Source organism: Hordeum vulgare, chromosome 7H, assembly GCF_904849725.1.
Source record: "Hordeum vulgare subsp. vulgare chromosome 7H, MorexV3_pseudomolecules_assembly, whole genome shotgun sequence".
Taxonomy (NCBI): Eukaryota; Viridiplantae; Streptophyta; class Magnoliopsida; order Poales; family Poaceae; genus Hordeum; species Hordeum vulgare.
In genome coordinates this window covers 360,450,069-360,522,157 of record NC_058524.1, presented here as the reverse complement: position 1 = coordinate 360,522,157, position 72,089 = coordinate 360,450,069, and the positions used below count along the sequence as shown (strand labels likewise).

At 45.8% G+C, this 72,089-nt stretch overlaps 1 protein-coding gene across 1 annotated transcript; it reads left to right on the top strand.

Moving 5' to 3' along the window:
* The first annotated feature begins 17,806 nt into the window (after positions 1-17,806).
* Positions 17,807-30,472, top strand: LOC123407383 (RNA polymerase sigma factor sigA). Its single transcript, XM_045100506.1, has 9 exons — positions 17,807-18,752; positions 18,943-19,141; positions 19,261-19,353; positions 19,437-19,565; positions 19,677-19,730; positions 19,827-19,904; positions 20,008-20,070; positions 20,151-20,263; positions 30,137-30,472. Exons 1-9 carry the CDS (start codon positions 18,070-18,072, stop codon positions 30,243-30,245), a joined length of 1,521 nt encoding a protein of 506 aa, XP_044956441.1. The 5' UTR covers positions 17,807-18,069; the 3' UTR covers positions 30,246-30,472.
* The last annotated feature ends 41,617 nt before the right edge of the window (positions 30,473-72,089 follow it).

Here is a 72,089-nt window from a genome sequence, read left to right as displayed (position 1 = left end):
ACCCGCCAGTCATCTTTATACAACAAGTTGCATGTTAGTCGATGAAACCGGTCTCTCGTAAGCGTACAAGTAACGTTGGTCCGGGCCGCTTCAATCCAACAATACCGCTGAATCAAGGAAAGACTAAGAAGGGCAGCAAATTGAACATCAACGACCACAAACTCTTTTGTGTTCTACTCAAGATGTCATCTACACATACACCTAGCTCATGATGCCACTAATGGGGAACGTCGCATGGGAAACAAAAAAATCGTACGCACACGCAAGACCTATCTATGGTGATGATCATCTATGAGAGGGGAGAGTGCATCTACATACCCTTGTAGATTGCTAAGCGGAAGCGTATATAACGCGGTTGATGTAGTGGAACATCTTCATGATCCAAATTGCAGCCCGTCCCGCGATCTCATCGCGACCCGTCCCGCAATCCCATCATGATCCATCCCAATCCAGTGGCGAATGGTCGGCACCTCCGCGTTCAGCACACGTACATCTCGATGACGATCTCCGCCTTCTTGATCCAGTAAGAGAAATAAAGAGTTAGCTGAATTCTCCGGCAGCACGACGGTGTGGCGGCGATGGTGGTGGAGCTACTCCGGCAGGGCTTCGCCGTACTGTATCGAACTAGCTTCAAGTTGTCACGAAGAGGTGGAGGAGAGAGGTTTGTGCCTTGTCTTGAGGTGCCAAAAGCCTCTCTCACCTCCACTGTATATAGGAGGGAGGGGAGGGGTGGCGCACTAGGGCAAGGCCCCAGGGTTTTGCCGAAACAAGGGAGGAGGAGGAGGAGTCCTCCTCCAATACAACTTGGAAGGAGTCCTCCTTCCCAATTCAGTTTTGGCCCACCCACCGTTATTTTTATCCCTTGGACAAAATAGGCTTCCTCGGGCTGGCCATCAGCACACTAAGGGTTGGTGCGCCACCCTCAGGCCTCTTTGGTTCTCTCTCGGGTGGGTGGCCCCTCCCGGTAGAACTCCGGAACCCATTCGTCACTCCCGATACTTTACTGGTAATGCCCGAAAACCTTCCGGAAGCCAGATGGATACTTCTTATATATCAATGTTCGTCTCCGGACCATTCCGGAAACCCTCATGACTTCCAGTATCTCATCCGGGACTCCGAACAACCTTTGGTTACCAACATCAATAATTCAACTATACCGAAACGTCACCGAACCCTAACTGTGCAAACCCTGTTGGAAATATGCCCTAGAGACAATAAAAAAATGGTTATTGTCATATTTCCTTGTTCATGATAATCGTCTATTGTTCATGCTATAATTGTATTAACATGAAACAATAATACATATGTAAATAAATAGATCACAATGTGTCCCTAACAAGACTCTAGTTGGCTAGCTCGTTGATCAATAGATGATCATGATTTCCTGATCATGGACACTGTATGTCATTGATAACGGGATCACATCATTAGGAGAATGATGTGATGGACAAGACCCAATCCTAAGCATAGCACTAGATCGTGTTGTTCGTATGCTAAAGATTTTCTAATGTCAAGTATCTTTTCCTTCGACCGTGAGATTGTGCAACTCCCGGATACCGTAGGAGTGCTTTGGGTGTATCAAACATCACAACGTAACTGGGTGACTATAAAGCTGCACTACGTGTATCTCCGAAAGTATTTGTTGGGTTGGTACAGATCGAGATCGGGATTTTTCACTCCGTGTGACGGAGAGGTATCTCTGGGCCCACTCGATAGAACTTCATCATAATGAGCTCAATGTGACTAAGGAGTTAGTCACGGGATGATGTGCTACGGAACGACTAAAGAGACTTGCCGGTAACGAGATTGAACAAGGTATAGGGATACCGACGATCGAATCTCGGGCAAGTTCTATACCGATAGACAAAGGGAATTGTATACGGGATTGATTGAATCCTTGACATCGTGGTTCATCCGATGAGATCATCATGGAACATGTGGGAACCACCATGGGTATCCAGACCCCGCTGATGGTTATTGGCCGGAGAGGTGTCTCGGTCATGTCTGCATGCCTCCAGAACCCGTAGGGTCTACACACTTAAGGTTCAATGACGCTAGGGTTATAGGGAATTGTTTTACGAGGTTACCAAAGGTTATTCGGAGTCCCGGATGAGATCCCAGACGTCACGAGGAGCTCCGGAATAATCCGGAGGTAAAGATTGATATATAGGATGGATGGGTGTGGACGCCGAAAATGTTTCGGGCACCACCGGCAACGTGCCGGGACCAATGGAAGGGTTCCGCGGGCCCACCGAGAGGGGTCACCAGCCCCGGGAGGCTTCATGGGCCAAGTGTGAGAGGGAACCAGCCCCTAGGTGGGCTGGTGTGCCCCCCACACCCAGCCCAAGGCACACAAGAGAGGAAGGAGGGGAAACCCTAGGCGCTAGTGGGCCTAAGGCCCACCTAGGGGTGCGCCACCCCCCTCCCTTGCCCTGGCCGCCGCCCTAGCCTCCCATCTGGGGGCTCCCTTAGGGGTGGGAACCCTAAGGGTTGCGCCTCCCTCCCCTTCCCACTATATATAGTGGAGGTTTTGGCCTTTGGAGACACGCAATTCTTTCTCCCTCAACGCAGCCCTACTTCTCCTCTCCCTCCTCTCCCACGGTGCTTGGCGAAGCCCTGCCGAGAGACCTCGTAGCTCCACCTCCACCACGCCGTCATGATGCCGGAGCTCTTCCCCAACCTCTCCCTCCTCCTTGCTGGTTCAAGGTGCAGGAGACGTCACCGGGCTGCACGTGTGTGGAACGCGGAGGTGTCATGGTTCGGCACTAGATCGGAATCACACCGCGATCTGAATCACAGTGAGTACGACTCCATCAACCGCCTTCTAGCAACGCTTTCGCTTAGCGGTCTTCGAAGGTACGAAGATGCTCTCACCCCTCTCTCGTTGCTGGTTTCTCCATAGGAAGATCCATGTATGGCATAGAAATTTTTTGAATTTTTGCTACGTTACCCAACAGTGGCATCCGAGCCAGGTTTTCTATGCGTATATTCTTTGCACGAGTAGAACACAAAGGTTGTGGGCGCTGATTTTTCTCAATTGCTTACCACTACTAGTCTTATTCCTTTCCGGTGGTATTGTAGGATGAAGTGGCCCGGACCGACAGTACACGTACGCTTACGTGAGACAGGTTCCACTGCGTGACATGCACATGGTGCATAAGGTGGCTAGCGGGTGTCCGTCTCTCCTACTCTAGTCGGATTGGATTTGATGAAAAGGGTCCTTATGAAGGGTAAATAGCTTTGGAATATCAACGTTGTGGGTGTCACGTAGGTAAGAAGGCGTTCTTGCTAGAAACCCAAATCAGCCACGTAAAACTTGCAACAACAATTAGAGGACGTCTAACTTGTTTTTGCAGGGTATGACATGTGATGTGATATGGCCAGAGGATGTGATGTTACATGTGTGATGTATGAGATGATCATGTTCTTGTAATAGGATTCACAACTTGCATGTCGATGAGTATGACAACCGGCAGGAGCCATAGGAGTTGTCTTAATATATTGTATGAGATGCAACACCATGTGTTTACTACTTTTACTTCATTGCTAACGGTTAGCTGTAGTAGTAGTAGTAATAGTTGGCGTGACAACTTCACGGAGACGCAATGATGGAGATCATGGTGTCACGCCGGTGACAATGATGATCATGCGATGCCCGAAGATGGAAATCGAAGGAGCAAAGATGATGATGGCCATATCATGTCACTATATGATTGCATGTGATGTTTATCATGTTTTTCATCTTATTGCTTAGAACGACGGTAGCACAATAAGATGATCCCTCATAAAATTTCGAGAATGTATTCCCCTAAGTGTGCACCATTGCGAAGGATCGTTGTCTCGAAGCACCACGTGATGATCGGGTGTGATAGATTCTAATGTTCACATACAACGGGTGTAAGCCAGATTTACACACGCGAAACACTTAGGTTGACTCGACGAGCCTAGCATGTACAGATATGGACTCGAATACGAGAGACCGAAAGGTCGAACATGAGTCGTATGGTTGATGCGATCAGCATGGAGATGCTCGCCATCGACGACTAGTCCGTCTCACGTGATGATCGGACACGGTTAGTCGACATGGATAATGTAACACTTAGATGACTAGAGGGATGTCGATTTAAGTGGGAGTTCATACATAATTTGATTAGATGAACTGAATTATCATGAACTTAGTCTAAAAGTTGTCTTTACAAATATTTTAGATCCAATGGCCAACACACCTGTCAACCTCAATTTCAACGCGTTCCTAGAGAAAAAATAAGCTGAAAGATGATGGTAGCAACTATGCGGGCTGGGTCCGTAACTTAAAGCTCATCCTGATTGCATCCAAGAAGGCTTATGTCCTTGATGCGCCGCTAGGTGACCCTCCTATTCCCGCGGCAGCCCAAGACGTTGAGAACGGCTGGCAAACGCGGAGTGATGACTACTCTCTGGTTAGGTGTGGCATGCTATATAGTTTAGAACCGGGGCTCCAAAGGCGTTCTCAGCAACACGGAGCATATGAGATGTTCCAGGAGCTGAAACTAGTTTTTCAAGCTCATGCCTGGGTCGAGAGATATGAAGTCTCCGATAAGTTCTTTAGCTGCAATATCGAGGAGAACAGTTATGTTAGTGAGCATATACTCAGAATGTCTGGGTTGCACGGTCGTCTGACTCAGCTTGGAGTCGAACTTCCGGATGATGTCGTAATTGATAGAATCCTCGAGTCTCTCCCACCAAGCTATAAGGGTTTTCTATAGAACTACAACATGCAAGGGATGGAGAAGACCATTCCCGAGTAGTACTCGATGCTGAAATATGTAGAAGTAGAAAACAAGAAAGAGCATCAAGTGTTGATGGTCAATAAGACCACCAGTTTCAAAAGGGGCAAGGGTAAAAAGAACTTCAAGAAAGACGGCAAAGTTGTTGCGATGCCCGGAAATACAGTTCCGGGAAGAAGAAAAAGAATGGACCCAAGCCTGAGACTGAGTGCTACTATTGCAAGGGAACCGGTCACTGGAAGCAAAACTGCCCCAAGTACTTAGCGGATAAGAAGGCCGGAACCGTGAAAGGTATATATGGTATACATGTTATTGATGTGTACCTTACTAGCGCTCGTAGTAGCTCCTGGGTATTTGATACCAGTGTTGTTGCTCACATTTGCAACTCGAAGCAGGAACTGCGGAATAAACGGAGGCTGGCTAAGGACGAGGTGATGATGCGTGTCGAGAATGGTTCCAAGGTCGATGTGATCGCCGTCGGCACGCTACCTCTACCTCTACTTTCGGGATTAGTTTAAAACCTTAATAATTGTTATTTAGTACCAGCATTGAGCATGAACATTGTATCAAGGTCTTGCTTAATGCGAGACGGCTACTCATTTAAGTCAGAGAATAATGGTTGTCCTATTTATATGAGTGATATGTTCTATGGTCATGCTCCACTGGTGAATGGTTTATTTTTGATGAATCTCGATCGTGATGTTACACATATTCGTAGTGTGAATACCAAAAGATGTAAGGTTGATAATGATAGTCCCACATACTTGTGGCAGTGCTGCCTTGGTCATATCGGTGCCAAGCGCATGAAGCAACTCCATATTGATGGACTGTTAGAGTCTCTTGATTTTGAATCATTTGACACATGCGAACCGTGCCTCATGGGCAAGATGACTAAGACTCCGTTCTCAGGAGTAATGGAACGAGCAACCGACTTATTGGAAATAATACATACTGATGTATGCGGTCCAATGAATGTTGAAGCTCGCGGTGGATATCGTTATGTTCTCACTCTCACTGATGATTTGAGTAGGTATGGATATATCTACTTGATGAAGCACAAGTCTGAAACATTTGAAAAGTTCAAAGAATTTTAGAGTGAGGTTGAAAATCAATGTGACAAGAAAATAAAGTGTCTACGATCTGATCGTGGAGGAGAATATTTGAGTCACGAGTTTGGCACACACCTAAGGAAATGTGGAATTGTTTCACAATTGACGCCGCCTGGCACACCGCAACGTAACGGAGTGTCTGAACGTCGTAATCGCACTTTATTAGATATGGTGCGTCTATGATGTCTCTTACCAACATACCGCTATCATTCTGGGGATACGCATTGGAAACTGCAGCATTCACTTTAAATAGGGCACCGTCTAAATCCGTTGAGACGACACCGTATGAATTATGGTTTGGCAAGAGGCCTAAGCTATTGCTTATAAAATTTTGGGGCTGCGATGCTTATGTGAAGAAACTTCAACCAGAAAAACCCGAACCCAAAGCGGAGAAATGCGTATTCATAGGATACCCTAAGGAAACTATTGGGTATACCTACTATCTTAGGTCCGAAGGTAAAATCTTTGTTGCCAAGAACGGATCCTTTCTAGAGAAAGAGTTTCTCTTGAAAGAAGTAAGTGGGAGGAAAGTAGAACTTGATGAGGTAATTGTACCTCCTCTCGAACCGGAGAGTAGCTCAGCGCGGGAAAATGTTCCTGTGGCGCCTACACCAACTGAAGAGGAAGTTAATGATGAGGATCATGAAGCTTTGGATCAAGTTGCTACTAAACCATGAAGGTCCACAAGGTACGTTCCGCACCAGAGTGGTACGGCAACCCTGTGATGGAGGTCATGTTGTTAGAACCTTCGAACTATGAAGAAGCAATGGCGGGCCCGGATTCCAACAAATGGCTTGAGGCCATGAAATCCGAGATAGGATCCATGCATGAGAACAGAGTATGGGCTTCGGTGGACTTGCCCGATGATCGGAGAGCCATAGAAAATAAATGGATCTTCAAGAAGAAGACTAACGCAAACGGTAATGTGACCATTTATAAAGCTCGACTTGTCGCAAAGGTTTTCGACAAATTCAAGGAGTTGACTATGGTGAGACTTTCTCTCCCGTAGCGAAGCTGAAGTCAGTCCGAATCATGTTAGCAATAGCCGCTTTTCATGATTATGAAATTTGGCAAATGGACGTCAAAACAGCGTTCCTTAACGGGTATCTTAAGGAAGAGTTGTATATGATGCAACTAGAAGGTTTTGTCGATCCTAAGAGTGCTAACAAGGTATGCAAGCTCCAGCGCTCCATCTATGGGCTGGTGCAAGCATCTCAGAGTTGGAACATTTGCTTTAATGAGGTGATTAAAGCGTTTGGGTTCATACAGCTTTATGGAGAAGCTTGTCTGTACAAGAAAGTGAGTGGGAGCTCTGTAGCTTTTCTCATACTATATGTGGATGACATATTATTGATGGGGAATGATATAAAGTTATTGGAAAGCATAAAGGCCTACTTGAATAAGAGTTTTTCAATTAAGGACCTTGGAGAAGCTGCATACATATTAGGCATCAAGATCTATAGAGATAGATCGAGACGCCTCAAAGGTCTTTCACAAAGTACATACCTTGACATGATATTGAAGAAGTTCAATATGGAAAACTCGAAGAAGGGGTTCTTGCCAGTTTTGCAAGGTATGAGATTGAGTAAGACTCAGTCACCGACCACGACAGCAGATAGAGAGAAGATGAGTATTGCCCCCTATGCTTCAGCTATGGGCTCTCTAATGTATGCCATGTTGTGTACCAGAACTGCTATAAACATTGCAATAAGTTTGGTAGGAAGGTACCAATGTGATCCCGGTATGGAACACTGGACAGCGGTCAGGAATATCCTTAAGTATCTGAAAAGGACTAAGGAGATGTTTCTCGTTTATGGAGGTGACGATGAGCTCGCCGTAAAGGGTTACGCTCATGCTAGCTTCGACATAGATCCAGATGACTCCAAGTCACAAACCCGATACGTGGATGTTCTGAATGGTGGGGCAGTGAGCTGGTGCAGCAGCAAGCACGACGTCGTGGCAGCATCTACATGTGAAGCGGAGTACATAGCTGCTTCGGAAGCAGCTCATGAAGGGATCAGGATGAAGGAGTTCATCACCGACCTTGGAGTGGTCCAAGCGCGTCAGGTCCGATGACACTCTTCTGTGATAACACTGGAGCCATTGCCATAGCCAAGGAGCCCAGATTTCATAGGAAGACCAAGCACATCCAACGCTGCTACAACTCCATCCAGGACCACATCCAGAGGAGTCATAGATATTTGTAAAGTACACACGGATCTGAATACTGCATACCCGTTGACTAAACCTCTTCCACGAGCAAAACATGATCAACACCACAATGCTATGGGTGTTCGATTCATCACAATGTAACTAGATTATTGACTCTAGTGCAAGTGGGAGACTGTTGGAAATATGACCTAGAGGCAATAATAAAATGGTTATTGTCATATTTCCTTGTTCATGATAATCGTCTATTGTTCATGCTATAATTGTATTAACAGGAAACAGTAATACATGTGTGAATAAATAGATCACAATGTCTCCCTAGCAAGCCTCTAGTTGGCTAGCTTGTTGATCAATAGATGATCATGGTTTCCTGATCATGGACATTGGATGTCATTGATAACTGGATCACATCATTAGGAGAATGATGTGATGGACAAGACCCAATCCTAAGCATAGCACTAGATCGTGTTGTTCGTATGCTAAAGCTTTTCTAATGTCAAGTATCTTTTCCTTCGATCGTGAGATTGTGCAACTCCTGGATACCGTAGGAGTGCTTTGGGTGTATCAAACGTCACAACATAACTAGGTGACAATAAAGGTGCACTACGGGTATCTCCGAAAGTATTTGTTGGGTTGGTACGAATCGAGATCGGGATTTGTCACTCCGTGTGACGGAGAGGTATATCTGGGCCCACTCGGTAGAACATCATCATAATGAGCTCAATGTGACTAAGGAGTTAGTCACGAGATGATGTGCTACGGAACGAGTAAAGAGACTTGCCGGCAACGAGATTGAACAAGGTATAGGGATACCGACGATCGAATCTCGGGCAAGTTCTATACCGATAGACAAAGGGAATTGTATACAGGATTGATTGAATCCTTGACATCGTGGTTCATCCGATGAGATCATCGTGGAACATGTGGGAACCACCATGGGTATCCAGACCCCACTGATGGTTATTGGCCGGAGAGGTGTCTCGGTCATGTCTGCATGCCTCCCGAACCCGTAGGGTCTACACACTTAAGGTTCGATGACGCTAGGGTTATAAGGAATTTTTGTACGAGGTTACCGAAGGTTGTTCGGAGTACCGTATGAGATCCCGGACGTCCCGAGGAGCTCCAGAATAGTCCAGAGGTAAAGATTGACATATGGGATGGATGCGTGTGGACGCCGAAAATGTTTCGGGCACCACCGGCAACGTGCCGGGACCACCGGAAGGGTTCCGAGGGCCCACCGGGAGGGGCCACCAGCCCCGAGAGGCTTCGTGGGCCAAGTGTGAGAGGGAACAAACCCCTAGGTGGGCTGGTGCGCCCCCCACACGCAGGCCAAGGCGCACAAGAGAGGAAGGAGGGGAAACCCTAGGCGCTGGTGGGCCTAAGGCCCACCTAGGGGTGCGCCACCCCCTCCCTTGCCCTCGCCGCCGCCCTAGCCCCCCATCTGGGAGCTTCCGCACTCCTTAGGGGTGGGAACACAAAGGGCTGCCACTCCCTCCCCTTCCCCCTATACATAGTGGAGGTTTTGGCCTTTGGAGACACGCAATTCTTTCTCTCTCGGCGCAGCCCTGCTTCTCCTCTCCCTCCTCTCCCATGGTGCTTGGCGAAGCCTTGCCGGGATACCTCGCAGCTCCACCGCCACCACGCCATCGTGCTGCCAGAGCTCTTCCCCAACCTCTCCCTCCTCCTTGCAGGTTCAAGGTGCGGGAGACGTCACCGGGCTGCACGTGTGTTGAACGCGGAGGTGCCGTGGTTCGGCACTAGATTGGAATCACACCGCGATCTGAATCGCAACGAGTACGACTCCATCAACCGCGTTCTACCAACACTTCCGCTTAGCGATCTTCAAAGGTACGAAGATTCTCTCACCCCTCTCTCGTTGCTGGTTTCTCCATAGGAAGATCCATGCATGGCTTAGGAAAATTTTGAATTTTTGCTACGTTACCGAACAGACCCTGCGGGTTCGATAACTATGTTGACATGACCTGAGACACTCTCCGGTCAATAACCAATAGCGGGACCTGGATGCCCATATTGACTCCAACATATTCTACGAATATCTTTATCGATTGAACCTCTATGTCAAGGATTCAGTTAATCCCGTATGATGTTCCCATTGTCCATCGGTATGTTACTTGCCCGAGATTCCATCGTCGGTATCTCCATACCTAGTTCAATCTCGTTACAGGAAAGTCTCTTAACTCGTTCGTAATACAAGATCATGTGACTAACTCTTTAGTCACATTGCTTGCAAGGCTTGTTTTGATGTTGTATTACCGAGTGGGCCCTAAGATACCTCTCCGTCACACGGACTAACAAATCCTAGTCTTGATTCACGCCAACCCAACAGACACCTTCGGAGATAGCTGTAGAGCACCTTTATAGTCACCCAGTTACGTTGCGATGTTTGATACACACAAGGTATTCCTCTGGTGTCCCGGAGTTGCATGATCTCATGGTCATAGGAACAAATACATTGACATGCAGAAAAAAGTAGCAATAAACTGACACGGTCATATGCTACGTTCATAGTTTGGGTCTTGTCCATCACATCATTCTCCTAATGATGTGATCCCGTTATCAAGTGACAACACTTGTCTATGGACAGGAAACCTTGACCATCTTTGATCAACGAGCTAGTCAACTAGAAGTTCACTAGGGATTGTGTGTTGTCTATGTATCCACACATGTATTTGAGTTTGCAATCAATACAATTCAAGCATGGATAAAAAACGATTATCATGAACAAGGAAGTATAATAATAACCAATTTATTGTTGCCTCTAGGGCATATTTCCAATAGCAGCCAACCAGCTAGTGGTTATGCGGGGCAGCTATTTATAGCCATGGAGCAATCTCGACATGATTTGACATAAATGCCCCAATGATATGACCATTATGTGTATAAGGTTAGGGACAACTGGCGTCCGGCGCGGTAACGGCCGGAACGTTTCAACTGTGAAATTCCTCATGCCACTCATGTTTCTCACTGGTAGGTAATTTTCACTTGCGAAAACATAACTCCTGAGTTAGAGAAAATTCCTCAGAATAATTTGACTAAACTATAAAATGATTCCAAAGGCTTCACTCGAAGGATTTGTATGTGTAGGCTTTGAGATGAGCATCACTTGGAAACTTTTCCTTCGTTTTACCTCGATCCCCTTTAACAATACATTGGTCCTATGATTCAAAATAAAGGAAATGAAAATTCGAAAATAGAAGTCTTCACGCTTCAAAGTCATTGCACCAATTTCTTCGCTGACACACCAATTTCCTCACTTTCAAAATCTTCAAGGAAATACCAAAGTCTTTAGCCGAAGACATGCATTTTTAGGGGTCGATATTTTTTGAAGAACTCAAACTCCCCAGCGACTTATAGAGACTGTGTATACTCATAAACACATTAGTCTCTTAACCTATAAGTCTTCAATACACCAAAATCACTAAGGGACACGAGATGCACTTACATATGTTTAACACAAACGACGCCTTTGGTTCGCGGCAGGGACAACCTTGAGTTGGGCAGAGGGGGTGGCCAGCCCGTGCCCCCAAGATGTAAGGGATCCCACCCACGGGTACGTACATAGGTACGCTCGAAAAGAAAAAGAAAAAAAGTACGTACATATATACATAGCCAGCGAGGTTAGCCCACACACGCGCAGCTTAGACCATGGGCTCAACTAGCCCAAGTGCATGCATCCGCTCATTTCTCATCCCCTATAGCTCGTAGACCTAACCCTAGAAAACGGAGACCTAGCCTTCAATGGCGCGTGTTCAGTTTTCTAAATTCCTTTTTGGGACGACCAGATCAGATCGCAAGTTCGCATCTTCAAGAGAATTGATATCCTGTCATGACCACAGGCTCTGATCGGGAGTTGTCTTCTCGCCCGCGAACCCGCTTTCCAATATTCACTTCTGATGCCATCCGATGTCGTACGGCGTACTCGTACTCACACACATACGTATATCATGATACCAATCCACATCGGATCATCGTTGAGCCCCCAGTCCGGCCATCTCCAACTGATCCGAAGTATAGATATTACTATTCTCTATTACTTCCCCGTTCTTAAATATATGTCTTTTTAAGGATTGCACTACGAACTACATACGGATGTATATAGACATATTCTAGAGTATAGGTTCATCTATTTTACCCCAGATGTAGAACATAGTGATTTTTTTAATAAGACTTATATTTAGGAACGAATGGGGTAGTAACTAATTAGTAATTTATTTGTCTTTGCATATACGCGACATAGCTTTTGTGTCAACTATTTCATATGATTATTAGTTTAGGATTATCTTTGCATTCATTTAAATATCAAAATACATATACATATACTAGCAAAGTTTCCGTGTGCATAAACTTGAAAAAAATCATCTTGTTTTTTGTATATAATTTCAACTAGAAACATGTTAGGTTTAGCGTAAACTATATTTCTCTTATTTGTTTAGATGATGAGGGGAAGGATTGTGGTTGGTTTGAAGAGATTAAGGATTTTCTACAAATGCTGAGGACATCGGCAAAGGTCTTTTTGCAATACCACAACCTACCTCGCATGCGTTATATGTAGATCACATCGTGAGAAATGGAAAACATAATGTAATAATAAACACGGACTTTTGTGAGAGTAGAGATATTGATTATTATTTTCACGATGGTTTATTAAGGATCCCCAAGTTTTGACCCCAAAATCTCAGGATCGGCCCTGATTCGTGGTCATCTACCGTATGTGGTTATGGTATATGGGGAAGCTCTTCATTCGATTCTTCCTACCAAATACGTAAGTTGTTTGGTTACAACATGTAACTTCCGATTTCATAATTAGTTTGGGTGGTTTTTTTATCAACTGTAACACCCCGGACACATCCGCCGGTGGTCGATACTCCTGGCGGGATCTAGACTGGCCCCACATATCAATACTAGTCTTTTCTGCGCACTTTGTCCTCACTCATGCGCACCCGAGATGAACTTCCCGGTCAGTCACCGTCCTCACTCATGCGCACCCGGGATGAACTTCCCGGTCAGTCACCCATCCTAGAACTACTCCAAGCCGAGCACGCTTAACCTGGGAGTTCTGTTTGAATGGGCTCCTGGAAAAGAAGGAATTCCTTATTGATATGAGTAGTCTATCATCCCTAATAAGCCAGGCTATCACATATACCACCACTTAGAGGAACCGACGTCCTCGTCGGGCCACATGAGCGTTCCCTCTTGGCACAAACGTCTGTGCATCCGGTCCAGTACATGTACCATGTCGTGTGCCACGACGGGTCACAAATGTCATGAACAACATGACCGCACACCTGTCCGCAAACATCCGTGTAACCGCGAGGGTTGACTCTGATACCAAACTTGTAACACCCCGGACACACCCGCCGGTGATCGTTACTCCTGGCAGAATCTAGACTGGCTCCACATATCAATACTAGTCTTTTCTGCGCACTTTGTCCTCACTCATGCGCATCCTGGATGAACTTTCCGGTCGGTCACCCATCCTAGATCTACTCCAAGCCGAGCGCGCTTAACGTGGGAGTTCTGTTTGAATGGGCTTCCGGAAAAGAAGGAATTTCTTATTAATATGAGTAATCTATCATCCCTAATAAGCTAGGCTATCACACCCCCGTAATTAGAAGACGCGGCTATGGAATACGTTGTCTTTCGATAGAAAAGGAAATCTAATGTAAGATTTTTAATATTACCTATTTTTTGGAATCAATCTACAGTTGGATGGTTAAAGGGACAGTGGTATCCCCAGCCCATCAGAGTCTAAGTCTTGTTGTTCGTATTACTTTTAGAATTTTTCTTAAAGGGATATTACTTTTGAATTTATTTTCAACTATGCGCATTCAATGGACAAATTTTTCGATAATAGAAATATATTAATGTCAAGTGGATATCAATTACACCCGACCTCTGCCACAATATAATGTCAAGACCTAGTCTAGACATCAAGGATGCACATAGTCAAACGAAGAAGAAGAAAAGAAAAAAGAAAAATCACGAAACTTATCAGCGAATCAGGACACTACTAGAAAAAGGTTTATCCCCAATATCTCTACTAATAGCGCACCATGATGGTGGTGCGCCACTGCTATATAGCAGTGGTGCACCAGAATCAGGTGCGCCATTGCTATGTTTTTACTAATGACGCACTACATGAGCAGTGCGCCATTGCTATTTTTTTGATCCATCCCCCACGAGACATAGCAATGGCGCACCACACCTAGGTGCGCCACTGCTATGCTACATAGAGTGGCGCACCTAGCCGTGGTGCGTCATTACTAACGTCGCACACACGCAAACACACACAGGTGGATCGCCTTTTAGGTTTTTAAAAAATTAAAAGGAAATGATAAAAGATTAAAAAATTCAAAAAATAGATGCCCATGTGTTATGTGTTCTAGTTGTTAGGAAAATTAATAAATATGAATTTTGATTTTTTTTGCAAAAGGCCGCCGTGTTTCATTAAAATGGCTGTAACTTTTGCATACAACCTCTGATGAAAAAATATATATGAAAAATCATCTACTCGAAAAGTTACATCCGAATTCAACATGGGAGAACCCCGTTGAAGATTTTTTTAGAATCCCAAAAACCTAACAGATAAAAGTTATGATGCTTTTAAGATCTGGAGGCAATTTTTTTTTAAAAAAATGTAATAAATAAATAAATTAGCAATGGCACACCTTATGAATAATGCGCCACTACTATTTTCCCGCCTTCACAATTCAAAAAAAATCGAAAAAATAAAAAATATAGCAATGACGCATCAGTGAATAGTGCGCCACTACTATTTTTCCGCCTTCACACACACACACAAATAGCAATGGCGCACCATTGGTGCGCCACTGCTAAGTTGGGACAAAAGTTTAAAAGGGCCGGCCAGCCACTTACACCTTCATTCTTCTCCTCCTCTCCTCCACTCCATCTCCTCCTCTCCGGCGACCTCCTCCTCCTCACGGTGCTCCTCCTCCGGTGACCTCCTCCTCACGGTGCTACTCCTCCTCCCTCCTCTCCTCCTCCGACGACCTCCTCCTCCCTCCTCTCCTCCTCACCGTGCTCCTCCTTCCTCTCCTGCTCACGGTCCTCCTCCTCCTCTCCGACGACCTCCTCCTCCCTCCTCTCCTGATCCTCACGGTCTCTTCTCCCTCCTCTCCTCCTCACGGTCTCTCCTCCCTCCTCCTCTACTTCCGGTCACATGTGGAGCTCCCCCGGCACAAAGAACGTACTAGATCCAGGTCGAGAATGAAATTTGAAAAAAAATTCAAGCAACAAAAAAGAGCAAAAAAACAAGCCAAAAAAATGAGCCAGATCTAGATCCAGATCCAAATTCAAAATTCAAAAATAGCAATGGCGCATGGTGAGGGTTAGACGGTGCGCCATTACTATTTTCCCGCCTTCAAAATAAAAAAAAATAAAAAAAAAAAGTTACCAGTGACGCACCTGTAGCAATAGTAACGGCGCACTACAAGATGCGCCACTGCTACCTGCAATACTAATGACGCACCAGAGGTGTCCCATTAGTATTTGTTACTAGTGGCGTGATAATAGTGGCGCACATATAGTGCGCCATTAATAACAAAAACTGAGGCGCCACTAATAGCCTTTTTTCTATTAGTGAGATGAACTACCACCATGAGAGGCCACACCTCGGCTGCAAAAAAGGTTCTCCTAGAATGAAGCCTTTAAGAAGAAAACCCTGCACCAACACGGTCATTACCTAATCATAGATCATGGGTTTTCATCCCGAAAAAAGTGTCATTGGACTCCATACAATGCCACGTACAACTAGTGAAGGTCACACCTAGCGTTTTCAACCCAGAGGTCGACTCTTTGTGCCCAGGAGCGCCACCAAGAAGTCCACATGTGCTGTCGCCCCTGCTAGCCGAGGCTGCTGCAAAACACCAATCCTCCAGTCCACAGTCTTCACCACATCCAAACTTGCCTGGGTCATCACTTGAAATCTTGAACTCAACACGATCCATCAAGATCAAGTAGTAATTCTCCATCATTGTCAGCACCACGGTATTCGCCGGTAAATATGTCGTGGTGTACCTCATGGTACCGAATACCAGAGTGTGACAGGTCCACAAAAAGTACCTACGACATCATTAGAGAATTAGGACGATTGTCGGTGCGGACATCAGTCTAGGTGCTTAGCAGCACTAGCTCCGCAAAGCAACTCTTCGTTGCGCGGGCCAGACGCACGTCCGCGAGTGGCTCATCACCCGGTGGTCAATGTGCCGGAGCGGCAAATTGCGGGCGACACCACGGACTCCACTGAAACCATGAATTCGATCTGGTCTGAACATGGTGTCCTGCAGACCACACCCGCGTCCACGAGCGGCTGACGGTGCTCCGACGATCTGACCGCCGTCTTCTTGTGTGGTCGGCCTCACGATCCGGCTGCCATCGTCTTGTGTCGACGGCTTCTTGATCTGTCTGCCCCATTCCTGCATCGTGGCCTCCCGATCTGGCAGCAGGTCGCCGGCTTTCCAATCTAGACATCGGAGTTGGGTGCACGTCTAGGACAGCAAGCCACCAACAACTTGCATATGGATCTGGATGCATGCTGCCCCATGCACATTGGCGCTGGACTGATTGTGCGCGTAGACTTGAATCACTTGATCCGTAGACGGCCACTGGCCGGAGCGCAAGGGTGGTTCAGATCAGAGACGACGGGATCGATGAAGGCTGCTCCGGTAATCAAAAGAAAACTTGCAGGAGCGCCTCGTAGCCACCATCCGTCATCTGACGACCTCCGATGACAACGACGGGGGTAGGGATGTCAGCGAGGGTCGCCGACGGCCGGGACAGTAGGTTCCCCGAATTGTTCGGTCTAAACGATGCGCATAAATTCAATGAATGTGTATGTGTATATAAACGTTTGAGTTTGTATTGTTTTTTTAGTGTTTCAAAGAATCTAAGAGGCAAAAGATCCAATTTCTCGTTCGTGGGGGATTGAATGATTTGCCCCATTTTACAACGGGTTAGATGATTTGCCCCAATATCTTCTATTCTTAAATAGTTGCAATCCATTATCTATTTTTTCTTTTCATGCAACCATGCCACATTATCAAGTCATGCATTTAGTCATAAGTACTTATTTTTTTCATCCACTATCTATTTTTTCTTCTCATGCAACCATGTCATAATGTCACATCATCAAGTCATGCATTTAGTCATAAGTACTTATTTTTCCTCATGTTACTATATGCCACATCATCAAGTATATGATCATAAGTTAGAATGTGTGCACTAATCTACACATTATTTCACTACTTTTGTTATGGGCATAAGCGGCATAAGCGGTATATACTTTATAGGCAAATATATGTAGATCATGTTACACTTCTTTTACGCATCTTTTGTCATATGATTCATATGAGTTATTGTTTCTAAAATTTAAAACGAGAGCAATCCTAATATAGTTATTGTTTCTAAAATTTAAAACGAGAGCAATCCTAATATTTTTTAGCAATAGTTTTGATTTTCAACATCTGTTTAGCATGGTTTCCGCAGCAACGCGCGGCGCATCTTCTAGTTATGTCAATGACTAGTGGCCCGAGGCGACTTGCGGAGGCAACGGGAGGGGAAGATCTTTTGTTGCCAGGTGGCCAGGGCGCCGGATCTGGTGGTCGTGGCGCGATCTCGGCCTCGGCTTCGAGACGAGAGGCCACCCGCGAATATCTCCCCCCGCCAATGGCCTCCCGCCCTCGCTCACCCTATCCTCTCCTCTACCTCCGGCCCAGCTTCTCCACTGCACTAACGCAGTAAAACCAGCGCGCGCAGGAGTTAATAGCCTCTGTGTGTCTCTCTCCACATGCGGGCGTGTGGTGTCCATTGAGCTTCTAGTTACTTCCTAGCTAGTGCTACTTGGTTATTGCCTCCGACGTCCGTCGTCTTCTTCCCCCCCCCCCCCCCCCCCCCCCCCGCGCCGCCGCGCAGGTACGAGCACGAGGCCGTCGGTTTCCTGTAATCGCGCGCTAATACGGCGCAGATAATTGAACGGGCAGCGAGACATGACGGCGACGCCTTCTTTGATCGGGCTGAGCGCAGGCAACCGCCTTCTGAGCACGTCCTTCGGGCCGCCCAATGACCTGCTCTCCGACAAGGTCAACAGCCACATGACCAGCGCGGCGGGAGACGCCCACGGCTCCTCCTCGCTGCAGTTCGCGCCACCGGCCGCATCGAAGCTCACCGTCGCCGCGCACAGGCTCAAGCTCTCCCCACATGGCCGCGCGCAGGTCATGCGTGCCCTCAGGCAGAGCGCGCTCGCGCCGCAGCCTCCACCACTGTTGCTCGCCGACGAGTTCTCTCTCGATGCCATTATCCTGCTGCAGAGGTCCATGCTCGAGAAGCAGTGGAAGCTCCCCTTCGAGGACGACGACGGCGGCGGCGATGGCCACCATGGGGATGACATTGATTCGGCCGAGGACGATGACGACAAGAGCAGGAGCAGCTCCGTCGTCGTGGCGCGCTCCGGCGTCTCGGCGAGGCAGCGGCGGATGAGCGGCCGGAGGCGCGGGAGGTCCAAGAAAGGCAGCGGCGCCGTGCACCTGAGCATCAGCCCCGAGCTGCTGCAGAGCAGAAACCGCATATACCTCCGCGGCACCGTCAGCAAGGAGCTCCTCACGCACAAGCAGGTTGTCCACCTCTCCAAGAAGATCAAGGACGGGATATGGCTGCAGCAGCAAAGATCAAAGTACGCGATAAGCCAGCCACCACCCCCCCCCCCCCCCCCCCACACACACACACACACAAAAAAAAAAAAAATTCAGTGATCCATTCAGCCAACATAATATGCTTGTTCTCCGAAATCAAGAACCATTGCCACTGCTGCTTTGCGCTGTGCTGTCAAGTTTGTTTAACCTGCTTCTGAAACATTGATTCAGGCTGACAGAAATACTGGGGAATGAGCCGTCCTACAAGCAGATGGCCCAATCACTTCGGATATCGACACCGGAGCTGCGGTCAAGAATGCGCGAGTCGTTCCTCGCGAGGGAGGTGCTAACGATGAGCAACATCCGTTTGGTCATATCCATCGCCCAGAAGTATGACAAGTTGGGGGTTGAGCTGTCCGACCTGATTCAGGTAATCACATCCTGTTCTGTTCATGGGCATTTGTATCTGCTGTTTATTTCACCAGGACAGTTAGCATGTTTCACAAACATCAACATGTAACATGTTGTGCAATTTGGTTGGTGATTCAGGGTGGTCTCATAGGGCTACTCCGCGGGATTGAAAAGTTCGATGCATCCAGGGGGTTCAGAATTTCCACTTACGTATACTGGTGGATTCGTCAGGTGAGACCTCTTTGCTGATCTCTTCAGTACTAATGAGATAATCTTTGCACTCTTTATTCATTCATTAATTTCCTTGTTACCAGGGTGTTTCAAGGGCACTCGCGGACAACTCGAAAACATTCAGGCTCCCTACTTACATGCATGAGAGGCTGATTGCGATTCGTGCTGCAAAGTACGCATTGGAGGACCAAGGGGTTTCTCCGACAACACAAGTATGGGCGGAGTACTAGTTTTATTTACTTGAAGCATTTCAAGTGGCATGATTGTGTGTTCATCATGTTGTTCTGTTACTTCTTCTCTAACTTTCTTGTCATTGTCCTCAGAACATCGCAGAGTTGCTCAATATATCGGAAAAGAAAGTACACAATGCTACAGAGGTATTTGCATATTTATTGTCCCAAATATGATTTCTTGTGTTTAACCTTTTTACACTTTTGGACTTCTCACAATAATTTCGCATTTTCAAAATCCAGGCTGTCAACAAGGCTCTTTCGTTGGATCAACAGGCATTCCCCTCCTTAAATGGCCTACCTGGAGATACACTCCATAGCGTAAGCTGTTACACTACCAGACATTAAATACCACCAAAATACTTTTTCACCGTTGATATATTCCTCGGGGTTAACTTCGATTTCCTTTTCCGCTCGTTCTCAGTATATAGAGGATCAAAATGTTGCGAATGATCCATGGCATGGATTTGAGGAGTGGTATCTAAAGGTAACCTTATTGCTATTGTTGTTCGTTTCCTCGTGATTTTCAGTCAAATATGTTTTACCTTAAGATTCCACTGATACCAGGAGGAAGTCAACAACCTTCTAATCTCAAATCTAACTGAACGTGAGAGGCACATCATTCGGTTATATCATGGTATAGGAAAACAATGCCATACATGGGAGGATATTAGCAGACAGTAAGTATTACTTCTTCAACTGAACATGAACTTTTGCCATGCCTTGCGCTTCTTAATTACTGTCAAAAGAAATTTCATCGACACAACATCACAATTTTCTGATTCCTTTTTTGTCAAGGTTATTTTATTTCACAGTCAAGTAGTTATTCGCCTGAAAATGTTTTGAAATTTCCGCGTACAGTGTTCATATCATCGACATTTTTTTCCGACAAACGGTGGTTTTTATTAGCTGAAACTGTGTTAGACATGCTAAGCTCAGGTCATTAGGCTAGTTTTCTGGTTAAAATAAATAGTGCATGGCTGCTGATGTGACACATCCATGCAGCATGCATGTAGTAGATGGAGACGTGCAGCACGATCTCTCTCCCGTTCTTTCTGTTATTGTTCTCGAAACAGGCTTTCGCCCCGCTTTATATATAAAGCACATAGGCCAGAATCCATACATCAAGTCCCAACAACGAAATAGAGAAAAGGGTCTGCTGGGGCAACAGCACAATCCAGCCCAAGAAAAGAGAAGAAACAAAAAATGCCATCCAGGGACAAGCTAAGCAGCAAGCGAAGTAGAGGAGAGCCGTCGGGCGACCATCATCAACGCGTCCAGGTAGCGCTGAAGCCGGTCCCGGTCTCGAGGCCTAACGAGCGGATGCCAGTGCTGCAAGAAGGCAAGGGATTTGAAGAACGAGTCAGATGCACGCCGCTGAAACACCTTCTCAATCACCATTTTATTGCGAGTAGTCCAAAGAGTTCACATCATAGCTGCAAAGACCAGCCAGAACAGTCGGCGTTTATGGCCGACCTGGGTAGCCCGCACCTGCAGAAAATCTGCAAGGTCATAGGCCTTCCATTCCGGTCCCAGAGCCTTGCGCACAAAGCACCAAAGTGCCTGTGCCGCGATGCAGGAGAACAGAATGTGAGAACAAGTCTCCGGGACGTGGCACATGGGACAGATGCCGGTACCCGGATCATGGTGTTTCAGCACCTCGGTCCCAGAAGGTAAACGGTCTCGGAGAAGCTGCCAAACAAAAATCTTAATCTTCAAGGGTAACGGTGCCTTCCAGAGTGGAGATAGCCACGGGAGGACCGGCATCCTGCACAACGCCAAGTAGGCCGAACTAACAGAGAATTTTCCCGAGGGAGAAAGACTCCAAGAAACACTATCTCTGACCGTCGAGACCGGGAGGGTAACCACTGCCAGTAGTAATTCCCTGTCCTCGAGCTCAGCTGAACCAAGGGGACAGCGGAAAGCGACATGCCATCCGTCCTCCAGAGCAGATGCAGAGACAAGGACAGCAGGGTCGGAGCAGATAACAAAGAGCCTCGGAAAGCGACAGCGTAAAGGCTCCCCCTCCAACCAGGGATCTAACCAAAACTGGGTCCTAGACCCATTGCCCACCGAGACCCGCAGACCCAACCTAATCTCGTGCTTAATGCTCTGGATAGATTTCCAGAACTACGATCCATTCGCGAGCGAGCAGGCCAAGAGGGGTCTGCCTCTAAGGTACTTGGCCTCAATCAATTGAAGCCACAAACCCCCATCTCCCTGCAGGATCCGCCACACCCAACGGAGCATCAGGGCCACGTTCATGCGGCGGGACGCAGGTATGCCCAAGCCCCCTCGGTCTTTTGGCACGCAGATGTCGGCCCATTTCACCATGTGATACTTGGGTCTACCATTCCCTGCCTGCCAAAAAAATCTAGCCAGCTCCTTGTCAAAGGCACTGTGCACACCTTCAGGCAGGAGGTACATCCCCATCATATACATGGGGAGGCTCGCAAGGTTAGCACTTATGAGAATGGATTTGCTACCTTTAGACGTGAACCTGCCACACCAGGGCTTCGCGCGGGACGCTACTCGTCCCACAAGCGGATCAAACCCACTAACCAGAATCCTGGACTCAGCCAGGGGCATCCCCAAATACGAGATGGGGAAAGCAGCCAACTTGCAGTTAAGGTTGTCCGTGATCCTGTGCTGCTCGGCATCAGAGTAGCCCAGGACCACCACCTCACTCTTATCAAAGTTAACCTTAAGTCCAGACATTTCCTCGAAGCAGAGCAAAAGGAACTTAAGATTAGCAATGTCCGAGTCCGAGCCTGAGACCATGATCATGGTGTCATCCGCATATTGGAGGTGGGAGACCCCACCACCCGGGATGAGGTGGCCAACCACCCCCTGGATATGCCCGGCTAGCTTTGCCTTATCCAGGATGCCAGCAAGGGCGTCAGCAGCGAGATTAAAAAGCAGGGGGAAATAGGGTCTCCTTGCTTGACCCCCCTGGAAGCCTGGAAAAAGGGGTCTACTTCGTCATTGATATTGATCGCGGTGCTACCGGATCGAACCAGTTGCATGATCCAGGAACACCACCTCTCGTCAAATCCGCGCCGCTGCATCACCAACCTCAAGAAGGACCAGTCAAGACGGTCATACGCCTTCTGGAAGTCCAATTTGAGGAAGACCCCCTTGAGACCCTTGGACGCCACCTCGTGAACAATCTCGTGAAGGGCAAGAATCCCGTCATGGATCCTCCGGCCCTTCAGGAATGCGGACTGGAGGGGGTGAGCAATCCGTTCGGCCACAGGGGACAAACGACTGGCTCATACTTTCACAAAAATACGCGCCAACACGTTAATAACCGTAATAGGACAGAATTGCCGAATATCCGAGGCCCCAACTAGTTTGGGGATGAGAGCAATGACTCCAAAGTTAATCCTGCCCATGTCCAGGGTGCCTATATAAAATTCATGGAACATGGGCATGATGACCGGGCGCACGGTCTCCCAGAATCGCTGGAAGAAAACCACCGGGAGGCTGTCCGGCCCCGGGGCCGAGCACGCCTTCATAGACGCGATAGCCCTGCCAACTTCTTCCGAGGAGAATGGGAGAGTGAGTTTCGCATTCTCCACGTCGGACACCTAATCAACTGGCGGCCAGAAGTCCTCACAAAGGGAGGAGCCTCCTCGCGGCACAGCCGAGAATAACTCCTTATAGAAGGAGTAAATATGGGATGAGATGTCTTCTGGGTTTTCCAGCAGAGCATCCCCATCCCAGAGGAAAGGGATGACACATTTCCGCCTACGGCCGTTAGCGATGGCCTGAAAAAACGCGGTGTTTGCATCCCCCTTGAGAAGCCAGTTCTGGCCTCCTCGACGTTGCCAGAACAATTCCTCACTTCTGAATATGTCCATGAGCTCGACATCGAGGGAGTATCTCCGGGTCCAGTCATCTGGGGACAGGCCCGGCCCGTCCGCCAAGTCATCTAGGGTTTTAATCTGGCCCAGCAGGGCCCCTTTACGGGCCCGGAGATCAGCACCCAAATTAGCGCCCCAGCCCTTCATGGCCTGTCGAGCCATCTTAGCACATTGTTGCCAGATGTCCACCGCACAGAAGATACGCGTCGGGGAGGCGGCAGCAAGATGCCATCGGTCGCGGACCAGCTCGCAGAAACTAGGCTGTTCTAGCCAAAATGTCTCAAAGCGAAAGCGCCGGCGTGGCACGCTTGTGCATCTGGAGGTCGTGGGATGGGGCGGCAAATCCGGATCACAGCAAGCTGGCCGGGGTAGTTGGTAGGTTCCTAATTTGTAACAGATAAAAGTTTAAAGAAAGAGCAGAAAACGCTGCGCAGTTACGGCAACACAAAGGACTCGCAAGATCGTTCGTGTTCATCTAGCTCTCGCTGGTTCCTCTCTCTCTCTCTCTCATTCGATCGTCCGGCAACTACAATTGATACCAGAGCCTTGGTGTTTGTTCCTTGCTCTGGCGACCGGCGGTGTCTAATCCGGGGCGGCCATGCCCGACGACGAAGCGAGGAAGAAGAACAGCGTGGAGAAGTCTGCGACGCCGTTCGCGCGCCTCACCAGCAGCGGCAGTGGCGAGGTTCGCGTCGTTGAGGGGATGGTGCGCGAGACGGAGTCCTCGTCGGCGTCAATGATGCTGACACGGACCAACTACATGGAGTGGTCTCTTTTCATGCAAGTAACGATCCGGTGACGAAGCACAAGGCCGTCCAGAAATTCTTCCACGTCGTGCCGCGGAAGTACCGTTAGATAGCAATGGCCATCGAGTCACTCATGGACCTCAAGACGATGACCATTGAGGAGCTCACCGGGCGTCTCTCGGCGTGTGAGGACCACTATGGCCTTGACGACGCCGCGCACCCCGGTGGGCAGCTCCTTGCCTCCTATCTGCCGAAGAGTGGGCCGCTCGCGAGCACAAGTTCGGGGTTCGGATCGTCATCAGACGACAACAATGGCAAGAGCAAATCGCCGGCCAAGGGCGGCGGCAGCAGCGGGAGGCCTGCGACCGGCAACGGCGGATCGGGAGGATCCAGTAGCTCCGGTGGAAAAAAGAAAGGTAAATGCCACCATTGTGGCAAGACCGGACATTGGAAAAAGGATTGCTGGTCATGGCTGAAAGAGCAAAAGGAGCAAGGAAAAAGGAGCAGGTCAAACTCGTCCGTGACGGCGGCGACGAACACGATCAAGGCCTGTTCATGGCCGTGGTCACCAACGTTTCTACGCCTGAGCTGGTGACGCCCCAAGCTGTGTTCCTCAATGAAGAAAAAGTTATCCTCGTTCCTTCACCCGATGGACTTTGGTACTTTAACACCGGTGCGTCCAGCCACATGACAGGGGAGAAATCCATGTTTGCCATGCTCGATGAGGGATTGCATGGCACTGTGAAATTTGGTGATGGTTCTGTTGTGGCTATCATCAGAGGCAAAAGTGGCGATGAAAGCGTGCACTTTCAGATGTCTACTATATACCCAGTCTATGCAGCAATATCATCTCAGTCGGACAACTCGATGAAGGAGGATGCAAGATTGAGATTGAAGACAGTACGATGACCATCCAAGACCCGGGCCGGCGCATACTGGCTTGTGTCAAGCGCATGGCCAGCAGGCTGTACACGAGCGTGCTCTCCATTGATGGTCCGGCCTGCCTTCTTACGAAGTCGGACGACATCACCTCGCGCTGGTACGCTAGGATGGGACACCTGCACTTCCGGGCCTTGCGTGCCATGTCTTCAAAGCAGATGGTACGTGGCATGCCGATCATCGATCGCGTCGAGGAATACTGCGATGGCTGCGCTTTGGGCAAGCACCACCGGGCGCCCTTCCCCCAGGTGGTCACATATCGCGCTGAACAAGGGCTCGAGTTGGTCCACACGGATTTGTGCAGGCCAAGTACTTCTTGTTAGTAGTTGATGATTACTCACGCTACATGTGGTTGGAGTTGCTGAAATCCAAGGATGAGGCACACCAGAAGTTCAAGAAGGTGCAGGAATGGCCGAAGCAGAAGGAAGGTGCAGACTCCGCGCGTTTCGGTCAGACCGAGGCGCCGAGTTCAACTCGCTGGAATTTAAGGAGTATTGCGATGGACTGGGAATCAAGCACTACACAACCGCAACCTACTCTTCTCAGCAAAACGGAGTGATGGAGCGTCGAAACCAAACCGTCGTCGAGATGGCGCGCTGTCTCCTCAAGAGCATGGCGGTGCCGTCGTTCTTCTGAACGGAAGCGGTGAAGACAGCGGTGTACCTTCTTAACAGGGCGCCCACGCACAGCTTGGACGGAGTGACGCCGTATGAGGCCTGGCACGGTCGCAAGCCGAGTGTGCAGCACTTGCGCACATTTGGGCGTGTGACGCACGTTATTAGGCCCCGGAGTAACCAAGCTCTCTGATCGATCGACAATGATGATCTTTGTTGGATATGAAGAAGGATCGAAGAGCTATCGTGTTTTTTTAGAGAAGGAGGTTAAACCCCCGGCCTCTGCATCAATCGATGCATGCAGCCATCTTATTAATTATTTCACAAAGGTCCAACAAGAGTATACATCAATCCATCAAAAGCCACCACTCACACCCACAAACTCGATAATGTGGAGTGCTCTCACTCCACATATCTAAGACCAGTGTTGTTTTCAATCCATCCACATAACGTATCGAGAACAACAGCCGGTGCAGCATACCTAAAATGCACACCTTACGCACACGTTTTACCAGCCGACATCATCCTCGAACCACTGACCCATCTTCAGGAAAGAGATCCACATCATCCTTGCCAGTCCAATCATCCGTCGACGCCACCACGGCGCCCAGCGGCGCCACCGCCCTGCGCTCATCCGTCCATATGCGAAGACTCCGGGAGATCTGTCGTGCGTATCACCTGCCAACCAGGCATGACTTAGCGTAGCACCTGTCGGCCAGGCATGACTTGACAGCTCCACCGAAATTCCGTGCAAGACGAAGCCGCTCCACCTCCTGCCTCAGTCTGCCAACGCTGCTCCACAAGCGATGCTCCCAAGAGAGAAACGGCACCGCAGTACCGCCATCGTCCGATCTGGAAGACCAGATCCTAGGGTTTCCCCAGAAGCAGTGCCCACCACAAGCAACCGTTCAGGACTCACACAGTGCCCACCACCACTCAGCCCTCAAGGCGACGCCTTCAGGAAGGTCACGACGTCAAGGACGCCGCCGCCGCCCACCGGAGTTAGGGTTTTCACCCGAGAGGCAAGGAAAGGGAGCAGAGGAGCAGATGTACCGACGTCTCCAAAAAGAATAACGGCGCCCTTGAGCGTCGTCGTCGGCGCGGCCGGCCTGGGCCAACCAAGGGGTTTCCCCCAATCCGAATCTCCTCCACCGACTTCACCCACAAGAAGGGCCCCGGCAACCACGCCGGCACCGCCAATAATCCGCAGGAGAGAGGCCCACAGATCAGGACCTGGGGGGCGCAGGTGGCAGTGCGGGCGGCGCCCGATGAAGGGGAACAACACACCTCCACAACGACGCTTCCAAGAAAGATAGCGGCACCCGTGGGCGTCGCCGTCGCGGCTCCGATGAAACCAGAGCAAGGATTTCTCCCGGAGCTGCGCTGGATATCCACCGCCACCGACCGCTGAGCATGGCCGCCACGCACCATCACGACCCCCAGCCAAGGCCACTGCACTGCGCGCCCTGGACACTGCTCGTGCCCAGCCTACCAGCGCAGCCGCACCCGGCTGCCGCTCCCTACCACCAGGGCCGAGCGCCTCGCTAGATCCGGCCATGGAGCCCCGGATCCGCCCTCCATCGCCGCCGATTGGCGAGATCACACCGGATCCCGCAACCGCCGACGCGGGGCGCCGCCGTCAGAGCCCGAAGGCTGACGCGAGGGGCCCCGCCGCCGCCATCCCCGGGGCGCGCGCGGCTTCGCCGGCGTCCCCTCCGGCAGCGGCGAAGCGGGAGGGAGACGGAGAGGGGGTCCGGTGGCAGCGCGGTGCGTGTCTCTACGCGAAGAGGATGCGCGCCGGCGACGTGCTCGCGAGGCGCCGGACTGGAGGAGCACGGGCCGGGCAGATCGGGAGCCGGGGCAGCGGCGTGGAACTGATGAGATGGGGTGGCGGCGACTGGCGCACGAGATGGGGTGGCGGCGGCTGGCGCACAAGAAGAGCTATCGTGTGTATGATCCAACCAGCAAAAAGGTAAAGTAACACGTGATGTTTTATTTAAGGAGAGCAGGCCTTGGAACTGGAGTGCCCAGGATGCGGTCACTACGCCCACACCGACGATATTCACTGTGGTCTACACCATTGACCATGGTGTACATGAGCTGGATACGGGCGGCTCGCCCGCGTCTACACCAAGGAGCGCGGTGCCACCACCCTCTACACCACCAATGGGATCGCCGCTGAACTCCGCCGACATGCCGACCCAGTCGGCGGTCGGCATGCCGCAGACCGAGCCACGCACACCTGCGCTGATGCGAGAAATGCGCTGGGCTACGCCGCCCACACATGATGATGTGCGACGCTGACTCCGGACCTATACGGTGCTGGCGCTTGTCGTGCGTCTTCGACGAGACTGAAGATGAGGCCGTCTGAGAAGAGCTCGAGCGCTGCCTGCTCACGATGGAGGAGCTGCGCAGCATCACGAAGGCTCTGAACGACGGAGCCTGGAAGGCTGCGATGGACACGGAGATGGCATCTATTGGCGAAAATAACACGTGGGAGCACGCCTACTTGCTGGCTGGTCACAAAGCCATCGGTTTGAAGTGGGTGTATCGTGTGAAGCGTGACCCAGATGGCAGCATAGTCAAGTACAAGGCTCGCTTAGTGGCGAAAGGCTATGTGGAACGAGAAGCGTGGACAACGAGGAAGTTTTTGCGCCAGTGGCATAGATGGAGACCGTACGGCTGCTTCTCGCGCTCACCGCGCACTCCGGCTGGGAGGTGCACCATATGGATGTAAAATCCGCATTTCTCAACGATGACCTCGTCGAGGAAGTGTATGTGGCGCAGCCGCCAGGGTACGTCACCGCCGGCAAGGAGGAGCAAGTTTTGCGGCTTCGGAAAGCACTCTATGGGCTTCGGAAAGCACTCTATGGGCTGCGGCAAGCTTCAAGGGCCTGGTACGCGAAGCTGGACAAGACTCTGGGCACGTTGGGGTTCACGCGCAGTCCATTGAAGCCTGCCGTGTATCGCTGCGGGAATGCACACTCCTTTCTGCTAGTGGGAGTGTATGTTGATGACCTCATCATCACCGGCACCTATGAGGCATCCATCAAGAGTTTAAAGGGCAGATGCAAGAGCTGTTTAAAATGACAGATCTCGGCCTGCTGAGCTACCGCTTGGGCACTGAGGTAATCCAATCCAAAGATTCAATTACACTGTCAAAAAAGCTATGCAGAGAAGGTGTTGGAAGTGGCTGGGATGACCGGGTGCGATGGCTGCCAAACTCTCATGGAGTGCCGGCTCAAGCTCTGGAAAGATGATGAGGCAAAATCTGCTGATCCTTCATTGTATCGTAGTGCTATTGACAGCCTAAGATACTTGGTTCATACCAGGCCGGACATCACTCACACGGTCGGGATAGTAAGCAGGTTTATGGAGAAGCCCACCGTTACTCACTGGACAGCCGTGTAGCAAATTCTTCGGTATGTGAGAAGTACATTGAGCTGTGGCTGTTGCTACCCGCGGGGATCCGGCAAGGCTCAACTTGTCGGATTCAATGACAGTGATCACGCCGGAGAAGTCGGAGATCGCAAGAGCACTTCGAGTCGGATCTTCTTTCTTGGTGAGAACCCTGTGTCATGGACCTCTCAGAACCAAAAGATTGTGGCTATCAGTTCTTGTGAGGCGGAGTACGTGGCAGCAGCGGCGGCAACATGCCAAGGTCTCTGGCTGAGTCGTCTTCTTGCAGAAATGAGAGGGGAAGAAGCCAACACTTTCAAGCTTCTGATGGACAAGTTTGCTACTGCACTGGCGAAGAATTCCGTTCATCACGACCGCAACAAATATATTGATGTCAAGTTCCATTTTATCTAAGATTGTGTTGAAAAGAAAGAGGTGCAGATTGATCATGTTGGCATTAATGATCGGCTGATGTGTTGACGAAGGCAATGGGTCGGGTGAAGTTCGTCGAGCTACGACACATACTTGGAATGAAGGAGGTCGGCAAAGGATGCTGAGCTGAGGGGGTGAAATGTAGCTCAGGTCATTAGGCTAGTTTTCTGCTTAAAATAAATAGTGCATGGCTGCCGATGTGACATCCATGCAGCATGCATGTAGCAGATGGAAACGTGCTGCATGCACGATCTCTCTCCCATTTTTTCTGTTATTGTTAACCCGATCAGCCTGACGTGCTTGTGCATCCGAAGGTCGTGGGATGGCGCGGCAAATCCGGATCACAGCGAGCTGGCCGGGGTAGTTGATAGTTTCCTAATTTGTAACAGATAAAAGATTATGAAAAGAGCAAAAAACGCTGTGCAGTTACGGCAGCACAAAAGACTCGCAAGATCGTTCGTGTTCATCACGAGGATATAGACATGACCATTACTAACTGAACGTCGTTCTTTCTTGCCACGTGATGTTCTAATCCTGATCTTTAAAACATTCTTCAGGTTCGGGCTTTCCAGGGAGAGGGTGAGGCAAGTAGGGCTTATCGCAATGGAGAAGCTGAAGCATGCTGCGAGGCGGAAAAAGCTGGATGCGTTGCTCCAGGATTACTGAGCTGAGGTGTTTTCCATGTTGTGCTGGGGCTAAATCCAGACACACAGTGGTTGTATATAGTCGAATCCAGACACACAGTGGTAGTATATAGTCGAAAAGAGAGAGTGACACATAGGTTACATCATTGAATGGCTTCTACTGCCACTCGTCTGCAGATAATCATACCTATACATTTTGTGACAACAGGCATGCATGATCAACGTCTCAATGCCACATTTTCCCTGGAAGCCGTTCAAGTATTCTGTACTGTATATATAACTAGCGTCCAATGATCCGTTGTGGGGAAGAAAGCCTATGGAAGAGCGGCTCACGACCCGCCCCTACAATCAACAAGATAGCCCTTCATTATTTGAGTTCGGAAAGTCACAGGAAAAAAAAAGTCAGCATCTCAAAATGCTTTTTAAAGTAAAGTTTTGTAGGCTTTGGAAATATTTGTTAAAGTTCATCTAAAAAATATAATTTTTATTTACTGTTCACCCGAGCTTAAATGAGCTTAGAAGCAGAAGGATGCTTTCCCACCTTTCATTGTCTGACTTTGTTTCTTTTTATTTTAGGATGAATGACTTTGTATCTAGATAGAAATCTAAGATTCCTCTCACGCATTCTTCTATTTTCCGCCCTCCAACGGCCTTGGAAATAAAGAAGAGCTCCAAGATTCCCGTGGCTTCTGCCGGTGCCTGAGGTGGGTGCAGAGAAATAGTCAGAGTACAAACATCGGATGAAGCAGTTAACAAAAACAAAGGCTTTCTTTAAAACCATAGGGATAAATGGGCTTTCTATGAGAGACAGAGCACAATTAACCACAAGCCTCTGAATTGGCCACCAGAATAGCTACGTATAGAACAACCCGTTCGGTTTTGAGCATATGGCAAATCCTACGGCCAAAGACGCTCTACACATGACATCTGATGGTTAAAATCATTAAGTTTGTGAGAGGACATGGATTAGGCTCTGTTTTACCGTCCTAAATGAATGCCTCATGTAGCTTGGTCAAATAGAGCAAGACCTATCTCATGAATCTTTCTCCTTGTTATTGGCATGACTTGCGTTCTAAATAATTGTTGTGCTGAAGTAAGTTTTTAGACCCCGAAACCGTCGAACAATAGTTCTACGGTAATTTTTTTAATTAAAAAGAAGTGTAAATATGTACATGCAAAGAAAAGAAAAAGGAAGATACATGTCAACTACCCAGCTCCTGTTTTTTCTGACATGATGAAATACTATCTGATGGAGTCTGTGGGTAGGGAACTTATCTATTGTTCTAGACATGCAATGTTCTTCTCTTTAGTTCTGTGCTTGACTAGAGAGAGATCTTGGTATAGACCCTGCTTCCAGGCATCTAGGCTTGGGGGGATATTATTGAAGATTTTCTCATTTCTTTGCATCCATATGTTCCAGCATCCCATAATGACAATGTCCATGGCAATCTGGGGTGGGAAACATTGTTTGAGGAAGATGAATCATCAAAAGCAAAGACACCTCTGTGTCTGTTTGGAGCAATAATATCCCAACAAGAAATCGCAAATTGACAGTCCCACGGGAGATGTAGAGATGTTTCCTCAACTTGTTCTTGGCAGAGTGCACATTCATAGTTCTGAAGCAAGAAGTTTTCCCTTTTAAGCAGGCTTCTGGAGCTAATTTTGTCATGAAGTAGCAACCAAAAGAAAATTTGGTGCCTTATTCTGTTGGCTACTTTCCATAGGTCTCTGAACAAGTGATGTGTTACACAAGGACCCATCAGGTGCTTGTACATCTTGCTGATAGAGAAAATGACAGATTTCCACTCATATGTCCAAGTATCATTATTGTTTCCAAGCTACTGCAGAATGGGTGCAATATCATTCAATTGCTGAAAGGCAATGGTAGAGAGTAGGGTGTTGAATTGCTCCATGATATCCAACGATTGCTTCATGTGTATTACTGAACATTGGCGATTCATTGGAAAAGACTGTAATTCAGGTAGAGAGTAGGGTTGTGGTGCCAATTGTTAGTCCAGAACAGAGTGGTGTCTCCACTACCCACTATAGAGTTAGACACTTCCATGAAGAGAGGAAGTAGTTTCAAATGTGCTTTCCACCAAAAAGAACCTTCCAGTTTGTCTTATGGTGGGTTGGTGGTGTAATATGTTTCCCACAACAAATTAACCCGCGACAGATTTTGCTTGTTGAAGAATTTGTGCAGATTATTGATAAGCAAGGCTTTGTTATGCAGATGAATATCTACCACTCCTAATCCTCGAGGGGACTTAGGTTTACAAATCGTCTCCCAGGATATCATTGCTTTTCCAGCTTCTTCAGAACCATATTTTCTCCAAAAGCAGTGCCTAAGGTATTTATTTATCTCATCAATTACTCCCAATGGCATGTCAAGGCACCTCATGAAGAAAGTTGGAAGGGAGGAGAATACTGATTTTATTAGTTGTAGCCTTCCATCATTGTCTCCCAGGAAATAATTGATGAAGTATGTTGCCTTATGACAAAGCAGAACAAACACATGTCATTTATTGTTTTTGAGAAATCCAACGGTAGGGGGGGTTATAGCTAGCACGAGAAGGCAACAATATTATCAAATGGTTTGGAGAACCGGATGGACCATAGGTCTAGGGCCTCTTTTTGCTCATATGTTAGGAATATCACGAGAACAGGGAACTTGTAGGAAACGGGATGCCAAGTAACTCAAATCTCATGAATAAGGATAGGAAAAGAGATGTCCTTTGGTTCACATCATAGGATTCCATTGAGTCTAAGCTAGGGCCTCTTTGAGTTGCAGGAATTATAAAATGTAGCAATAAAAAAACATAGGAATGAAGTTGGACTCCTGGCCTGAAGAAACAACAACAGAGATAATAATTCTCCAGAGCTCAACATGATGTGAAATTTTACGAATATTTATTTTGGAATATATAAAAAAATACTAGGAGAAAGAATTACCAAAGAGGAGCCTCGATGGGTCCACAAGCCTGGGTGGCGCGCCCTTCTCCCCAAGGCGTGTTACCCTTGTTTATGGGTGTCTCACCGTGTGTTTTCCCTCTCCTGACTAAGTTAACATAACTCAAAAGTTAGGACTAATAATTTTTTTCTATATGATTTGATGCATGAACTGATTGCTACTTGCTTGCTTCATTGTGTTTTAAATCACAAAACTTCTCCTTCTCTCAAGAATCATCTCCTTGATCCAAATAATTACCCACTCACCATACCATGTGTATAGGAGTTAAAACTATATTTACAAAATATTATTTTAACCAAAAAGCATTTATTCGACTTAAGCTTTAAAAAAACCTGGATTGAGGTTTGTACTACAAGTTCTCAAATTAGGGAATTTGTTTTGCCCCAAAGATAATATTTGGACCATATTATCAAAAAGACTTCCTAAAACAACAAAATTATCATTTTAAAAGTTATTTTCCTGTTTTATTTAAATGTCTTTTTCCGAGGCCAGAAATGGTCTTTTATAAGGGAAAATATTTTTATGCTTAAAAAATATTTGAATTTTTTAGGGAAACTGAGTGGACATATATGTTCCATATATAAGAGTTCCAACACATGGTCATGTTAAAAATATTGGACTAAACCCTTCAAAACCCTTTGTGCCTATTTCAAGTATTTGAAATATTTCTATAAGAAATATTCTCAAATAATCCTAAGAAAATTCTAGCAAGTCACACATGATATGTGTGGTGATATTGCCAAGTTTAATATCAATCCTAATTACGTTGTTTCATAACAATATTCCAAAATCCTGTTTGTCCAAATCCAGACTTGGGAAACTTTACATTGCCAAGTGTCTCCAATTATTCTCAAACTTTGCGGACATGTTCTAATCATCTCAAAATGCATCCGGACCAAGTGGTGCATCAAGGCGAACAAATTCACTTGACCAAATCCCCTCAAAACCACTTCTGTTGATTTCTAGAATTGGGAATATTTGCATTGTCAAGTTTATCCAATTGTACCCAAACTTTTTGGGCATGCTCTAAACCCCAAATAATGCCACCACACCAAGTGGTGCATTGGGGGGAAGAAAATTGCATAAATGAATCTAAGAAAAACCCTTTGTGCCCCATTTTTAGGGTTTATAGAGTTTACATTGGAAACTTTTATCACCAAATCCCAAATTTGGTGATAAACCTCATTTTCACCTAACATTTCATCCTGTTGAATATCAAGGAAAGTAGACTCCATTTACTTGCCCAAAACTACATCAAACACCTTCTGGTGATTTTCCAAAGTTACTGTTTTCACCACTTTTACTATTTCCCTTGCTCTAAAGTTTTTACCGTAACACCTCCTAGTGTCCATTTACCTCGAGTAAAAAGATCTAGCCCTAGTTCAATGATTGAAGGGGGTAAAACCCTACTTCACCCCTATGTTTTTGCCATGGCAAACCACTTCTACCTCCCCTCTCACTCCTACCCCTGCCTTGCACCCTAAGCTACCATAAAGCATCTCGAGAAGACCCTAGGAGCTAGTGGACAAGGTTAGGCGGCACAAAGCGCGTGGGGGGCATGGACATGCCAGCCATTTGGAGCGTTTTGGAGCGCGCTACAGTGCACCAGAGCACTATAGCCGCGTCCTGCCTGAGGCCCCAACCACCTCGAGCGGAACTAGATTGCCACGAGCCCCTCCTTGGCATGCGCAAGATGCCGGCTGTCTCCCCCCTCACCCCTCTCTCTACATGGACCCCTGGTCATGCGTGCCTGATGCCACGAAGCACCGCCACTCGCTGCTTGCGTGAGGGATCTGCCCCGAGCTCTTCCCGTTCTCTCCTTTCTTCCGCATCGTGGACTAGTCCCACGAACACCATCAAGCCACTCTAGCCCTGTAACGCCCAAGATGTGATCGTGTCCTTATTTTGGCATGAGGGCCTCGATAGGGATAAAAGCGCATCTCATCGTTTCGCAAGAATGGATATCGTTATAAGTACATGTACTGAAGAGGTGAGTATATGGAATTGGCTTACACTCGCCACAAGCTACAACAAGTTCACATCAATACATTAACATATTCAATCACCATGTAGAAGAGCAGGGTCCGACTACGGACGAAAACAAACGATGAAAAAATGACATCCATGCTTGCTATCCTAGGCTGCCGGCCTGGATCCCATCCTAGACCGACGAATAAGAAGAAGAAGAACAAACTCCAAATAGAACAATCATCGTGCTCACGTCAAAGTGACTCTTTACCTGTACCTGCAACTGTTGTTATAGTAATTTGTGAGCCATAGGGACTCAACAATCTCATTTCCAAAGGTATCAAGACTAGCAAAGCTTATGTCTGAGGTATGGTTAAGTGGTGAGGCTACAACAAGCGACTAAGCATTTATTTGAGGTGGCTAACTCACGAGTACAAGAATAAAAGGGGGGATGGTCTACGCATAACAGATGGGACTAATGATGATCAAATGAATGATCCTGAACACCTACTTACGTCAAACATAACCCCACCGTGTCCTCCTCCGGATGCAGAACTCACGAGAAGAGGCAGTCACGGTTACGCACACAATTGGCATATTTTAATTAAGTTTACTTCAAGTTATCTAGAATCGGACGTTAAACAAAGTTTCCAAGTTTTCCACATAACCGTGGGCACGACTTTCCGAAAGATTTAACCCTGCAAGGGCGCTCCAACTAGTCCATCACAAACTACCACAGGCTACGCCGAAATGACCTCGATTAGGGAAACCCGTGATCTCCTCGGGTTCCTATTGGAAAACCTCAACCTAGAGATATCCCAAAGTATCCTCAGAATCCCATGTACGAGACGCTCGAGAAAGGTAAAACAAGTCCAGAAAGGCCGCCCGGCGTGTCGACGATCCCGATAGGAGCCGCGTATCTCAAGACACGACAGATAAGCGAAGCGTATGGTGGCCTAATACACATCTCCCGAGTTGCCCGGGTTGGCCCCGCACGATGTTCTTTTTTGGACTAGCACCAGCAACACTGCCCCCCTATATTATGTTGAATTACTCCTCGGGTTCATGACGCCCTATGTTCTTTAACGCTGTTCAGTATTATTATGTTGGGAAAATATAGTACCATTGTTGGGCCTTGCCAGATGAGTTCTATCCCAAAACAAAAGTCAAGGGGGTCCCCATAACAACACCAAGCATGTTAGGAGCGCTCATTTATGGAACATAACACCGGTAGTCGAAACTAAGACGACAAAGGTGGACAAAACACCAGGCTGGAAGGCCAAGCCTTCCACCTTTTACCAAGTATATAGGTGCATTAAATTAATTAACAATAATATGGTTATATAACAAGGAACCCATGTTGGCACATGGAAAGCAACTGCATCGGCAAATAGCAACGATATAAGAAGGCTGAGCAAGCGGTAACATAGCCAAATAGTGGTATGCTCGGTTGTGGAAAGGTTAGATATTTTCATGGCAATGTTGGGAGGCTTATTTAACAGGTGGTAGGTAGAGAGACATAGCGAAAGAAACAATACAACTAGCATGGCAATGATAGTAATGGTATCTAGGGAAATGATCATTTTGCTAGTGATCCTACTTGGAAGAAGAACGAATCTGTGAAGCAAACGAACCAACGTAGTCAAACGGATCCTCACACTTCGAAGTGGATCTAAACTCTATCGGAAAGAAGCAAACCGGAAACCAGAATCAACACACGATATTCACCACGACACATGCACGATATGATGCACAACCTAATATGATGCATGTCCATTTCAATTATGCAAGGCATGGCATGGCAATTCACAACAGTCAAACACTACACATTAAGTGAAGCTCAATATACAATGAGTTGCATATTGACGAAACTCCACATACAAATTATTTAGTTCACTCCCGTTTAGGTACACGGGAATATTAAATGTTGTTTAAACATGGCAAGAGGTGAATCATGTGATTCTACACGTCATTCTAGTCGGCTTACACACAGAACGTTTGAATGGAGCTATGGTTAAAAATACGTGCAAAACAAGACATTATGCCATGAATGCAACATGCGTGCAGTTTTATGAAAACATTAGCAAGAAGGATATGAAGCATGTGTCGCCATGGCGAAAGAAAGGGAACCATGGCGGAAAAACGGAAATGATGACACAGCAACGTTCCGCTTCGATAACTCGACGAGATACCCATGCCAACGAATTGTGAGTGCGTGTGTGTCATGCCAAAGAATGATGGGGTGATCCCGGTTACCAGATTCCCATGTGTCGGAGGCATGAATATGGGGTGCCTGCAACTAACATGGCATCTACGAAACGGACAACATAACACCTCACACGACAATGCATTCGGTCCACGGGTGATCTTCTCGCAGGTTATACCTTTGAAGCGTGCGTTCGGGGTGGACCGAGTCATTACGGTGTATATGTACAAGGGTCGTCGTGGATGTCGTGGAAGTAGTTGTTCCCGCGATAGTAGTTGAAGTAGTGGTACACGGGTCTTCGACGACGGTAGTCGTACACGCTCCGTAGATGTCCGGGGTCGTCGAGGACGTCGTGGAAGTAGTGGTACAAGTGTCATCGAGGAAGTAGTCGTACACGATTGGAGAGGAACTTGATGAATCCACGATCTTCGGAGGTAGGCGGTAGTTGTTCTCGGTAGAATAGGCAGGAGTTCGACAACGAAACATCCGAGGCGGCGGCTTTGACTGATGAGCAGGCCATGCGTGGCTTGGGCCTTGGCTGTTTCTGGGCGAGGCCGACGCTCTGCTGGTCTGGTGCAGTGTGAGGCGGCCTTGGCATGACTCGCGAGCTGGTGGATCTGGACGGTCTAGGTAAGGAGGCGGAAGCCTGGCTTGGCTTGGAGGCGAGCAGGGAGAAGGCTACGATGCCCACGCGGTCAATGCGTCGTTGAAGAGGTGCGGTCTGGCGGTCAAAGCCGGATGCAGACGAACAGAGGAGCGTGCAGGGCCTCGGTCGTCCTACCGGAGCAGAAGGCTAGAGGCGGCGAGGATCAAGACGGCGAGGGCAAGGCTGACCATATAGACTGCATGGACGGGCGAATCCGGGCTCCTGGAATCCATTCCTGACGATGAGGCACCTTGGGGCGAGGACGGGCGACTCCATGGCGACGGTCTCCTGCGAGGGGCAGAGAGAGCGCTCACAGGGAGAGCGAGGCATGGGGAGGAAGGACGAGAGGCAAGGACGCGTGTCGGCGGCCTGGTCCTGGAGATCGACGCCGACGGGGGCTTGAACGGCGACCGGAGAAGGCTCGATAGCGAGCTCCTACTGATCCAGCGAGGAGGTCCTCGGGTGCGTCCCGTGCGGCGACCGAGAGATGGCACATTGACGAGCGTCTCCATGGGAGCATGCGCGGCTGCGGGAGCTCCTGTTCCTGTCGTCGTGCGGATGAATCCCTCTGCGATGCATGGACGCGTCCAGGATCTAAGGAGCAATACACAGAATGGATTTGGCTGCTCGTTGGTTGGTCCGATGGTGAAAACAAGGAGCGGGGCTAGTTGGATGGATCAGGGGATATCTCGAGGAAGGAGATGTATCTGGCGGCGGCGGGATGGGACAAAGGTCCTAGATTTTTAGGGTTGGCATCTATTTAAAACATGTGGGATTAGGGTAGGGGGGTCTTGCACCATTTTCAGGCCGTCAGATCTCGATCGGATGGTCCAAAACAAAGGGGTAGGCTAGGTGGGTGGTGTTGGACCGTGTAGAATAGGCTTTGCTGAGAAGATAGAGATATTTGCGGCCCGACAATGAGATTTTAAATACCAAAAAACGTCCGACGATAAACCGATGACGGTGCCGCTAGGGTCGACCGTTCGGCTATCAAATGGACCCCGATTGCAACGAAATTTGGCAGACGACCTACCTACATTAAAATAAGACCGCATGCCAAGTTTCAACCCAATTCGAGAAAGTTTTATACACACTTTTGAAAACAATATTTTTAACGATGCCGCGGGCGTGTGCGGCGGTCAACGACGAAAACAGAGAGAACCGGCAACTACGAACGCATGCAAGTTCTGAAAACTGACGACAACGAAGTGCCAATGCAATGCGGATGATGCGAATGGTGCGATGATGAATGCACAAACAAATAATCATAGGGCGGCTATGGAATAAAAGGGGAATCTTCTGGAGCATCGGTCTCAGGCTATTACAAGCCCCTAGTGGCCGCGAGGGCCGTTCTCATGAGCGGCTGTGAGCCTCGTCCATGGAGAGTGTGGGGACCCCGACTTATAAGTCATGATCATCGAATGTACGTGATCAGTGATCTAAGAGATCAATGCTCACCGAACACGTAGAAACTGAATAACAAGAGTCTTACATCCATACATACCGTCTGATACAAATAAGGACCATTACGGTCAAGTCTTACATAGGTAGGGCCATGAAGGTGAACACACCAAACTCAACTAATAGCGGAGATCTTGGTTGAAAGCTTGAACCCATGCCATCAGCCTTAACCTACATGCATTCTGACAACGAAGTGTCCTAGCTCGCAGGAACGTCTCCAACGTACAATTCACCATCTCCTGTTCTCTTTTACCTGGTCAATGAAATAACCAGTGGCAAGCCAATGAGTACTTTGAATGTACTTGCAAGCAACCCATGTTGTGGAACAAGGCAATAATGAAACATGATATAACACTGGTAGGGTATTTTTGCGGAAAGCATATTTTTTCCCTAGTGCAGCAACATGATCAAATTCTTGGGTGACAAGCACCACAAGGCATAGCGGTAACCTGATAAGCAGATTACATATATCAATATAATCCGAGGGTCGGACATCCCATGTCCAACCATCATGCCAAGTCACCTAACTTAGCTCGAGTATCATCACTTCCCATGTCACCATCTTGTTCTCATATTACCCCACGCACACACACTTGGTTTATGTGGAAACCATTAGACGTAGTTTAAGAAGGATTACCCAACTGTCCTTGACCGTGGACACGACTATTCAAATAGTTTTACACTCTGCAGAGGTTGCGCGCTGTACCCACGAGACTCGGGGAACTTCCATGTCATCCACGACTTGCGGTATATAACATACCCAAGGTAAGCACCCGAACAATGCCTTTCCCATGGTGACACTAAACAAAGAGTCCACTCGTTGGTGCCATCCCTCGTGATGTACATCATATGAGCCTCGCTCTAGATCGTACCATCCATGAGGGCACGCAACGGTGAGCCAGGAACCTGTAAAAACAGCATGGTCGCCATACCTGGCACGACCCCATCATGAGAGTGACCACGTCACTCCCGCCACTAATAATGTGGGCTCTCTGCTAATATCGACCAAAGTAATCAACAAAGCCCCGTTCCCATATTGGGGTATAATGGTCGCACAATTAAGGTTGGGACGGTCGACAAATCTTAAATCTAATCCCGTTTCTGTAACCACGCACACATAACCGTTCTAGGTACACCACTTCTTTCTCAAGTGGTCGTCCATCTCAACACCACCACCCTCGGGCATTAGTGGCCCTCGACCGTGTTTTTGAAAAGCCTTTGTAACACACCCTTCATTGTCACCATGCATATTCCCATCCCTTCTTGTGTATCAACTACTAGCAACTAGCTACATCCAATATGCACAACCCTCATAGGTGTTAGGGTCATGACCAAGTGCAGGTTTCAACAGGTATTCTTCGGGGACAACCCAACAAGGCGGGTCTCCGATCCAACTAGAATATATGCATAAGTAAGGCATCATATGACATGCAAGTAAAAGTTTCTAAGGCATGGTCAAAGGGTTGCTTGCCTTGCTCAAATAAGTCTTCGGGGTCTTCAAGGTCTTCCGGTCCAACTTCGAGTACTACGTTTATTTCGCCAACTATCATCGAAAACGACAACGATAAGCCACACAACAAGCAAAAAAGAAAAGCACTCTATAAATAGGAGTTTTATTTCTCTTGAACATCTCTGGTTATAAGAAGAAATGCCTAAATTTGTTCTAAGGGATTTGGATCACCAGAGATTTTTGAATGGTGGAAATGGAGGCATCACTGGCCCCACAAGAAGTCTATAGAAATTATTCTGCTAAAAATGATTGGAGGCACTCATTTAATAGGGCATGATTTCATAAATATTTAGGAAGTGGTTTCTTTGGATTTGGAGTTGGTTTAATTATTCTAGGGGTTTTACAATATCAAATAAATGGAAAAAGGGCTATTTAATTGACCTAGCAGAATCAATGCCAGAAACAAATGTTGACTAAGGCTAGAAAAATAGTGCATGATATTTAGGGCACCTAGATATTGGAATCACTCCATTTCGAGTTGATTTGAGTGCTTTAAGAATTTACAAAGGTGGGTTGCAAATATTCAAATATGTATTTGAAAATTAATACTACAGAAAATTTCTTCGGGAAAATATGCAATGCATATATTGGGATAGGCCTTGATTTTTGGGACATCCAGGATTTTGATATCCAGGATTTTGAATAATCAAATTTGGAGCTAGAAGCAATTAGTTATGAATTAGTTAAATTCTCTCAAAAAGGAAAAATGATAAAGCGGGGTTATACCAATTGGCTATATTGCGCCCAAGGCGCCTGGTAGGAAGCCGGGCCGGCCTAGTAGCTCGGCCTGGCGTGCGAAGGGGGCCATGCCGAAGGCGCTTTCACCCTGTGGTGCTTTCGCTGCGGGGAGGCGAATTCAGCGGAGGCGCCTCCACTTAAAAACTGTCGGCCCGGCCTGTTGGGTCACTGGCAGGGGCCTCGACTTGAGAAGGTCATCCCCCACCTCCCGCCTGAACAGGGGAAGGCACGGGAGGCGAGGCCGAGCGGGCGCCGACGCTGACCCGGCGACTCAGGCCGCCTCCAGCGAGGCCCGGCACGCCGACAAGATCTGGAGGCTGCGTCGCCTCCATTCTCGTGATGATTCTATGTCAAATCACATGTTGCATGTTTGCTTAGTTTAGCCTATTGTAGCATGTACATTTGAAACAATTCAATTTTCTTCACCAACATTGGGATGGTATAGTGATGAGCATTGTCAACCTTTTGATATAAATAAGAGCTTCACTTATATGTGCAAACTGAGTTGCAATATTTTCATGCTTTCTACTTCTTGTGATAATATTTTGGGTTTATATTTCATAACATATGAAAGTTACTCTTGTATACATGTGTCATAGGTGCAAAAACCAAGGGAAGTAAAAATGGATGACATATACATATACAACATGTACACCTTGCCTCTTTTGTTAGCCAAATTTCAGATTAAGTTTGTAACAACAAACTTTAGGCTAGTACAAAGTATTTTTAAGGGGTAATGCAGGTGGGGCTTCCTTTGTGATTAAGTTTGCAACAGCAAACTTTAGGCTAGTACAAAGTATTTTTACTGTGAGGAATTTGAATCAAAACCTTGTCTAGTAGTCTTAGGCATAGAATAAATAGAAGACTACCAAGTTTCAGATCAAGGAGAGGAGTGTAGCTAGCACTTTTAGTCCAAGGCCACATTGTGCCAAAAATCAAGTTTCAGAAGGGCTGCTCATATTTCCCACATGAACATGCCATATCTTTTCTTGAAATAGTTCATTGACATACTAGAGATGCTCTGGAAAGATGTGGGGAAATTGGATTGAACAAAATTATTGGAAGAGAGTAAAAGAGGTGCTGCCATGGTAAAAAGGAGAGGTAAAGAGAGAGAGCCACCCTCCAATAACTGACCAGGGTCCATGGGAAAGTTATTGGAGGTGATAGAGAGATAGAAGAAGTTGTGGTAAAAGTTTGGGCTCAAGGAGAATAGCATAAGGGGTCAAAGAAGCAAGTTTGGTAACTGAGCAGAAGGTGTTTGATGGGTGTTAGGGCTAGCAAATGAATTCCAATTGCTATGAAACTTAATAGGGTCACATGATAGGTGAAAATGAGACATGATACCAAATTTAGGATTTGTTGGAGGAAGTTTCCGATGTAGACTTGAAAAACCCTAGAAATAGGCAGAAATGACTTTCCAAAGATAAACTCATGCAATATAATCCCCACAAATGCACCACTTGAAGTGGTGCCATTATTTGATTATTAAATCATGCCCAAAAAGTTTGGGATAAATTGGAGGAACTTCACAATGTAAAGTTTCTCAATTCTAGAATTCAGCAGAGAGGGTTTTGAGGGTATTGGGGCAAGTTCCTTTGTTCTCCTTGATGCACCACTTGGTGTGGATGCATTATTGGAGCATCAAAAGAGGTCCACCAAATCTGAGCACAATTGGAGTCACTTGGCAATGTAGAGTTGCTCAAATTTGAATCTGGACAGATATGGTTTTGGAATATTTAGCTATACCACATCAACTTGGATTGAGACGAAACTTGGCGAGGTCATCACATATATCATGTGTGAATTTCTAGAATTTTACTGGGATATATTGAGAATATTTCTTATAAAATATTCCAAAAGCTTGAAATAGGCAGAAAGGGTTTTGAAGGGTTTTGTCCAATATTTTTAACATGACCATGTGTTGAAACTCTTATATATGGAATATATATGCCCACCGAGTTTCTCTAAATTTTCTCAAATATTCTGAAAGCAATAAAAATAATCTTTCTTTGTAAAAGACCATTTTTGGCCTCAGAAAGAGTATTTAAATAAAATAGGAAAATAACATTTAAAATAATAATTTTGTGATTTTGGGAACTCTTTTTGAGAATAGGATTTAAATCAAATATTTGGGGCAAAACATCTTCCCTAAACCGAGGACTTGTAGTAAAAATCCCAAGTGAGGGGTTTTTTGAAAGCTTAAATTAAATAAATTCTTTTTGGTCAAAGTAATATTTGGTAAGAATAGATTTTGGTCCTATACACATGGTATGGTCATTGGACCAAGGTTTGGAACAAGAAGATGAGTCTAGAGAGTAGGAGGGAGTTTTGTGATTTAAAACATAAGAAAACAAGCAAGCTAACAACAATCACATCAAGCATCACAAACATTCACAAAATTTTTAATTCGTCTTAATTTTTAAGATATGTTTGTTTAGCCAGGAGAGTCAAAACATAGGGTGTGACAGCGAGTTCGATAACGCTATAAATAGTGACCCCTGAACCCCATTGTCTTCATTCCTTGCCTCCCCGTACTCTGACTTGGACGCCCGCACCGCCTGTTCTTCCTCCGTAGTCCTTGAGCTCGGGATTGGGCATGAATGTCGCAGCATCGGCTCACCGCCGATCGCTCGGTACTGACCTTCTCCGTCCTCGTTCCCCTTCATTCTGAGATGGCAGTGCTCCCCTGAACCTCTCCCGACACTCTCTCCTCTCTATCGATGCTTAGGAAGAGAAGTTCATCCTCGGCTGAAGCCCCTCCGCCTCGAGTCCTCATCGCCGGAACACCAGGGCCCTCCGGCGCTCCTCTCCGGCCCACCCAATCTACAGCAGCCCCCGGGGCCTAGCAGTGGTTGCCATTCATCTTGTCATCGCGGGAAGTGCCGCAGTGAGATCCCGTGCCGCCCATGTTGCAAGGAAGGAGATGAAAGCGGGCCTCGCTTGTCATACTCCCTTCCCTCTCCTCTCTCTTTTTCCTTTTTATCCAAACTTTCAAAAATTCCACATAAATAAATAATTATCCAAGTTGAATTATTCAAACTCCTAAATTTCTCTGAAATCCATACCACTTAATGGAGCAATTTCCATAATTTTTCATTAGAAGATTTTGCCGTGTTCAAAGTTAAGTTTAAATTTCAGCCTCCCAAAGCCACTTTGTAAAATTCCTAGAGCACCCTAATCAACTACAAATGGAATGATTCCAATTTCTAGATGCTCTAGATAGCATGCCCTATTTAACTAGCCTTGGTCAACATTTTTCCTATGCTTTATTCTGGATGGGCCAAATAAATATCTCCCTTTTTCCATTTATTCCATATTAGGAAATTCATAGAATATTCATCCCAACTACAAATCCAATTAAACCACGTCCTAAATATTTCTAAAATCGTGCCCTATTTAATAGGTGCATGCACTCATTTTTAACAAAAAAATTTTGTAGACTTGTTATAGGATCATCAATTCCTTCATTTCCATTATTCAAGAATCTCTGATGATCCAAATCCATTAGAACAAACTTTAGGTATTTTCTTGAGACTATAGGTGTCCAAGAAAAATAAAACTCCTATTTATAGAGTAATTTTATTTTTTTGCTTGTTGTGTTGCTTATTGTGGGTGTTTCCGACGATAGTTGACGAAGTAGACGAAGTGCTCGGAGTTGGACTAGAAGCTCATGAAGACATCGAAGACTTTGATGAACTAGGAAAGCAGCCCTTTGACCACGTCTAAGAAACTATTTTATGCATGTCATATAGCACTTTATTCCGTTGCATTGAATCATGAATCAGTGATCGCCATGATGGGTTACTATCATTACTTCCTCATTGATACATGCACTAAGCATCACCCTACCTTCCTATGAGGATTGTGCAGGTGGGAAGTAGTTAGGATGCTAGTAGTTGCTATGAAAATGGGATGGGAATATGCATGGTGTAGGAAAAGAAATGATTTCCAAAACTTTTCAAAAATCCCATCGAGTGCACTAATGCCCGAAGGAAATGGTGTCGAGTTAGGTAATCACTTGAGAAAGAAGTGGTGTACCAAGATAAGTGGTGTGTGTGTTTTCGAAAATGGATTAGATTTAAGGTCTGCTGATCATCCCAACTATTTATGTGCAACCACGATACCCCTTTATGTGACATGGCTTTGTTGATAACTTTGGTCAATGCTAGCACAGAGCCCGCATTACTAGTGGCGAGAGGGCCAGAGTCACCCTCTCGATACGGGGTCGTGCCAGGTAGGGCGACCATGGGTTGTTTTCGCAGACACCAGGCACACCGTTACGTCCCCTTAGGGATGGTATGATCTTGAGTGGGTTTCGTATGATATACATCATGAGGACGTGGGACAACGAGTGGACTCTTTGTTTAGTGTCGCTAGGGGAAAGACATTGTTCGGGTGCTTACCTCGGGTATGTAATATATCGTGAGTAGTGGTTGACATGAAAGTTCCCCTAGTCTTATGGGTAAAGCACACAAACCTCTTAAGAGTGTAAGAACTATTCGAATAGCCATGTCCACGGTCTTGGATAGTTGGAGGTCATTCTTAAACTACGTCTGATGTTTTCTCAAACTTGGTGTGTGTGTGCGTATGAGAAATATGTTACTTGAGATAAGTCAGGTGACTTCACATGATGATTTAACATGAGATGTTCAAACCCTTGCTTACATTGATAGCTGTAACTTGTTCATATTGATATGTGTAACTTCATGATGCATGCCTTTACAAGACACATTGATCATGTCATTGCACTTAAAAATTAGCTTTCCGCCACTTACCTACTTACTGCTATATCACACATTGTTATTACCTTGTTCCAAAAATGGTTTGCTTGCGTGTACATTCAAAGTAATCATTGGCTTGCCACTGGTTATTTTATTGGCCTGGCTTAAAAGAACATGGTATGATCAAGAATACCTAGGTGACGTACATGCGAGCTAGGACACTTCCGAGTGAGAATGCCTATAGGGTTAAGGAAGATGGCATGGGTTCACACTATCGATAAAGAGTTCTACTTCAAATATATGAAGACTTTGCCATAATGGCCATATTCGAGTAAAACGATACGTAATAAATGTAAGACTCTTGTTATTCAGTTTTTGTGTGTTTAGTGAGCATTGATCTTTGGGATCACCGTGTACGTACATCCGGTGATCACGACTTATGAGTCGGGGTCCCCACAATGGGGCCCATAGAGGTCCACTATTGATGCCCTTCTCGTATATGAAGCCATTTACCCTAGATAAACATAAATAAAGATAACACTTTCAGGACTTCCATCGCCGTCTCGATGCGTCACCAAGGCATGATCACTTTTGCTCTCTAGCGGAGGGATTTCTCCGGAAAAACTCCACCCTGGGAGGGGGGAAAATAGGACACAACATCATCACCAATTCTCCTCTCATCATGGGAGGCTCCATCTTCATCAACATCTTCGCCACCACCATCTAATCTCCAAACCCTAGTTCATATCTTCTGCTTAGTCTTTGTATAAAACATAGATTGGTACGTGGGCATGCTAGTAGTGTTGATTACAACTTGCATTTGATGGTAGTTTGTGTCACAGCCCTAGATTTAGAATTGTTTGTCATTGCATTCATGCATGCATTTTTATTTTTATTTTGAATTTGAAATGGGGAAGTGATCAAGCCTCACGAACCAAATTTTTGAAAATAGCCAACATAGGAATTGCTTCAAAATGATCCAAGAAAATGTTCCAAATATTCTGTGAAAATATTGGGATGAGGTTAATTTGCCAACCAATATTTTGAAAACACACAAACATTTTATATTGGACTTTTGAATTAATCAAACAATTATTTGAAGTGGAATTATATTTTCTATATATAAAATATAGTTCCATTAATTCTGAAACCTTTATGTGGCATTTAATATATCTATTTATATCACATAACAATTTTTCAGGATTTTATAAAATGATTTTATATTATTTTTTAAAATCAAAACAAATTCCAGAAATAAAAGAAACAAAATAAAACAAAGAAGGAACTTACCAGGCGAAGCTTACCTGGCCCAGCCCACCAGCCTCCCGTGGTCATCGTCTTCCTCACGCAGCTGCGTGGCAGCAGCGCAGCGACCGGGTCCACCTCCTGCTTCCTCTCGGAGCATATCTCCTCGCCTGGAGATGCCCCAGAGCCCCTTCTCTCTTCTCCACCCCTCTCTGGTTTCCCTCCCTCGCTCTCTCGCCATCTCCCGGCCAGGGCCGAGCGCTGTCGTCGCTACCGCTCGTCGTTGCCGCAGCCTTCGGCCACCCCTCGCCTCTCTTTCGTGCCCAACGGAACGACCTCCTCTCCCTGCTCCTCCTCGTCGAAGGAATCAAGGACGGAGCCCCCCTGACGCCGCCATCCCCACCGTCCCCCTTCCCTCCGGCCGCCGGTCTCCTCTCATCGATTCCCCGGCCACAACATGCCGCTGAGCCCGCGTCTGCTCCCCTGGATCCGCTGTGAGCCGCCGTTTCCATTCCCCCTTGTCCCCATCTCATTCCCTGCTCCGGAACCCCGCGCCTGACCAAGCCGAGCACCGCCGCCGGTAGAGCTCGCCGCCGTTGCTACTTCACGCCATCCCCGGCAGCTCCGAGGCCTCCATCCGAAGCGCCACAACCCCAAGAACCCATTCCACCCATCCACGCCTTGAATGGACGCCGATGCCTAATTACGAGTTAATTAACCCCCTTCAGACACTGATAGTGGGCCCTAATGCCTCAAAATTAGGAATTAAAGTTAAATTAAACTCTGTTAAGTAGATGTGACACTGACGTGTGGACCCCACACGTCAGATTTGACTTTGACTAGGTCAGTTGACCTTGTGAGGTCATGCTGACGTAGTGATGATGAAATAAAACCTTTCTGGATTAAATCAATTCAGAAAATTCCAGAAAATCACAAAAACTTCAAAAAAGCATAGAAAAAAAATATAACTCCAAATGAAACAAATAATATGTGAAAAATGATCAGAAAAATGCAAGGAATGTGATTATGCCATGTTCATGCATGTTAGAGCAAGTTAACATCACCAAGTAGGGAAAATGATGATTAGGGTAAATTTAATAAATAGCTTGGAGTTGGAATTTTATGTCTATTTGAATTCCACTTCAATTAATATGAACACACATTGAGCTAGGTAACTTAGTACCTTAACATGCGATATCATACATCATGTTTGGTGCATTGCATTGAATGTGTTCTTTTCTATTTGTCCATGCTGTTCCCTCTCGGTAGACGATGGTTCTGACGATGTGATCGTTGACATTGATGAAGACTAATTGCTATCTTCAGACGTGTGAGGCAAGCAAACCCCCCTTGAACATCCTGATACAATCCCACTCTCTCACTCCTGCTCTCTTTTACTGCATTAGGACCACATTGATTTAACTGTTACTTGTTCTCGGTAGTTGAACCCATTCCTCTGCATGACCTGATTTTGCCACAGTAAATAGTTGAAACCACTTAGCATGAGTAGCAACTTCTTGAGCCTTGATGTGCTACTCATCCATGCTTGCTTACTGTGCCTGCTATGCTTAGAGTTGCGTTGGGTATGATCCATCTGGATGATGAATCAGAATGGTTGTGTTCATGTCCTACATTGTGAGAGTAAAGGTGTGAATCCGATTTGGTAAAGGTAGCAATGAGAGGCCATGTAGGAGTACATGGTGGGTTGTCTCATTGGGACCGTCCTTAAGAACTGATTTCTCTGTATGTTATCCAAGAAAAGATACTACCACACATTGGGTTCCGGGATGTCGACCCCTCTCGGCTTATTAATCGCCTAGATATCTGTATAGGAGTTGCAACTAGTTTTTGGTGTTTGTAGGAAAAGTGTTGGGAGTCGTGTTTAGCCCTGCCTGACGGGGTAGGCTTCACTATGGTAGATACACAGTGGCATGGTGTACCAAGTGGCACCCGGATGGTGGGCTTGGGAACCCTATGCACATCGTTTGGGGCCGTTAAGGAAACTTCGGTCGGACTTCCTTGCGGGTTCAGTCTCAGATAGGCGATAGACCTGGACTAGGGTCTTGTGTGGTTAACGGTCGTGGCCGACACCCACGTCAGTGCTTCCGCTCGAAGGTTGCCGAGATGCATGACGTGCATATGGTGATAAGTGGTGAGAGCATGTGTGAAGAAGTATACCCCTGTAAAATTCAACTAATCTATGCATCTACAACTCAGAAAAATCATGTGCTCTTGAGTTGCCCCTCTTCAATTGTTTCGGACCTTCATTTATGAGAGGATAGTCGAGAGTAGTTGTGCATTCGTGTCATCGATGTCTATTATTCCCGTGGTCTATCAAGTTGTTCTATTTTCGAATGACTGGGAGAAGCAAACTCCAGTTCCTCATCCATTTCTTGGATTAGGTTTAAGTAGTTGTGTTCCACAGATCAAAATGCCAATCCAGCTTTTGTTCCATTCTATCTTGGAGTATTACCCTCTTTTGTCAAGAATGTTGTGAGAATTGCACCATCTCTTTTGAACTCTTGATGTAGTGATACTTCTCACCATCATTGTTCATTCCTCGGTCTCCGTGTTGGTTGTAACCGGAATATTGACAAGTGAACCATGATGTGTGAATTCAATACTTGTAGCAACGTCATTGCTTTGTACTTAATGGACAATAATTTCACTCTTATGGTGATGGTGATTGAATCGTCATCCTAAGATTGACCGTGCTACCTAGTCCATGTTTCATGGTGCACTTTTCGATCAATGGGTTAGGATTGTGTCAATCCCTCGCTCTTTGATCATATCATCTTGCCCTGAAAAGCGGGATTGTTCCCGAGCTTAATAACATATCGGTGGTTTGTGATTTTCCAAATATCTTCTCGGAAGTATTACCAGGTTGTTTCCTGACTGTTATGATTGAGCTCGTGGTCAAGTTGGTTTTCCTATAAACCACCCCTTCTCCAAGAATCCGTGTTGGGTACCCCTCGAACTAGTGGGTTAAGCTAAACAACAACTTGGAGAGTTGGAAGATAAAAGCTTCGCCTAAACTTAGTTCATTTTAAAGGGATATCTTTTCTGTTGTGTGAGTCTTGAAGAAAGATAATATTCTCATCGGTTGATTCATGTGATCAATTGTTTCATATACTATCTTGTCCAATTTTTTATTTGAATATGGGCTATCGTCAAATCAAACTCAGAACCAAAGATTTTCGTAACGGTGTCTTACTCTTGGTTTTCCTTGAGCGTACACCATTATATTCTTTGATCTGACCAATGCTATTATCTTGCTCACATAGTTGTGGAAATCCATATATATGGGTTTGCTCGATGAATTGTTGTTGAGTCCATCTACAACATTTTCATTTGCTCCATGATCTATGTTGGACATTAAGTTCATGTTGGAAACTTTGTATGCATTGTCTTCGTGTCTCGTGCACGAGGTTATATGTTAGGTGTAAGAAGTGATTTCCTCTCCATTCGCATGTAATTAGTGCAAGTTGCCACCGTGAATTCAAGAAAAGTTAATTTGTTTTCTTTGGAATCATCCCTAGTCAGTCATGCACGTGCGAAGTATTCTATGGATTGATAGAGTGATCATCCTTATTCCATATGTATCTCCTAGCACACAAAGCCACTGATTGATTTGTTCAAGGAAAATAAGCTAAATGCTAATCCATGGTAAGGAACAAGGCTTCGTTATCTGCAAGGATGGTTCCCACCCAGAACTCGGTAGTGTTTTGTGGTAAGACTTTTCATGTGATCATCATTGTCTTGGATAGTGTGTTCACGTGGGTCTTGCAATCCAGCTCATGTTTTGGAGTTGGCTTCCGTAGTTCATCTCCTGAGAATCTCGCAACATTATCTCGTCGATTTGTGTTGCATACTTTATTTTCAGACATGCTGAGTGTGAAACATCATGTCACCAACTAGATCTGAATCTCAGGCAGATATGATTGTTGTAACGCTTCCCAAGGATTATAATATTGGTCTCTCTATAACCGGTAAAGTGATGTCGTGGCTAATACACCTAGTCGGAATACTTAATACTATAATATCTTGCATCAGCAACCTTAGCCATCTCCCCTGAGGACCTTGTATGACTTATTTTGGAAGTTATTCCTCATGGACCCCCTTTGAGCCCCGAAGTCCGACCTTTACTTGATGTTCTAGATACTAAGAAGTTGAATTACCCTATTACATCAAGGAGAACATTATAAGCGGTGTGCTAAATATCTCTCGGTCGATCATCCAGATTTCGTTCCCTTGGCATCGCTAAGGTGAAATCTGAGAAAGTGTTGTCTTCCTTTGCATCTGCATTCACCATTATTATTCAACATGGTAGTATGATGTGTCACCAAGATCTTGGCACGGATATTGGTAAAACCTTGATGAATATGGAAATGCTAAAGTTCTTGAGAGCACGCTCAGACACTAGGTTATAGCCTCGGTACTAATTGGAATGTGCCTTCCATTTGTCGAGTTGCTCTATAACTCTAGTTTCCTTACAAACTGAGTATGCCATTCTTCCGAACTTGTTCAAACGATCATTTGTGAATTGCCTTACCCTGGTATGAAGAGTATGAATGATCTTTGGATCAAAAGTAATTCTTTTTGCCACTTAAGGTAATAACTCTACGAGTCACCCTCCTAAGGTGCCCCGTTATGGTATGAAGGGCAACATGATTCTTGCTACTTTCAAACCCCGTCCCCATCTATTTTAAGCATGAAATTGTTGCCTACCAATTGAACCTCTATCATATGCCACATTTCCTCATTCCTGTTATGTGTTTTGTGTCTCAGCTCAATGTGGGGACCCCAACTTACCAGTCGAGATCGCCAATGAATGTGCTCAGTGATCCGAGAGATCAATGCTCACCGAACACACACATACTGAATAATAAGAGTCTTACATCGAAGTACCGAATTATTACATCGCGTGACCGAATGGTCAAGTTCACAAGGTAGGGCCTATAAGGCCAATCACACGGATACAACTAGTAGCGGAAATCTTAGGGCTAAGCGGTGCCCATGCCATCAGCCTACACCAACATGCATTTTGACTGGGAAGCGTCCTAGTTCGCAGGGGCGTCTCCGAAGACGTACTCTTCTCCAAACTCCGGTCCTTCCATGTCTGTTCAATAATATAACCAGTGGCAAGCCAATGAGTACTTTCGAATGTACTCGCAAACAGCCCATGATATGAACATTGCAAGTGAAGGACAACAATAATATGCATCTTTGGTGGATAACATCTTGGTTGTAAATAAACATGATCATGGGTATGCATCATAAGTTAAATGTTATTTGAAGAAAAGGTTATAGATACCAATATATCTGTCGAGGGCTGAACACTCTGGGTTCACCCTATATGCCAAGTCACCAAACTTGGTCATATCAAGTCTTTCATATTACTCCATTTACCACACACTCACACACACTTGGTTTATGCGGAAACGACTAGACGTAGTTTAAGCAGGATTACCCAACTGTCCTTGACCGTGGACACGGTTATTTGAATAGTTTTACACTCTGCAGAGGTTGCACGCTGGACCCACGAGATCCGGGAAACTTCCGTGTCATCCACGACTCGCGGTATATAATATACCCGAGGTAAGTACCCGATCAATGCCTTTCCCCTGACGATACTAGACAAAGAGGTCCACTCGATTAGTACCCAACCCACATGTTGTACATCTTACGAGCACCGACTCTGGACAGTATCAACCGTGCGGGGACCAACAGTGTGATTGGAACACGTAAAAACGGCATAGTCGCCCTACCTGGCACGACCCCATCATGAGAGTGACCACACATCACTCCCGCCACTAGTAATGTGACTCTTTGCTAGCACCGACCAGAGTAATCAACAAAGCCCCGTCCCATAAAGGGGTAATGTGGTCGTACATGTAAGGTTGGGATGGTCGACACGTCATAAATCTATTCCCATTTTCGAAACCATACTCACTAAAATACCCGGTGCACCACTTCACCAAAAGTGACCACCTAACTCATCATCATCCTGGGGCATTACTAGCACCCGACGGGGTTTTCATAACCTTGGTTTTATGCCAACAACATGCTCATGCTACTGCTATTCTAGCTTTACTTGTCAACATGATGTTAGCGTGACCCTCATAGGTGGTAGGATCATGCTCAAAATACAAGTGCTCTGGAGGAGCCTTCGGTAACATCACTTCAATGATTTACCGACACTTATGATCACATGCAACGGAAATATTTTCTACACTGACATGCATCATAACATATGCTCAGACATGGTCAAAGGGCTACTTGCCTTGGTCAGCTAGGTATCCGAGGTCTTCGAGGTCTTTCGCTCTGACTCCTTCATCACACGGGTTTTCTATCATTGTTTAAAGATAAAAATAATAAGTAGCTCACTCCAAAACAGATCAAAAAGTCATTTTAAAAATGTTGGTTATTTCTGATAAATCGAGGTTGTTATTTGAAAAATATTTGCTTCTGGTTTTACACAAAGAATATTTTTTAAAATCAACTTAGTAGAAGCAAAACTATTCCAATTTAATCCTTCTTATTATTATAAAATAGAATAGTTGCTACAAAAATTCATCCAATGGATCAGTTAAATACTACACATTTTTAGAAGAATAATAGTGGAAAAATTATATTTTTACACTGGTGAAATATTTTTATAAAAATCATTTAAACTTAGGTTTTAAATCAAAAAGAAAAAGGCTACAGACCTTGGCCTGGCTTGGCCTGGGACTGGGCGGGTCCAATGGCCAGCCAACCAGCGTGCGCAGGCGCTCGCGCCGTCAGGTTTGAACCTGACGCACGGGTCCCTGCAGTTAGTGGCTGCGGGCAGCGAGGGAGAGAGAGATGGGCCACCGACAGGTGGGGCACACCTGTCGGGGTCGTCTCCTACCTCTGGCCAGAGAGGAGGAGGAGCACGTTGGTGTGGCTACGGACGTCCTCGGGCCCTAACGATGACGGGAATGGGTCTGCCTCATCGTCGCCTACCTGATGATGGTCGAGAAGACGGCGGAGGGGCTCAGGTTCATCGGCGACGTGGTAGCTGTGGCAGAGGGGTTTCGGGCGAAGGTGGAGGGGGTAGCTAGGGGCACGAATTTGCTTGGGGAAGAGAGGGGAAAGCTTCCTGAGGGCACTGAGAGTGGTTTGGTGGGCAGAGGAACGCGGGAGCCGACGTGTAACCGGAGATCGACCGGAGCTCCGAGGCGGAGGGGCCTCGGTCGGTCTCGAGTACCGGGGCTCTGCCTGCTCAAAGAGGAGGCTAGGGAGGTGATTGAGGTTGCTGCGATGAGGAATGAGTGGTGCTAGAGCGAGGGGAGAGGCTATATAGAGGCTCGCGATGGTGAGCCGACTCGGGAGCGTCGGTGATTCACCGTGGCGTTCAAGGGGGCGCAGAGAGGAGTTGGGGTCGAAACCACGGTCTAACGACGTGGTTTTGGACTACCAGGACTCAGTGCGAGGGAGGGAGAGAGAGGAGAGGCGAGCTACCATGGCCACACATATCTGGCCGGTTCTGATGTGCGTGGGCACGTGTCACACCAACTCTTAGCGCAGGAGAGAAGGGGCCTTGATGGTCACCTGATGCAAAGAGGTTGTCGGGGGAGAGGAGAGACATATCGGGGAGGCTGGAACTGGTCGAGAGCGTCGCCCCACCTCGGTGGCGCTCTATAGCGCGCCCAAAGCGCAGCTTTGCCATGCCACGGCATGCTGGTGCGCTCTGCGGTGCCTTGGACGTATCTAGCATGTCCTGGGCACTGGCTGGGAGATGGCTAGCTCTTGGAGACCCGTGGGAGCTTCGGCTGGTCAAGGGGGACAAGGAAAACAGGTGCTGTCAGCCTTGAGCTGAAGCTTAGATTGGGTTTTTTGGCATTTCTACTTTGAACCAGAGAGGGGCGAGTTGACTGGGGCTTGGCATTGGTGCTAGCCACCTAATCTCAGAGTTTGGGAGAAAGGGTTGGGGTTTAGCTAAGGTTAGGAGGGGTTTTACCCATTTGTCAGAAGGTGCTCGACAGTGGTTTTGGGTGGTTGCACATCACCACTGGTTCTGCAACTTAACAGGATTGGGTTGGGTGCTAAAACAACGAGCTTCACTAAGTTTGAGCTCCATTGGACAAGTTTAGCTTTGTAAACTTGAAAACATCACCAAATGGCCAGATCTGTTCCTTCCAAATAGAGTGTGGGCAAATTAAGTTCCACGAATCCCATTTTTGGCACGGAGCCCTCATTTGAGGTATTAGGCACTCCTGCAAAGTTTCAACTCCATTGGACAAACTTTGCTACGTAGAGTTGCTCTAACTTTATTCTGGACAGAAGGGGTTTTGCAACTATTTGGTGCCCTTAATCATCTTGCATCAAGGTGAAATTTTATATGGATACCAAATATGGCCTAGGGATACCACTGGAATTTTCTAGGAATTTATTGAGAATATTTCCTTTGGAAATATTTCAAAAGGTCAAAACAGACAGAAAGGGTTTTCAGGGTTTTACTCAAATAATAATAATATAAATAGGGGTTGAAAATCTCATGCATGGAAAATATATGTCCTTCTGATCATCTCCAAAGTTTCTCACATTTTTCTAAGGCAGAAAGGTATTTTTCCATACAGGAATTCCATTTCTAGCCTCAGAAATGGACATGCAATTAAATTAGAAAAAAAATTCATAAAATAATTATTATATGGTTTTGGTATCTAAAATGGTGCTAGAACAAGATCACCAACTTTGGGTAATAACACTCCTTGCCATCAAGGACTTGTAGTGCAACCCAAAGGATGGTTTTGCTTTAACCAGAAATAATAAAAAAGGTTTTGAAAATAATTAAGTCATGAGAAATGTGATTTTTAATATCACATGATCAAGCATACAAGCATGCAATGACAATCATGGCACTCACAACATTAGTTTTGAGAAAGTTATAATAAACTCAGATTTTTGAATTACAGAAAAAATGGTTGTGAAAACAGGGTGTGACACTAAAGGGACGTTCCTACGTCTTATTCTATGAGTTGATCATGAGTTGCTCGATCTTTGAGGAGATCAAATCTGGTAGAGTCTTCCTGTTCTTTTGTCATCGTGTTAGATGAAGACCTCGAAGACAAAGATGTCAGGACCAGCATGATGCAATGAATCAACATCTCTGAGAAGGGCAATTGGATCATGAAGATTGAGATAGCTACTGTTCCCCTCTGTTCTCTTACCCTATGCTTGAATCTGTGGACGAGATTCTTGTTTAGTGTGGATGAGTTGTCACAACCCTAGATTTAGAATTTTTTGTCATTGCATTCATGCATGCATTTTTATTTTTCTTTTGAATTTGAAATGGGGAAGTGATCAATCCTCACGAACCAAATTTTTGAAAACAGGCAACATAGGAATTGCTTCAAAACGATCCAAGAAAATGTTCCAAATATTCTGTGAAAATATTGGGATGAGGTAAATTTGCCAACCAATATTTTGAAAACACAAAAATATTTTGTATTGGACTTTTGAATTAATCAAACAATTAATTGAAGTGGAATTATATTTGCTATATATAAAATATAGTTCCATTAATTCTGAAACTTTTATGTGGCATTTAATATATCTATTTATGTCACATAACAATTTTTCAGGATTTTATAAAATGATTTCAATTATTTTTTAAATCAAAAAAAATGCCAGAAATAAAAGAAACAAAATAAAACAGAGAAGGAACTTACCAAGCGCAGCTTACGTGACCCAGCCCACTAGCCTCCCCTGGTCATCGTCTTCTTCACGCAGCTGCGTGGCAGCAGCGCAGCGACCGTGGCCATTGATACGTCCATTTTGCGTCATGCTTTAATGTTGATATTTATCGCTTTATGGGCTGTTATTACACTTCACGGTACAATACTTATGCCTTTTCTCTCTTATTTCGCAAGGTTTACATGAAGAGGGAGAATGCCGACAGCTGGATTCTGGCCTGAAAAAGGAGCAAGTTTGAGATACCTATTCTGCGCAAATCCAAAAGCCGTGAAAATCAACGAGGATTTATTTTGGAATTTATAAAAAATAATGGGCCGAAGAAGTACCAGAGGGGAGCCAGCAGGAGGCCACAAGCCTGCTAGGCGCGGCCTACCCCCTGGCCGCGCCTAGGGGGCTTGTGGGCTCCCTGTTGGCCCTCTGGCCCCCTTCTTTTGCTATAAGGAGGGTTTCGTTCCGAAAAAAAATCAAGTGGAGGCTTTCAGGAGGAATCGCCGCCGCCATGAGGCGGGACTTGAGCAGAACCAATCTAGAGCTCCGGCAGGGTCGTCCTGCCGTGGAAACTTCCCTCCCGGAGGGGGAAATCGTCGCCATCGTCATCACCAACACTCCTCTCATCGGAGGGGACTCATCACCATCAACATATTCATCAGCACCATCTCATCTCCAAACCCTAGTTCATCTCTTGTAACCAATCTCCGTCTCGCGACTCCGATTGGTACCTCTAAGGTTGCTAGTAGTGTTAATTACTCTTTGTAGTTGATGCTAGTTGGATTACTTGGTGGAAGATTATATGTTTAGATCCTTGATGCTATTCAATACCTCTCTGTGGTCATGAATATTATTATGCTTTGTGAGTAGTTACTTTTGTTCCTGCAGACATGGGATAAGTCATGCTATAAGTAGTCATGTGAATTTGGTATTCATTCGATATTTTGATGTGTTGTATGTTGTCTCTCCTCTAGTGGTGTTATGTGAACGTCGACTACATAACACTTCACCATTATTTGGGCCTAGAGGAAGGCATTTGGAAGTAGTAAGTAGATGATGGGTTGCTAGAGTGACAAGCTTAAACCCTAGTTTATGCGTTGCTTCGTAAGGGGCTGATTTGGATCCACTAGTTTAATGCTATGGTTAGACTTTGTCTTAATTCTTCTTTCGAGTTGCGGATTCTTGTGAGAGGGGTTAATCATAAGTTGGATGCTTTTCCAAGTAAGGGCAGTACCCAAGCGCCGGTCCACCCACATATCGAACTATCAAAGTAGCGAACGCGAATCATATGAACGTGATGAATACTAGTTTGACAGAAATTCCCATGTGTCCTCGGGAGCGCTTTACCTCCTATAAGAGTTTTTCCAGGCTTTTCCCTTGCTACAAAAAAGATTGGGGCACTTTGCTGCACCGTTGTTACTTTTGTTACTTGCTACTTGCTACGAATCATCTTACCACATAACTATTTGTTACCGATAATTTCAGTGCTTGCAGAGATTACCTTGTTGAAAACCACTTGTCAGATCCTTCTGCTCCTCGTTGGGTTCGACACTCTTACTTATCTAAAGGACTAGATAGATCCCCTACTCTTGTGGGTCATCAATACTCTTTTCTGGCGCCGTTGCCGGGGAGTGAAGGGCCTTTGGTAAGTGTAATTTGGTAAGGAAACATTTATATAGTGTGCTGAAATTTATTGTCACTTGTCACTATGGAAACTAATCCTTTGAGGAGCTTGTTCGGGGTATCTTCACCTCGAACGGAAGCACAAAGAGTTGCTCCTCAACCTTCTGTACCTACTGAAAATATTTTCTATGAATTTCCTTCGGGTATGCTTGAGAAACTGCTGACTAATCCTTTTACAGGAGATGGAACATCACATCCCCACTTGCATCTAATATATGTAGATGAAGTTTGTGGTTTATTTAAGCTTGCAGGTTTGCCCGAGGATGAGGTCAATAAGAAGGTCTTTCCCTTATCTTTGAGGGATAAAGCATTGACATGGTATAGGCTATGTGATGATACTGGATCATGGAACTACAACTGGTTGAAATTGGAATTTCATCAAAAGTTTTATCCTATGCATCTAGTACATCGTGATCGGAATTATATTTATAATTTTTGTCCTTGTGACAGAGAAAGCATCGCCCAAGATTGGGGGAGGATTAAATCGATGTTATATTCATGCCCCAACCATGAGCTCTCGAGAGAAATTATCATTCAGAACTTCTATGCTCGGCTTTCTCATGATGATCGCACCATGCTTGACACTTCTTGTACCGGTTCTTTTATTAAGAGAGATATTGACTTCAGATGGAATTTATTGGAAAGAATTAAACGCAACTCTGAAGATTTGGAGTTTGATGAAGGTAAGGAGTTAGGTATGAATCTCAAGTTTGATTGCATTAAATCCTTTGTTGAAACAAATACTTTTTGTGATTTTAGCGCTATATATGGACTTGACTCTGAGATAGTAGCTTCATTGTGTGAATCATTTGCAGCTCATATTGATCTCTCTAAAGAGAAGTGGTTTAAATATCATCCTCCCTTAGAAGTCAATGTAGTTAAACCCAATCCAGTTGAAGAGAAAGTCATTGCCTATAATGATCCTATTGTTCCCAGTGCTTACATTGAGAAACCACCTTTCCCTGTTAGGATAAAGGATAATTCTAAAGTTTCAACTGTGATACGTAGGGGCTACATTAGAACACCTACACCCCCTGAGCAAATTAGAGTTGAACCTAGCATTGCTATTATCAAAGATCTCCTGTCCGACAATGTTGATGGCCATGATATTCACTTCTGTGAAGGTGCTGCTAGAATTGCTAAACCACATGCTAGAGACAAACATAGGCCTATTGTTGGCACACCCGTTGTTTCTGTTAAGATAGGAGATCATTGTTATCATGGTTTATGTGCCATGGGTGCTAGTGTTAGTGCAATACCTCAATCCTTATATGATGAAATTAAAGACGAGATTGCACCTGTTGAGATGGAACCTATTGATGTCACTATTCAGCTTGCCAATAGAGATACTATCTGCCCTGTGGGAATTTTGGAGATGTTGAAGTCTTGTGTGGTAAAACGAAGTATCCTGCTGATTTCCTCGTTCTTGCTACCACAAAAGATAGCTTTTGTCCCATCATATTTGGCAGACCTTTCCTCAATACTGTCAATGCTCATATTGACTGTGAGAAGCAAACTGTCACTGTTGGCTTTGAAGGTGTGTCACATGAGTTCAATTTCTCCAAGTTTGGTAGACAACCTCATGAAAAAGAGTTGCCTAGTAAGGATTAAATTATTGCCCTAGCTTCTATTGTCGTGCCCCTACTGATCCTTTAGAGCAATACTTGCTTGAGCATGAAAATGATATGCATATGGATGAAAGGGATGAGATAGATAGAGTTATCTTTGAACTGCTTGGAGAACTGCTTGGAGCACTGCTTGGAGAACCACCCCCACCAAAGGGTGATCCTGTGTTCCAGCTTAAACAGTTGCCTGATACTCTTAAGTATGCTTATCTCGATGAAAAAGAGATATATCCTGTTATTATTAGTGCTAGCCTCTTAGAGCATGAAGAGAAGAAGTTACTAAAAACTCTGAGGAAGCACCGTAATGCTATTGGATATACTCTTGATCATCTTAAGGGCATTAGTACCACTCTATGCCAGCACAAGATTAAAACCAATCCTGATTCCAAACTAGTTGCCGATCATCAACGGAGATTAAATCCTTAGATGAAGGAGGTAGTAAGAAAAGAAATACTAAAGTTCTTGGAAGCAGGTATTATCTATCCTGTTACTCATAGTGATTGGATGAGTCCGGTGCATTGCGTCCCTAAGAAGGGAGGTATTACCATTGTCGCTAATGATAAGGATGAATTGATCCCCTAGAGGATTATTACTGGCTATAGGATGGTGATCGATTCTAGGAAATTGAATAAGGCCACTAGGAAATCGACCAAATGCTAGAAAGACTGTCTAAACACACACACTTCTGCTTTCTAGATGGTTATTCTGGTTTCTCCCAAATACCAGTTGCACAATCTGATCAGGAGAAAACCACTTTCACCTGCCCTTTCGGTACCTTTGCTTACAGACATATGCCTTTTGGCTTGTGTAATGCACCTGCCACCTTTCAAAGATGTATGATGGCTATATTCACTGACTTTTGTGAAAAGATTATTGAGGTTTTCATGGATGACTTCTCCGTTTATGGGTCTTCTTTTGAGGATTGCCTCAGCAACCTTGATCGAGTCTTGCAGAGATGTAAAGATACCAATCTTGTCTTGAATTGGGAGAAGTGCCACTTTATGGTTAATGAAGGCATCGTCTTAGGACATAAAATTTCTGAAAGAGGTATTGAAGTCGATAAGGCTAAGGTTGATGCGATCGGGAAAATGCCATGCCCCACAGATATCAAAGGTATAAGAAGTTTCCTTGGTCATGCTGGTTTCTATACAAGGTTCATTAAATACTTCTCTAAGATTTCTAGGCCTCTTACCAATCTCTTGCAAAACGATATTCCTTTTGTTTTTGACGATGATTGTGAGGAAGCCTTCGAAATACTTAAGAAGGCCTTGATAACTGTGCCTATTGTTCAACCACCTGATTGGAACTTACCTTTTGAAATCATGTGTGATGCTAGTGATTATGCTGTTGGCGCTGTTCTAGGACAAAGAGTTGATAAGAAGTTGAATGTTATTCACTATGCTAGTAAAACTCTAGACAGTGCCCAAAGAAACTATGCTACTACTGAAAAGGAATTTTTAGCAGTCGTGTTTGCATGTGAAAAGTTCAGATCTTACATAGTTGATTCCAAGGTCACTATTCACACTGATCACGCTGCTATTACGTACCTCATGGAAAAGAAAGATGCTAAACCTAGACTTATCAGATGGGTTCTCTTGCTACAAGAATTTGATTTGCATGTTGTCAACAGGAAGGGTGCTGAGAACCCCGTAGCAGATAACTTGTCTAGGTTGGAGAATGTTCTTGATGACCCACAACCTATTGATGATAGCTTTCCTGATGAGCAATTGAATGTCATCAATACTTCACGTAGTACACCGTGGTATGCTGATTATGCAAACTATATCGTTGCCAAATATATACCACCTAGTTTCACATACCAGCAAAAGAAGAAATTCTTCTTTGATTTGAGACATTACTTTTGGGATGATCCTCACCTTTATAAGGAAGGAGTAGATGGTGTTATTAGACGTTGTGTACCTGGACATGAACAGGGACAGATCCTACATAAGTCTCACTCCGAGGCTTATGGAGGACACCATCCGAGAGATAGAACTGCCACAAGGTATTGCAATCAGGTTTCCATTGGCCCACTCTCTTTAAGGATGCCCGTAAGTTTGTCTTGTCTTGTGATGAATGTCAAAGAATAGGTAATATCAGTAAACGTCAGGAAATGCCTATGAACTATTCACTTGTCATTGAAACATTTGATGTTTGGGGCTTTTATTATATGGGACCTTTTCCAAAATCCAACGGGTATAGTCATATCCTAGTTGTTGTTGATTACGTTACTAAGTGGGTAGAAGCTATCCCAACTAGTAGTGCTGATCACAACACCTCTATCAGGATGCTTAAAGAAGTTATTTTCCCTAGATTTGGAGTCCCTAGATATCTAATGACCGACGGTGGTTCACATTTCATTCATGGTCCTTTCCGTAAAATGCTTGCTAAGTATGATGTCAACCATAGAGTTGCATCTCCCTATCATCCTCAGTCTAGTGGTCAAGTAGAGCTAAGGAATAGAGAGATTAAACTAATTCTGCAAAAGACTGTCAATAGGTCTAGAAAGAATTGGTCTAAGAAGCTCGATGATGCACTGTGGGCTTATAGAACTGCTTATAAGAATCCCATGGGCATGTCTCCGTACGAAATGGTTTACGGCAAAGCATGTCATTTACCTATTGAGCTAGATCATAAAGCTTATTGGGAAATAAAAGAGCTCAACTTTGATTTCAAACTTGCTGGTGAGAAGAGGTTATTTGATATTAGCTCGTTTGATGAATGGAGAACTCAGGCATATGAGAATGCCAAGTTGTTCAAAGAAAAGGTTAAGAGGTGGCATGATAAAAGGATACAAAAGCGTGAGTTCAATGTAGGTGATTATGTCTTGCTATATAATTCTCGTTTAAGATATTTTGCAGGCAAGCTTATCTCTAAATGGGAAGGTCCCTACATTGTTGAGGAAGTATATCGTTACGGTGCCATCAAGATCAACAACACGGAAGGTAATTTTCCGAGAGTGGTAAATGGGCAAAGAATCAAGCATTATATCTCAGGTACTCCCATAAATGTTGAAAGCAATATTATCAATAACATAACTCCGTAGGAGTACATAAGGGATATTTATCAGTCTGTTTCAGACTCCGAAAATGAAGAGGTATGTGATTCGGTAAGTAAACAGACTCCAAAACTTTTCCAGTAGGAAATTTTCTCCGTTTTGGATTTTTTAGAAAAATAGAAAAATTTAAAGCAGTCCGGAAAGCGCACGAGGAGTCGACAAGCCTGCCAGGCGTAGGCCACCCCCTTGGCCGCGCCTGGGGGGCTTGTGACCACCTCGTGTGCCTCCAGGACTCCGTTTTCTTGTGGAGTACTCCTTCTGGTCAGAAAAAAATCATTATATATTGTCCCGTAAGGTCTGATCCTTATATCATGCAAATTTCCTGCATTTTCGTTTCGAGCCTATTTCTGCTGCACATCTAGATCACTATGACATCCCCAAAAGCTCCGAAGGACAAGATCTTCGAGAAGGTCATCAATCCCTACCTCGCGGGAGTGCTGCAACACCCTCAATCTATCAAGATGCGTGAGGGGATGCTGCACATCCGTGATGTTGAGTGGCCCAAGAAGACCGGAAGCATGGAGGTGAGGCTCGAAGCAATGGAGCAACAAGTCTTCAAGTGCCCAGGGATGGTGGAGCGCGGAATCAATGCCAACCACATGATGATCACGGAGTTCACCAACAAGCACAAGATCCATGCCAATGACATCGGGAAGCACCTCTCCAGGCTCTATGTCAGAATTGATCACCTCCAAGCCCATATCTATGACGTGCAGAACCAAAACTGTGAGTATAAGTATAGATTTAAATCAATACGGTTGGCTGTAGATTTGAGGATTCCGGAGACTCAGTCATCTTTCCATGATGGAGCACCTATGCCTTGGAAGACGGAGGATCAAACCCGTGTTGCAACAACTCCACCACCATCACCATCAAAGGAAGACAACTAAGCATGGGTATGGGCAATCCCCTTGGCTTGTGCCAAGCTTGGGGGAGTTGCCCCGGTATCGTATCATCATCACATCTTTTGCCTTTACCTTTTCTTAGTTCGATCCTTTTTGGTTTTATATTTCTCTAGTAGAATAAAGTCCTTAGTGTTTTAGGCTTGAGTTTTTCTTTGTATCTCCCCCATGTATTCGAGCTCGTGAGCCATATAATAAAGAGAGTTTCAGTTAAGGGCCTTGCCTCATGCCATGATAAAAAAAATGATAATATATCAAAAGCATGAAAGATCATGTAATGATCTTATGGGAAGTGATGGCTTCACATATAAAAAGAATGTTGATTGAAACTTGTTGAGGGTGGACAAACATCGACCTTGGTCATTGTTGCAATTAATAGGAAGTGATAAAGAAGGAGAGGTTCACATATAAATATATCATCTTTGACACCATCTATGATTGTGAACACTCACTAAACTATTACATGCTTAGAAGTAGATGTTGAACAAGGAAGACAACATAATGAATTATGTTTTCTTGGTTCCGAATAATGATTATATGACTAGAGATCCCTTAGCATGTGACGCTTGCTTCCACCTCATATCAGCCAAACTTCTGCACTAAGTAGAGATACTACTTGTGCATCCATAAACCTTAAACCCAATTTTGCCTTGAGAGTCCACCATACCTACCTATGGATTGAATAAGATCCCTCAAGTAAGTTGTCATCGGTGCAAGCAATAAAAATTGCTCCCTAATTATGTATGATCTATTAGTGTTTGGAAAACAAGCTTTGTACGAACCTGTAATGAGAAAGACATAAAATCGACGGACTGCATAATAAAGTTCTGTATCACAGGAGGCAATATAAAGTGACGTTCCTTCACACTAAGAGGCCGCACATCCAAACCTCAAAAGCGCATGACAACCTCTGCTTCCCTCTGCGAAGGGCCTATCTTGTACCTTTACATTTTTCCCTTGAAAGAGTCATGGTGATCTACAACAATTCCTCACTTCACCTTTTTCTTGGCTAACGTCATATGCTAGGGAAAGATCTATATTCATATGTCAACTTGGAAGTAAGTATTCATGGATTATTCTTGTTGACATTACCCTTGAGGTAAGTAGTTGGGAGGCGAAACTATAATCCCCTATCTTTCTCTGTGTCCGACTGAAACTTTGATCTCACGAGTACCGCGTGAGTTGTAGCAATTGTAGAAGACGAAAGGATGGTTGAGTATGTGAATTTGTTTTACAAGCTCTTATTTGACTCTGTCCGATGTTATGATAAATTGCAATGGCTTCAATGATTATAGGCTATTGGTTGTTAATTCTCAGTAAGGTTCTTGATCCTTACTTTACTTTGTGAAGGAATTGTCACTTTAGCATGAGAGATTATATGATGATATTGCTGTTCTGATTATGATCATGATGCCTGCATGTCCGTATCTTGTTTAGTCGACACCTCTCTCTCTAAACATGTGGGCATATTTATTGATCTCGGCTTTCGCTTGAGGACAAGCGAGGTCTAAGCTTCGGAGAGTTGAAACGTCCATTTTGCATCATTCTTTAATGTTGATATTTATCGCTTTATGGGCTGTTATTACACTTCATGGTACAATACTTATGCCTTTTCTCTCTTATTTCGCAAGGTTTACATGAAGAGGGCGAATGCTGGCAGCTGGAATTCTGGCCTGAAAAAGGAGCATGTTTGAGATACCTATTCTGCGCAACTCTAAAAGCCATGAAAATCAATGAGGATTTATTTTGTAATTAATAAAAAATACTGGGCCGAAGAAGTACCAGAGGGGAGCCAGCAGGAGGCCACAAGCCTGCTAGGCGCGGCCTACCCCCTGGCTGCGCCTAGGGGGCTTGTGGGCTCCCTGTTGGCCCTCTAGACGCTCTCTTTTGCTATAAGGAGGGTTCCGTTCCGAAAAAAAATCAAGAGGAGGCTTTCGGGAGGAATCGCCACCGCCACGAGGCGGAACTTGAGCAGGACCAATCTAGAGCTCCGGTAGGGTCGTCATGCTCGGGAAACTTCCCTCCCGGAGGGGGAAATCGTCGCCATTGTCATCACCAACACTCCTCTCATCGGAGGGGACTCATCACCATCAACATCTTCATTAGCACCATATCATCTCCAAACCCTAGTTCATCTCTTGTAACCAATCTCCGTCTCGCGACTCTGATTGGTACCTGTAAGGTTGCTAGTAGTGTTAATTACTCTTTTTAGTTGATGCTAGTTGGATTACTTGGTGAAAGATTATATGTTCAGATCCTTGATGCTATTCAATACCTCTCTGGTCATGAATATTATTATGCTTTGTGAGTAGTTACTTTTGTTCCTAAGGACATGGGATAAGTCATGCTATAATTAGTCATGTGAATTTGGTATCGGTTTGATATTTTGATGTGTTGTATGTTGTCTCTCCTCTAGTGGTGTTATGTGAACGTCGACTTCATAACACTTCACCATTATTTGGGCCTAGAGGAAGGCATTGGGAAGTAGTAAGTAGATGATGGGTTGCTAGAGTGACAGAAGCTTAAACCCTAGTTTATGTGTTGCTTCGTAAGGGGCTGATTTGGATCCACTAGTTTAATGCTATGGTTAGACTTTGTATTAATTCTTCTTTCGTAGTTGCCGATGCTTGCGAGAGGGGTTAATCATAAGTGGGATGCTTGTCCAAGTAAGGGCAGTACCCAAGTGCCGGTCCACCCACATATCAAACTATCAAAGTAGCGAACGCGAATCATATGAACGTGATGAAAACTAGCTTGACAGAAATTCCCATATGTCCTCGGGAGCGCTTGACCTCCTATAAGAGTTTGTCCAGGCTTGTTCCTTGCTACAAAAGGGACTGGGACACTTTGGTGCATCGTTGTTACTTTTTTTACTTGCTACTTGCTACGAATCATCTTACCACACAACTACTTGTTACCGATAATTTCAGTGCTTGCAGAGATTACCATGCTGAAAACCACTTGCAAATCCTTCTGCTCCTTGTTGGCTTCGACACTCTTACTTATCGAAAGGACTACGATAGATCCATTACACTTGTGGTTCATCAGCCACCTCCTGCTTCCACTTCCTGCTGCTTCCCGGAGCATATCTCCTCTCCTGGAGATGCCCCAGAGCCCCTTCTCTCTTCTCTACCCCTCTCTGGTTCCCCTCTCTCGCTCTCTCGCCATCTCCCGGCCATGGCCGAGCGCTGCCGTCGCGGCCGCTTGTCGTTGCCGCAGCCTCCGACCACCACTCGCCTTTCTTTCATGCCCAACGGAACAACGTCGTCTCCCTGCTCCTCCTCGTCGAAGGAATCGAGGCCGGAGCCCCCTTGACGCCGCCATCGCCACCGTCCCCCTCACCTCCGGCCGTCGGTCCCCTCTCGTCGATTCCCCAGCCACAACACGCGCTGAGCCCACCGACTCCGCCCCTGGATCCGCTGTGAGCCGCCGTTTCCATTCCCCCTTCTCCTTGTCTTGTTCCCTGCTCCGCAACCCCGCGCCTGACCAAGCCGAGCGCCGCCGCCGCTAGAGCTCGCCGCCATTGCTGCTGCACGCCATCCTCAGCAGCCCCGAGGCCTCTATCCGAAGCGCCACAACCCCAGGAACCCATTCCACCCATCCGAGGCTTGAATGGACGCCGATACCGCGATTCTGGTGAGCCTCCGTCGCCCTAATGGTCGCCGGCGTCGACCTCGCCGGCCTCAGCCACTCCCATGTGGGCCTGACCCGTCTTGGATTAGGCTAAGCCTAATTACCAGTTAATTAACCCCCTTCAGACATTGACACTGGGCCCCAACGCCTCAAAATTAGGAATTAAAGTTAAATTAAACTATGTTAAGTAGATGTGACACTGACGTGTGGACCCCACACGTCAGATTTGACTTTGACCAGGTCAGTTAACCTGCTGAGGTCATGCTGACATAGTGATGATGCAATAAAACATTTCTGGATTAAGCCAATTCAGAAAATTCCATAAAATAACTAAAACTTCAAAAAATCTAAGAAAATAAAATATCACTCCAAATGAAACAAATAATATATGAAAAATGATCAGAAAATGCAAGGAATGTGATTATGCCATGTTCATGCATGCTAGAGCAAGTTAACATGACCAAGTAGGGAAAATGCTGATTAGGGTAAATTTAATAAATAGTTTGGAGTTGGAATTTGATGCCTATTTGAATTCCACTTCAATGAATATGACCAAACATTGAGCTAGGTAACTCAGTACCTTAACATGCCACATAATACATCATGTTTGGTGCATTGCATTGAATGTGTTCTTTTCTATTTGCCGGTGCTGTCCCCTCTTGGTAGACGATGGTTCCGACGATGTGATCGTTGACATTGATGAAGACTCATTGCTATCTTCAGACGTTTCAGGCAAGCAAACCCCCCTTGAACATCCTGATACAATCCCACTCTCTCGCTCCTGCTCTCTTTTACCGCATTAGGACCACATCGATTCAACTGTTACTTGTTCTCGGTAGTTGAACCCATTCCTCTGCATGACCTGATTTTGCCACAGTAAATAGTTGAAACCACTTAGCATGAGTAGCAAATTCTTGAGCCTTGATCTGCTACTTATCCATGCGTGCTTACTATGCCTGCTATGCTTAGAGTTGCGTCGGGTCTGATCCATCTAGACGATGAATCAGAATGGTTGTGTTCATGTCCTACAGTGTGAGAGTAAAGGTGTGAATCCGATTTGGTAAAGGTACCGATGAGAGGCCATGTAGGAGTACATGGTGGGTTGTCTCATTGGGACCATCCTTAAGAACTAAGTTCTTTGTATGTAATCCAAGACAAGATACTACCACACATTGGGTTTCGGTAACTCGACCCCTCTCGGCTTATTAATCGCCTAGATCTCTGTCCAGGAATTGCAACTAGTTTCTGGTGTTTCTAGGAAAAGTGTTGGTGGCCGTGTTTAGCTCTGCCTGACGGGGTAGGCTTCACTACGGTAGATACAAAGTGGCATGGTGTACCAAGTGGCACCCGGATGGTGGGCTTGGGAACCCTACACACATCTTTTGGGGCCATTAAGGAAACTTCGGCCGGAGTTCCTTGCGGGTTCAGTCTCAAATAGGTGATAAACCTGGACTAGGGTCTTGTGTGGTTAACGGTCGTGGCCGACACCCACGCAAAGTGCTTCCGCTTGAAGGTTGCCGAGATGCATGACATGCATATGGTGATAAGTGGTGAGAGCGTGTGTGAAGAAGTATACCCATGCAGGGTGATTTAATCTGTTTGAATAGCCGCGTCCACGAATATGGATTACTTGGAAACATTACGTGGTACATAGACAACTTGGAATGGATACTCTAAAATATGTCAGATAAGTGTGAGTTCTATGGATGGCTTTCTCGTACGGAGACGAGAGTGGATCCATAGTGGTGTATTGATTGGTGAATATGTGGACTTGTGTGCGCTATCCCACCTCAAAGAAATAACTTGTCGTCGTAGTACAGGTTAGTCAAGAGTCAAAGCTGGCTTGCTGCAATTAAATTCCACAACCCCATCATTGATATTGATGCATATGTAGGTAGTTCTAATGTAAGTCTTGCTGAGTACCTTTGTACTTGACGTCAGCTGTGCTTCCCCAGCAATAGTGCTAGAAAAGTGCTGATCCTGCAATCTCTAGTGTTAGCTAGACGAATGCTTATGCCAATGAACCTTCTCCTGCAACGGCACCAGAAGAATGCTGCTAGCACTCCCCGGCAATGAAACTGGAAGAATGTTGTTGATGGCCCACCAGCGCGTGGGTTCGCAGCAGTTTTCGAGGGTAGAGTATTCGACCCAATTTGTAGATCGCTGGTTAGGAGGTGAGAGTATACTCTCAAGTATTAGCAGCTGAATTTGTCATATTCAACCACACCTGAAAGATTAGTATCTGCAAGCACAATAGTAACAGCAAAGTAATATGATAACAACGGTGTCAAAAACGATCTGTTGACAGCAGACTATTCCTAACAATTGTATCAATGGCGCCTCCGTTGCCGCGTCGACGGAAGTTCTCAGTTCCCATGAACGGTCGGTGAATCAACAGTGTAGTAGGTAGTAGCAGTGTAACGGGCAATAGCAGTGGCAAGGAACAACAATAGTGACAACAGTAGCAAGTAGCAACAGTAGCAAGCGACAGTAGTAGCAACAGTAGTAGCAGCAGCAGAGCAAGACAAGTAACAACAATAGCAACAGTAGTAGCAGCACCAGAGCAAGACAAGTAACAACAGTAGCAACAGTAGGACAAACTCGTAGGCAATGGGTCGGTGATTTGTTTGGATGATATTCATCATGCAACAGCTATAACACGGAGAGATATGTGGCTAGCTCCCGTTCGTCAATGTGATGTAGGCATGCATTCCGTATGTCGTCATACGTGCTTAGGGAAAAGAACTTGCATGACATCTATTGTCCATCCCTCCCGTGGCAGCGGGGTCCAAAAGGAAACTACGGGATATTAAGGTTCTCCTTTTAATAAAGAACCGGACCAACGCATGAGCACTTGGTGAACACATGAACTCCTCAAACTATGGTCATCACCGGGAGTGGTTCCGGTTATTGTCACTCTAGGGTCGCCGGATCATAACACATAGTAGGTAACTACAACTTGCAAGATCGGATCTAAAACACACATATATTGGTGACAACATAATAATTTCAGATCTGAAATCATGGCACTCGGGCCCTAGTGACAAGCATTAAGCATGGCAAAGTAGTAGCAACATCAAATCTCAAAACATAGTGGATACTAGGGATCAATCCCCATCAAAACTAACTCGATTACATGATAGATCTCATCCTACTCATCACCGCCCAGCGAGCCTACGAATAGATTACTCACGAACGACGAAGAGCTTCATGGAATTGGAGAGGGAAGAAGGTTGATGATGACGATTTCCCCTCTCCGAAGCCGAAGATGGACTCCAGATCTGCCCTCCAGATGAAGAACAGGAGGTGGCGGCGCCTCCGTATCGAAAATGCGACGAAAACTTCTCTTTTTATTTTTTCTCGGACGAAAGGCAAATTATAGAGCTGGAGCTAGGGGCGACAGGTGCCTGTGGGCCCCACAAGCCTTCCCACCGCCACCAGGGGTGGTGGTGGCGGAGCAGGGGCTTGTGGCCCACTGGCCCACCCCCTGAGGTGGAACTTGGCGTAGATATTTTTGATATTTTTCAAAACCGCTCCCCGTAAATTGTCAGGACGTTTGGAGAACTTTGATTTCTGCACAAAAATAACACCAAGGCAATTCTGCTGAAAACAACGTCAGTCCAGGTTAGTTCCATTCAAATCATGCAAATTATAGTCCAAAACAAGGGCAAAAGAGTTTGGAAAAGTAGATATGTTGGAGACGTATCAACTCCCCCAAGCTTAAAACCTTGCTTGTCCTCAAGCAACTCAGTTGACAAACTGAGAGAGAAAGAAAAAACTTTGACAAACTC

What these genes read in the sequence shown, in the direction of transcription:
- LOC123407383 (XM_045100506.1), top strand. Translation starts at nt 18,070, where the DNA reads ATGACGGCGACGCCTTCTTTGATCGGGCTGAGCGCAGGCAACCGCCTT. An exon ending in GGGTTTCTCCGACAACACAA is followed by an intron (nt 19,566 to 19,676) that starts GTATGGGCGGAG and finishes CATTGTCCTCAG; the next exon opens with AACATCGCAGAGTTGCTCAA. An exon ending in TGGGAGGATATTAGCAGACA is followed by an intron (nt 20,264 to 30,136) that starts GTAAGTATTACT and finishes AACATTCTTCAG; the next exon opens with GTTCGGGCTTTCCAGGGAGA.